The 69841-nt window shown below is 36.0% G+C and overlaps 2 protein-coding genes across 2 annotated transcripts; both read left to right on the top strand.

Moving 5' to 3' along the window:
- Positions 1–12879: 12879 nt before the first annotated feature.
- On the top strand, positions 12880–30076 carry LOC133519362 (monocarboxylate transporter 9-like). Its single transcript, XM_061853405.1, has 8 exons — positions 12880–13509; positions 20089–20215; positions 21842–22264; positions 22511–22871; positions 23382–23529; positions 24455–24599; positions 26082–26273; positions 28002–30076. Exons 1-8 carry the CDS (start codon positions 13384–13386, stop codon positions 28139–28141), a joined length of 1662 nt encoding a protein of 553 aa, XP_061709389.1. The 5' UTR covers positions 12880–13383; the 3' UTR covers positions 28142–30076.
- A 4960-nt stretch (positions 30077–35036) lies between these two features.
- On the top strand, positions 35037–44797 carry LOC133519361 (monocarboxylate transporter 9-like). The gene is made up of 8 exons (XM_061853403.1): positions 35037–36621; positions 38944–39070; positions 39676–40083; positions 40155–40278; positions 40778–40925; positions 41369–41513; positions 42110–42301; positions 44124–44797. Exons 1-8 carry the CDS (start codon positions 36565–36567, stop codon positions 44249–44251), a joined length of 1329 nt encoding a protein of 442 aa, XP_061709387.1. The 5' UTR covers positions 35037–36564; the 3' UTR covers positions 44252–44797.
- Positions 44798–69841: the final 25044 nt, after the last annotated feature.

Below are 69841 nucleotides of genomic sequence, written 5' to 3'. Positions count from 1 at the left end.
AAGCAGGAAAAGTTTGTTTCAGAAAATATGATGCTCTGGCGGGAAAGACCGAATCTGCGGTTTGCTTTTGAAAAAGCTGTTGGTATAATTTAGTTACTCAAACTCAACACGCCAAGCAGTTCTTAACAAAGATGCTAGTATTGGGAGTAGTTATTACGTTGAATGGTATGGTATATATGTGGTCAGGCAACATTGCAATTCCTCCTGCAATTTAGACTTGTCAAAACTATGAATGTACGAAGTAGGTATTAGTTTATTTCATCCTATCTGAAAAGGCACTTGAAAATCGTGTCTAATCAACACATTTCTGCGACTATGCTCTACTATAAGTGCTACTTTAATGACACCTAAGTTTCAGCGGCCAGCGTTTGACTTATAAATATAGTTATTATTTTATTATTATTTATTTATTAGCTTGAAAAAGATACAGCTTACACAAATAAAGGGTCCCACAAAACAGTTTTCACGGTTTGACTGTGGGATTAAGTTGACTTAACCAATTAGAGAAGACTGTTAGTAATTTGTCTTTGATTAGAAAACTCCTTTGCATACTCTTAATAGTCTAATCGTTTTTCCATATTTAATATTGACAATTTTATTCAATTGTCTTCTTTCATTTCTGTCAGATTTCAATAATCTGCAGCTTTTGTGAAATACATTTGCGATTTTAAATTGAATAATGTTATATCCGTATCGTATTGACAACGATGTTAAAAAGAAAATAATAGATTTGAAAAATGATGGCTTACCCGTTACTGATATTGCCAACGAACTCGGAATAGCAGTAAGTACTTTGAAATCGTTTTCTATTTTATCTACCGCTATAAAGAAGACTGGTATTAAAAATATGTGTTCTTTTACAGAGAAACACCGTCTATTTATGGTTAGAAAGGTTCCAGCAGGAAGCTGGACTAAGCAACCACGTGTCATTTGGGCGTCCAAGGTCGACAACGCGTCTCCAAGACGTAAATATATTAGAAAAGGCCCGGAACGAACGTTTCATTAATACCACCCAGTTTTCTGGTGAATTCAATGTCTCAAGTAGTACAATACGAAGACGGCTCAAAGAAGGAGGTTTACAAAACCGAGTGCCTGCGCGGAAGCCAGCTCTTACCCAAAGACATATGGATGAATGGCTGCAGTTTGCAGTCTCCAATCGCAATAAAAACTTCGATGATGTCCTTTTTATGGACGAAAAGGTGTTTTGTTCGTCTGACAATGGCAGGTTAACACTATGGAGGCCAGATAATACTCGATACCATGCACGACATGTAGTACCTGATAGACGTAGCGGACGGATAACTATTGGCTTCTGGGGTTGGATGTCAAAGGAAGGACCCGGAGAGCTTGTCGAAATAACTGGGCGGATGAATGCCAAGGATTATGTGGAAATACTCGAAGATTCATTCCTGCCCAGTGTAGACATATGTTATCCGAACCGTCGTGTGACATTTATGCAAGACAATAGCTCTGTTCACAACTCTCGGCTAGTGCAAGCATGGCTTCATGAACACAGAGAGACAATTACACGAATGAAAATGCCCGCGAAAAGTCCAGATCTCAACCCAATAGAGAATTTGTGGGGGAAAATGGTCCAGGAGTGGGATACTGACCAGTGTAGGACGAAAGAACAATTAAGACGACATGCACTCGCTGTGTGGGAGTCTTTCAGGGGCCGCGATTACTGTGCGAAACTTGTGGGCTCCATGCAACACCGGCTGAGGGCGGTGAGGAATGCTGATGGTGGTTACACTAAATGCTGAAGACAATTTTAATAAAATACGAGTATGTATACATTAAGTTTTAGTACTCGGTACTTAGAAATTATAATAAATAAAATTAATACAATAAAATTAATTGATAGTTTTATTCCAATGTTAGTTGGTCTTGACCAACCCTTAACCCTTGGCTTAGGAGTTTCAAAATGTAGAGCGGTATCGAATTTAGTGCGAAACCACTCTTACTTAAATACTAACTACCTTATAAAGATGCCTGTCCACTGAATTCGAGTGATAAAAAAATAACCAAACGAATACATACAATGCAAATATTATTTACGAGCAGCCCGTCCCGCTTCGCAGGGTTCACGGCAATTTTTAGTACGGATCCCTAATATTTCTCTAATTAGTTTCAATTTTAGGTGCACACAACTTAATTGTCAAATAAAAGTTAAATCGGTGGTCAGGTGTGTGACGACAATTAAGCATGAAATCTTTATGAGGGTCAACTTTATTCAGGAATTTATAGTACAATAACGCATAATGTTTATGAATTAAGCACAAAAAAGTAGTTTAAGTTTAAATTTAAAGCTTAATTGTCGTCACAACACTGACCACCGATTTAACCTTTTTTTGACAGCTAAGCTAATTGGGTGACCCTGAAAGTGAAAAAGCCCTAATATGTATAGCCTATGATACTCGCAAAGAGTGTAGCTTACCAACGGTGAAAGAATTTTTCAAATTGAAATAGAAATAGAAACATTTATTGCAAACCATGGTACAGTCAGCGTCAAATACTTTGTAGCAACCAAAGTAGTCAAATAGTTCGGTACACCATATATTTAGTATGGTGTACCAAACTATTTGGCCACTTTGACTGCTACAGAGTATTTGACGCTGACTGTACATACAGTAGTTACAAATATAAAAAATAGAATCACATGGCACCCTGGTAAGGTATGGCAAGTATTCTTGCTACAGTTAGTCCAGTATTTTCGGAGCCTATTCAATACAAACAAACAAATCTTTCTTCTTTCTAATATTAGTATATATAGTACAGTCGCCATTAGATATATGTGAGCTTTTTTTAGAAGTACTCATAAATATCTGAACACGTCTCTATCTCCAAAGCGTTAGAGTCCATGTTCAGATATTTATGAGCACCCTGATAGCTCAGATGTATCTGATGGCGACTGTACTAGCGGCCCGTCCCGGCGTCGCACGGATCGTAGCTTTCCAATGGTGAAAGAGTTTTTGAAATCGGCACAGCAGTTTTTAAGTTTATTCATTACTAAACGTATAAAAATCTAAAAACATAAATCTAACAATTATACGACGTAAGGCATATAATATACAGTATATTCTTCTCAAATGAACAGATATTTGTGAACGCCTTTGTTGCTTAGATACGTTTGGTATTTTGTTCGATCAGATATTTTTGACTGGACGTATGCAAAGAAATTATTGAAAAACAGCAAGCTCAGATGTTTATGGCATTGCAGTAGTTGCGATATAAATGGCATTTGGAGAGTGCAGAATTTATAGAAATTTAGTCTTGCTCAGAAATATTTGGACACCTTGGCCGCTCCGATATATCTGATGGCGACTGTACATATGGTGCTACTTTACCGCCCTGGTGCAGTAACTTAGCACTGTACAGTCAGCGTCAAATACATCGTAGCAGTCAAAGTGGCCAAATAGTTCGGTACACCATACTAAATATATGGTGTACCGAACTATTTGGCTACTTTGACTGCTACGAAGTATTTGACGCTGACTGTACGAGCGTATGTCGTAATTTTTTAAGTGGCCTATATATCTACTATAAAATGTTGTATAATACACGTGCGAAATAGTTTTTTACGATACAATTAAGTGCAAAATAGTAAATTCACAACGAGTGGCGATGAATTAAAAGGGAGGGAGTGTTTTAAATCGACACGAGTTGCGAATTACCTGTTCGCATCTAATAGATCAAAGGCCAAAGGTATATCAGCAAGGTAATGCCCGGTAAGATGGCGCCACTTTTTGATATTTAAGAAATTGAAAACATATCATTGAAAGAATAAGGATCAAAGTCAAATGGCATTCTAAAAGTTTTAATTATGTGTCGAAAGATGGCAGTAAATTTACGTCGCAACAAAGTTTTCTTTGACAATACACCTCTATTTCAAATTTTCTTGGCTATAATATACGCAAACGGAAAAGAGACGTGGAAAATGCCCCTTAATCGGACCACTAATAGCGCATTCCTAATGTATTCCTTATCTAACCTTCGTACAGATTAATTTGTAAGTTCCTATCATATTGGATAACCCTCTCATTAAATATGCCATTCACGATACCGTTTTCATTAGATTAAGAGTTTAATCGATGACGCAGCTCGCAGTTAATATCATGGTCATTCATTAAGATGTAACCACAATATTTCATAATATTAACTCAATAAAATAAGACGCAACAAGAATAAGTAATGTTTATTACCAAAAGTAAAGCCGAAAACAATAATAGCTAAATAGTGGCAGAAGGGTTTTAAATGTAGGTCAGCAAACGAGCAGACGTGCCACCTGTAGGGAAGCGGTCACCGTCGCATATTTTATTTTTATTTTATTTATTCCTTAAATTAACACTCACAGTCAAGCTACACATGTTAAAAGGAGTGACATTATACAAGGTGCCCGTCAGCATTGCGAGAGATTTTAACGGAACATTCCTGATGGCAACAGAAGAAAAAAATGTTATTTTATTTATTTAATATATTTTATTTTATTTTATTTATTTTATTTAAGAAACAAACAGTCTTTTATAGTTACATATAACACAGGAACTTTTCTTAAAACTAGACTTACAGTTAATGACTTATTGTGAAATTCGACAAAAAAAAAATTCTTTTTTTTTTTTTCCTTTTTTTGAACACTCCTGTACATAAAACGTTATTTTTGTTGATAAACACATAACCTAAAAGTAACTAAAAAGTTTTTTTTTATTTGGGGGTAGCCTCTCGAATACATTTTTTTAATTTTTCGATGTCCATCAATACCTATGTCCAGACTAGACCTCAAAGTGGCAATACCGCAGTCAAAAATGTGTTTTGTGCCGACTTATGGCGAAAGAATGATTTCGAAAAACATTTAATTATCTCTGAAACTAGGCCTAATCCAGAAAATTTTATATGACATTTTAGTTTCTAAATATTACCAGGAATGCTTAGTTAAAATGTCTCGCAATGCTCACGGGCACCTTGTATACGTATTGATACTAACAATTTACTTACTACTCACTGGTATGGTAGGTATCGGCTACTAACTGTCAAAAAACTAGCTTCAGTGCATTGGAATTATATCTAGTTTGCTGTCGCTGTCCAATATAACATTCAAGAGAGACAATGCGCGGTGCAGCGGTGAGTGAGATAATGCCCGGGTCCGCGCCGCCGGGACTGCGAACAGCGCGCGTCGACGAGGGCGCAGTTGAATACTGCTGTGGACTGGTACTCGAAGCGGAACCAATGCTAGCAACTGAGCATAAAACTGAGCATATGATGTATTTGGCCACGAATCAGAAGATAAAAATATTTTACTAGTGCCACATTTTTTCTGGTCTCAAGAGTGGTGTAGTTAACCATTCCGAGAATATACAGAATAGGGTACATGTGAGGATAGTAACCATAAAGTTTATTGTATAGATGACGGATGAATGATTTTTGGACCCTCTCCAACATAAGTGTATACTGTTGTTCAATATGGACTAAAGCAACATCGGTGGAGACATTTAAGCGTTGCCGACCCTTGAGAACCCTAAATACTCGCTTCTTGAAGAACGCTATAAAGGAAATACCTCAGGAGGTACCGACGATCGAGGGTGTCGTGTTTCGGAGGTTGTGACGTTAAAGAAATGAAAATATTTATCTTGAAGGTATCGACAGAAGTTATCATGGGAAAAGATTTGCTTAACCTTTGAGAGAGAAGTATACCAAGTACTTGTCCATACTAATCGAGAAAATGTTTTTCCACTTCTAAATATTTTCCATTCTCCATGATTTTTTAGTATGTTATTGACACAATGAAATATGTAATTTTAAGGTTTCCTTTAAAAAAAAAAAACAAAGGGTTTGCACTCCTGGAGTGCCGGCAGAAATTAAAACTTGAATATTAACGTTGTGCATTTTTGATATTTTGGAATGGTTAGGGAATAATTTTGCACGAATTGCTTTAATTATCAGTATAAAAGTACTATCATTTATGTGGTAAAATACAATACTTACTCTCCTACGCCACGCCGGTAGTCTACTGACTTCAATGACATTGTAACAGTTTTTCGATCAGGTCACGTGTCCGTCTTACAAATTTTCAATCTGACGGATCTGTCGGTCACGTGACCTATCGCGAGTTTAACATTTTATCCTCATCACAAAAAGTCCACAGCGCCGCTAAAGAAGTTTTCACTTCAAAAATTTAAAGCGATATAAACCTTGAATATATTATGATCGGCATCAAAATTAAAGTGATTTGTTAAGATTTAGTTAGTGGAAACCGTTTTCTCCCGAAATAAAAATTTCATAGGAACAGTACCGTTATTTCGTTAGGATCGCAAAGCTATTCTTCCCTCTTAACTTGACAGCGTTCAAAACACTGGATATTTTTTTCTTAATGGAATTTTTGACTCTCTTTTTGATTTTAATCTTCCATCTTTGTTTAAACATAGTCTAAAACATTTCCAACATCTGTAAATGTTGTTTAGCGGACGTGTCAAAGCGGCCGTGTAAAGCTCTTTAGTCAGATATTTCTCATATTATTCGCAAGGCACAAACATCACCTAAATTAGGTAGCGAGAATTGTTTGCAAAGGATTTGCTGTATTTCTCGTCACTCGGGTTTTCCATCTGCGGTAGAATTACGTTGAATAAACTTGAATCCGTAGCATTGTATGTTGAATTAAACTGAACAAACGTTACTGTAATGATAATTGATATAACCGTATATAATATTGGTCTTAATAATTACAAAAATTAGCTTGTTTATATATATAATAATTTGTCCAGTCTTTTTTTTGCATAGTATTGGCCAACAAAAGTGCCATTTTATGAGATATAAAATTTAGTTTAACCGTATGAGTACAATCTGAATCTCTTCAAGGCTAGAGTAAATAGGTATCTCATAGGCAAGCGTGCTCCACCGTAGACCGCATCCTCACTTACCATCAGGTGTGATCGTGGTCAAACGCCTGCCTATCCTCCATAAAAAAAAAAAAAAAAATGTCAAAATATTTTTATACGATTTTTTTTGATACTATTAATCGTCTTCTTGTCCTAAGCCTTATCCCATTATCGGTCGGCTCTCCTTATCTGCTTTTTCCACTGTTCCCGGTTCTGGTTTACGGTGTTATCTACTCCTATCTCCTTCAGGTCCTTCTGGACCATCGTCAACCAGGTGGCGGGCCATCTTGCGGCGCCTCGCGCTGTCGTGGGTATGCTCAGGGCAACTTGTACCATGTGGTCTACAGGATGGCGGAGTACATGTCCATACCATCGTAGGCACTTAAGTACTTTGTTTTAATAAAAAAAAAAGTTTTTTAGAAAAAACTCAGTTACCTGTCCCAACTGATCATATTCAATATATTTTTTTGGAAATGTATAGTAAGCTTTATAATTATTATGTTTTAATATTTCTTGTGCGATCGGTTCAAGACGGGGAATGGATATATTATATAGCAGATATTATTTCCAAAAGTATTTGCTAAATCAATAAACACACTTTACAACCTTAATATTATTTCTAAAAACCTATCGAATAATGTCTCACACATCAATTTCTTTCACTTTTAATTAGGTACATGTAGGGTAATTTAGGTTAATCACAAGGAGGTAGTAATTTTTTTTTTAAATTACCACTAATAAATAATAAAAGATTCAGTTGATCACGTGTTGACGAAAAAGTCACGATAATATTTTAACATTGACAGCATATCTATTTTTAACCTATTTAGTGTTCCGTACCTCAAAAACGAAAAACGGAACCCTTATAAGTAGGATCACTTTGTTCTCCGTCCGTTCGTCTGTCCGTCTGGCCGTCTGTCCGTCCGTCTGTCTGTCAAGACGCTTTACATCGGCACCGCGTGGAGGTATCAAGTTAAAATTTATACAATATAACTACTCAGATCTACAGTTTCCTGAAGATACGGCCATTTATGCCGCCAAAAACTTATATTTCGACACTCTCAATGGAATCAAAATAGGCCACTTTCCGTTAACTTGAAACTATGAAATTTGGCAAGTAAATCTAAATACTCAAAATAAAAAAACAACAGTTGAATTTGTACGGAACCCTCGGTAAGCGAGTCCGACTCGCACTTGTCCGGTTTTTTTTAAGTTGATTGACGTACTTTATCAGATTATTTTTACAACATTTTACATCGGCACTGCGCTAAGCCAGCCTCTATAAGTATAGCTACGAGTGACCGTTCAAAGCCCCTAGTGTAAATTTATTCGATTTCGAAACGTGACGTACGCGTTTGCGTGAAGTCTCATTTAGTATGGGATTTAGACACAGCGCGCCAAGCGGAACGTTTTGGAAACTCAAAATCCCATACAAAATGAGACTTAACGCAAACGCGTACGTCACGTTACAACATCGAATAAATTTACACTAGGGGTACTGTTCGTGTGTAAAAACGTGGTTGACATGTGAGTTTTGGAGTCACGCGAAGAAACGTTATCTTTAAGTCGATTTTTTTTTTAATTTATTCAGAAACAAAACATTTATTACACATTAAATAGGCAATACAAAAGATGTTCTGCAACAAAAGAACAAGGCAATAAAAAGACCTGGAGGTTCATAATTATAAGTAATGTTAACTGTAACAAGGAAACCGTTTAACTATATTTTTTAGATTAGCCAATGCATTTTGAAAGCAATCTACATCGTATCGATGTTTATTATAGTAACTCGGAACCATAGAGACCTTTAACCATAGAGACTATACATCTCTATTGTATTCTAGTCATTATTTATTTTAAGATTATTATAATGTAATTTTTACCCAGGTATTGGCTGTTGTATTTATAAATGTTGTTATGTATTTTTCATGTCACTATATGATGAATGTTGTTATGTATTTTGTGAACTTGTCTGTAAAAGGTATGTATGTAAACTATTGTTCTTCACAGAAAACCTGACATGAAACGGCAAATTTGCTTAGAAATGCTTGAAATTAAAAATGCATGACGAGATAGTTCAGATCTGGGAATTGCTATCAGTTTTGAGTACTGCCATACCAAAACGCCAGGAGATAGTGGTGCAATTGACGGTCTAACGGCAGTCGCAGAACCATGTCCGAAAACATACTATAAGCCATTAACCTTTTGACCCCCAAAGACGTCATATGACGTGCGCGGCTACAGCCCAATATCAACCTTCATGCGTACCGACAAGGTTTTTTTTTATGTAATAGGCTGCAAACGAGCAGACGAGCCGCCTGATGGGAAGCAGTCATCGCCGCCCATGGACATAAGCAACATCGGAGGAGCCACTTATGCGTTTCCAACCTTTGAGAACCCTAAAAACCTGCTTCTTGAAGAACCCCATGTCATAGCGCAAGGGAAACACCTCAGAAGGTAGCTCATTCCACAACTTGCACGTTCTGGGAAAAAACGAGCGAGATGCCCGCTTGTTCTTGGTTTGCCACGTGTCGAGAAAGTGAGGATGAACTTTGTTTCTTTGGCGGGAGGTGCGGTGATAAAAACGTGACGGTGGCACCAATTCAAAAAGTTCTTCAGAACATTCCCCATTGTACAGACGGTAGAACAGGCATAGAGAGCCAACGTCTCTCCGAAGACTGAGAGGTTCCAAACCGACTGTGAGATCGGGGTCACCAACAATACGAACTGCCCGACGTTGGATGGAGTCAAGTGGAAGAAGTTGGTATTTCGGTGCTCCAGACCAAAGAAGGTTCACGATTACGCGCCGCGTACGATAGGCGTGGCGTTCAAAAGGTTAACTGTTTCCATATCGGAACTACATAGATACCTATATTTCAATTGTGTTGTGTCTGAGTACCCACAGTACAATCACGACTGAAAATATCGGTAGGAAAAATGTGCCAAAAATATGTATACACGACTTATTTTTAGCACATTTTTCGTACCGATATTTTCAGACGTGACTGTACAAGCCTTCTTGAGCGTACTGTGGGACTTAAGTCAATTAGTGTAAGAAGGTCCAATATTGATTTATTTAATTTTAAAATAGTTGTGTTGTTTGTTGTTTACACAGTTTTATTTGCGCCGCAACTTTTGTTTACTAAATTAAAGAAAGAATAGTCATTCTAAAGTCATCCATAAGCGCTTGTGATAACCCTGGAGAACCAAATGTCAATAATGTAGACAAACTACTACGCATGTACTTTAAGCAGTTTCTACCTGTGGAAACTTGTAATTGGCTTACTGTTTCTATTCAGAAAACCGCAGCCAAATAACACTAGACCCTACTCATAGTGTTGTGTTCCTGCCGGTGAGTAAGGTTGCCAGAGCTCAACGAGGGGGGGGGGGGGCAAGGTCGGCAACGCGCATGTAACTCCTCTGGAGTTGCAGGCGTACATAGGCTACGGAGACTGCTTACCATCAGGCGGGCCGTATGCTTGTTTACCACCGACGTAGTATAAAAAAAAAATCTCAACCTATTTTGAGACCCTAGCTGTAGGTAAGTTTTCCTAAGAAATAAAATAAAATAAAAACCGAGTTCACAAAATATCACAATATCATTTACAAGCATAGTGCATGTCAACACTGATAACAATTACTAGAACAATGGGGCCGAAGACCAAAAATACTTGTCGTGGAGGAATTCCATTCTAGTCTTCATGAGCAGTTCTATTTCACCCAATAGCACCGTTTAAATCCAAATTCATGGTTTTCAGATGAAAAAATCACTGTATGTTTATCAAATTTGAGGAGCTTCCACAATTCCTCGTGGAATCCATCATTAGAACACGATCTTGGTAAAAATTTTTGCTGAGCAAATTAAACGAAGAAGACATATCGTCAAACATGAAATACGTGTGGATGAGGTGTTCCGTTCTGACCTTCATCAGGAGTTCCACTTCAACGAATGCCACTTTTCTGAATGTAAATGCTTGATTAGTCGATAGAAATATAACATTTGAGGAATATATATAATAACTAATAATGACTGAGTAAATAGTATTTAGATGAACAAATTCGTACGCCTATCAGCAAAACATAGTGATCGCAATCTGTAAGTGTATATTTTCGATCATTCTTTTGTTTCAAATTGGTTGAAAATGGAGTTTCTAAGGTAGTAAACATAAAAAAAACAAACAACTGAACCGAGAACCTCGTCGTTTTGCAATTTACAAGGAGCTGACGCAATATTATATTTTTTTTGTAAAAAAAAATTACGTGTGAGGGCAGACTCCAAGCAGTATACATACTTTTAGAATAAAATAGCTTAGTGATATAACCGAGGGATTCAACAAGCAAAATTTTAAATATTACATTTTCATAGTAATTGAGATAAAAGGTAAATGAAGACCCGCGCGATGGTCAAATCTTTTGTTTCCTTCTAATTTCCTGGCTTTCCTCGTAATATCTAAATATGCTTCTATGGAATGCTACACAAAATCAAAGAGCGTATTCAAGTTCTCATAATATTACACCTACATAAATGACGCCTATCACTTGAATCTTGGTGTGTCTCGCTCGCATTAAGTACAAGTAATTGGTGCGAAAGGGATGACATGAGACAGATATCAGATTTTAAAAATGTAAGTGCAGCCCCGAGTACGAACAAGTTTATAGAAATGACGCCACAACACATAAAATAAAAGAAACAATACTCGTACTTTTTCCTCAAGTTTTACAGTTATAGTCGTAGCTGCAGAACACATAAAAAGGTCAAATACGGCGTTGTCTGATCAAAATATTTATTTTGCTCGATTTTATTTTCATTTAATCAGATTTATCATGTGGGTGGAGGAGTTTTCAGCGTCGGCGACGCTTAAGGTTAATAATTGTTTAAGCTTAGATTCTCAGTCAAGTTTGGTATTATTTTTAACTAAATCATAGATGAAAACGTAGATTTTATCTAAATTAGTTCAACGTCTATACTTATGTTACTTCACTAACTTAGTTTGTATAGGTACTGTTGGTGTGTCTTATAAAATAAAATAATTTAAAACATTTGTTGAGTCCCCATGCAAACTTCCTCCCCCCTTCTCTTTTAATGAATAAATCTATTCTATGTTCTTTTTCGGGGCTCAAACTAACTCTATACCAAATTATATCTAAATCAGTTCAGCGGTTATTGATTCCCGATACAAATTTCCGCCTCCTTTTTCCTATCCTTAAGGGATCATTTTTGGAGTAAAAACTATCCGGGGAAGACCCCGGGACTCAAAATATCTCTATATCAAGCGTAAGCGTGAATGTGAATTTAAAAAAAGTTTCATTTTTTATATTGTATATGTTTTTACTTCAGAATGGTGGTAATGTTATTACATAAATATAGGGACAGCTTATGCGTTGTCAGCACTCCGCACGTCTACGGAAGGTCCAACATAGCCCGCTTCTTCAGTTGTCTCCCGGTAGCGATTGTGTAAATACACGTTCTTAATTAACTAAGTACTCCTGCATTTGATGCGGCTGGAAAGGACAGCCGCCGACTGGAAACCAGACGCCGTGCATAATAACTGAATCGGCATCCCGAATTCATACGAATACCAAATTTGGCCTTAACTGATTTAGATATCAAGATAAAGTTGAGAGCCCTCTACGTCAGAAATCTTGGTGGCTCCATTTAATTAAATTGATCCAAACCAATCCTGACAAAGGAAATATTATGTTCACGGCACGCCGTATTTCATGAGCTGCAGCTACGACTATCACCTACATATATTACTTGAACTTGCTAACTATTAATTAAACTGCAATTTTGGCACAGAAAAAGAGTTTTATGCTATTAAACTAATTAGGCTCTAATTAAAGTTTAATCAATAATTAGGAAACTAGTCCAAAGATCAGTAATTTAAATAAAAATATATGCGTCATAATTACGGATACTAAATTATGTATTATAAAATATGATGTAATTGAAGAACTACAACAAAAAATATATATTTTAAATTACTTCATCTTGACGTAATTATGCATATTGAAGAGTTTCTTCACTTTTAAAAACAATGTCTAAAAAAGAAAAACAAATGTTACACAATAATATTTTTTTTTACCTACAATTTTAGCTATACTAGGCCTAATCAACAAAATTATGGTAATCTTACTGAATCACAACGAAAAAATGTCTTTATAAAATAGTCGTCTACGGCTAGCACTAATTTTATACATAACCGGTCACACAATAAAACAGTGAGAAAGCTTGACCGTCCCTAATCAAGCAGATACACTCGGCAGCGTCTGACGTGCCAATCAAACAAATAAATTCAGCATAGTGATAAACATATACAATGTTATAGCTTACTGCTTCGAGCAGACGTTTCCGAGTTTATGTTGTTTTCTCTGGGAATACCGAACCTCAATTACACTAATAAAATCTAAAGCCTTAAAGTAAACAGTGGTTGACAAAACATTTGAGAGATCCCCCGCTGTGTATATATAGTAGTTTGAGTGTAATAAATTCATTTGGTGTTGAGTAGTGAATATGAGTGGGAAGGAGAAGTATAGTGTGAGCTGTTGTAGCAGTGGCAGTGAAGATGAGAAGTATGAGATGGTGCCGCCGGAGGGGGGGTGGGGGTATCTCGTGTGCATCGGCCTGTCTGTTATTTTTGTAAGTATTTGTTGATTTTTAATAGGTAAAAGAAAAATGTAATTAGAAGTGAGTAAATACAGGCAACAATTAAACTTAATATTAATATGAGATAATACATCATTTTATGTTCAAAAAATGTAACAGAAAGAAAAAAATAATTGTTGTAATTTAAATTACTAGTTTATTTGCCTGTTTGATGAAATAAGATACCTCCAATATTATATTACACAACGAAAGTCGCAAAAATATCTGATACGATCTTATTTGTAGTGACATAAGAGCAATGTCACATAGTTTTGCGGCCTTCGAAGATTAACATATTATTAAAGGTGTAACTGTACTATATATTAAAATATACGGGTTCCAAATCCGAAAAATATAACGATTCAGTCGTTTCATTTCAAATCAAAATTAAAAAAAAGCAAAAAATTAAAAAGTGCATCAAAACAAATTACAAAAATATATTTACGGGATCGTTATTTATTTATTTATTATTACTTTTATTAGAGTGGAGCTCAACGAGGGGTTTGGGTCGGCAACGCGTATGTGGCTCCTCTGGGGTTGCAAGCGTACATAGGCTACGGAGACTGCTTACCATCAGGCGGGCCGTATGCTGGTTTGCCATAGACGTAGTATTAAAAAAAAAGCTTTTGGTAAGAGATGTAATTAAGTTTTTAATTTTTCTCATTTTAATTTTGAGTCAATTATGGAGGACTGAGATTCAGTCTAAAATAAAAAGGATTTTGTATATTGTTACTTAGGGATAGTCCCTATTCTAATAATTTGGGGATAATAAAAACTAACCGCTGTCTAATTCGCATGGCGACTATGAAAAATCAGGTAGCAAATATTTACTTATAAAAAATATTTCATTGAAAAAAAAACTTAAAAAAAATACTTTATTGAAATAATATATTTGCTACATTTTTATAAAAAAAAAGATGTCTATCGCTTTATGTTTCTCTTACGGGGATATCATTAGTATTTTATTAACCTTTTGCAACCTGATGAGAACAATTGCGCCATATTTTGATCGACTGATTTTTAGCTTTTTATAAATTTTGTTTCCGATTCCGATTAAATTTACGAAAACAAAAAAACACAAGGAAAGTGTTGATAAGTATGAGTAAAAAGGAAATAAAGTAACAGTTTCATTGTATTAATATATGTATGTTTATTTGTATTTAGTATATGTGTAAGTTTATCAATATATAGTTTATATTCATATATAGTCTCGGTTACAAATTCATTTACTTTAAAAGATACTGCACCTACTTAATCTTTCTGGTTTAACCCATTGGTTGACTGGTAGAGAATGCCTTAACGCATTAAGTCCGCCATTTGTACCTTCATGTATGGTGCAATAAAGATTAAATAAATAAATAGTGTAAATCTGTTACTCATATCATATCATAGCAGCAATATTTGTAACGAAAACGTCCTAGGTAATTTCAAATTAGATGGATACTTGTACCAGTTATTAAAAAAAAAAACATGACAGAATGGAGAAAAAGCCACCTGCTAAGAATTTTTCTTATGTAGCCAATATCGGTAAAAAAATTACAAAATTGTTTTGCTAGTTTAATTTACCGAGCATTAAGTGGCTGGCGCCGAGCACTAAAGTCCTATGTGCCAATTGCGCTATTTAAAACATTTTGCGAAAAACGAAACGACAAAAAAATTCCATGTAAGACCGTCACTATCACTAAAGTCCCGGATAGACGGGCGAGTAAGTTCGCGAACTTATGGCTCGATGACTTTTTTCGCTTGTAAAGTACGCGTACTTAGGCTGACACACGAGCGAAAAAGGTCGTTGAGCTGTAAGTTCGCGAACTTACTCGCACGTCTATCCGGGACTTTAGTGATAGTGACGGTCTTACATGGAATTTTTTTGTCGTTTCGTTTTTCGCAAAATGTTTTAAATAGCGCAATTGGCACATAGGACTTTAGTGCCATTTGGGTCAATGGCGCTCAAAACTATTGGGTGTTCGGTGTTCGCTGAAGGACTTTAGTGCCATTTGGGTCAATGGCGCTCTAAACTATTGGGTGTTCGGTGTTCGCTGAATTTTTGATTTTTTAACTTATTTTTTTTTATGAAGCTTATTGCGAAGTCATACAATTCATAGACACACTAGTATAATATATAAAAATATATTACACAAATCGTCTAGGCCCCACAGTAAGCTCGAGAAGGCTTGTGTTGTTGCTACTCACACAACCATATAAAGCCTGACCAGTAATATATGATCACGCGCCTTATTGCGGAATTTCATTGGAACTAAATTTTTCATACTAAACTGAACTGTCACCCTATACATGCGAATAACAGCGCCCTCTTGATTATGATCATATATTCTGGTCGGGCTTTATGTAATTAGTACCCAAATACTTAAATACATAGAAAACATGACTCTGGAACAAATTACAACCGGGTTTCGAAGCCAGAACCATCGGCTTCATAGGCAGAGTCACTGCCGACTAGGCCAGACCGGTCGCCAAGTTAGAGCCTGTGCGGAAAGAGAAGAGTTGTGGCATGTAAGTTAGAGTCTGTGCGGAAAGAGGAGAGTCGTGGAATGTAAGTTAGAGTCTGTGCGGAAAGAGAAGAGTCATGGAATATAAGTTAGAGTCTGTACCGAAAGAGAAGAGTCGTGGAATGTAAGTTAGAGTCTGTGCGGAAAGAGAAGAGTCGTGGAATGTAAGTTAGAGTCTGTGTGGAAAGAGAAGAGTCGTGGAATGTAAGTTAGGGTCTGTGCGAAAAGAGAAGAGTCGTGGAATGTAAGTTAGGGTCTGTGCGAAAAGAGAAGAGTTGTTGAATGTAAGTTAGAGTCTGTGCGGAAAGAGAAGAGTCGTGGAATGTAAGGGAGCCCATACATTCTACGACTCTTCTTTCCGCACAGACTTTAATATCTTGTATTTATTTACACGGTGTTTTTACATGCGCTTGACCGTCCGTCTCGTGATAGCAGGTATTATCAACTCAGCCTTGCCCCCTCACCTCTTCTGCTCGAGTCCAGTTTTAGCTGCATTTTTATCTAGCCTAATTCAAAATATTATAATTGACACGTGCCATTGATAATGGAGAGCTAAAATAAATAATGTTACTGTTGCTTAGCGGTTGTGACAGAGGTCGTTTTAAGCAGAGTTACGGAAAAGAGGAGCTTACTCTAAGAGAGTGTATTTTATTAAACAATTACCTTAAAACCCAATAAACCTTCTAGAAAAGAGCCTACTCTCATTATAAAAGCCGGCAACGCACTTACAACGCCTATGGTAATTCGTTTGCTCGTTTGCCTCCTATATTATTAAAACTTTTTTTTAACTACATAAAAACAATGTATACTTAGAACTTTCTTTTACAGAGAAATTAAAAGAATACTTTTAGAACTACTTAAAACACACTTTGAACATGACATTGAAAGAAACAATAAATAAAAACTTAAAATTACAATTAATCTAAATACAACTTAACTTAAAAATAAAACTTTACTAAACTAAACTAAATCTAGAACTTTCTTTAGAATATGTTCTAAAAAGTTCGTTCACAATTTAAAAAAAAAACCTGTTTTTTCAATAACAAGTTTACCGGAACCTTTATTTATTAAACAGTTGTTATAAAATGATAAAAGGTGTTGAATAAAAAAATAGTACATTTTGATAATTATTAAGAACTAATTATCATCGTCATCATCAAACGATTTAAAAGTGCTTGTTGCTAGGCCTATTTGAATAAAGAATATACTGACTTTGACTTTCACTTTGACATGATATCAGCCCTTCATCGCCCACTGCTGAGCATAGGCCTCTCTTCCAGTACGCCACTTGTCACAGTCCTGAGCTAATCTCATCCAGAAGTGACCCGTAATCTTCCGAATAGCACTAATTGTACAAGCCCCTATCTATGATGGGACTGACACTAGGAATGGGATGGTATAGACAAATCCTGTAAAACAAGTATTTACCATCAGTTTTTAAACGCTCACCACATTTTACTATAAACAAGAGCCAAAGAGCTGCTTAAGTTAAATTTTTCATTGATACCTATTTGTTAGTTTGAAAATTAATGACGCCATACATTCCATGACTGGAGCAAAACAACATAGTTTTAATTTGTTCATAATATTGAAACGAATTGCAGTAGCTTTTTTTAAATAAATCGAAAACATAAAGGACGAATAGAAGATACAACGTTAGTTATTATTTAATCGTATGGCGATATTGTCAAATAGGCAAAGATACATGAAAGATTATAAGGAAACATCCAGGTTACCTATGCAGCCACTGCACAGTTTCGGGCGTCAGGTTGACGAGATCATCTGGTCTCCCCGGGTAGGCGTTAGTAAAGTGAATATCAAATATCAAATATCAAACATTTATTCAGCAAATAGGCCACAGGGGCACTTTTACATGTCCATTTTTACAAACAATAAATTAAAAAAAAAACAATTACAAATATCGAATCTATGAAATAATAAATACTTTATTAGAGATGTATACTGTCTCTAAATGTCAAATTACAGAAAAAAAAACTATGATAAAAAAATAAAACCATAAAATACTAAAATTCTTTAGAGATGTATAAGTCTCTAAGTGTCAGAGATAAAATATAAAAAAAATATATTAAATTATCCTTAGAGATGTAGAGGGTCGCCAAGGCTTGAATTCTTATATAAATAATTAAAAGACAAAAAAATTAAAACAGACAAGAACCGAATGAAGTGAAATATCAAATATACTCCAAATTTTCTCTTAAATGTCCCATGATTGGTGCCGTTAACATAAAGCTTTTTAGTTGGAAACATGTAAGGGTAAACTAAAAGTAGGTAATATTATTATTATTATTAAAATTGTATTTTTCAACATATACTTTAAAACTGCCCATTTTTTTATACTACGTCGGCGGCAAACAAGCATACGGCCCGCCTGATGGTAAGCAGTCTCCGTAGCCTATGTACGCCTGCAACTCCAGAGGAGTTACATGCGCGTTGCCGACCCAAAACCCTCCCCCCATCATTGAGCTCTGACAATCTTACTCACCGGCAGGAACACAACACTATGAGTAGGGTCTAGTGTTATTTGGCTGCTGTTTTCTGTAAGGTGAAGGTACTTCCCCAGTTGGCCTCTGCTCTAGATCTGGAATGACATCCGCTGTGCTGTGCCCTACCACACAAAGCGAGATGACATTCACAATGCCCATACCTCTCTTTTGGACGTAGTTTAAGGACGTACCCGGGTCCAGAATGGTCCATTATGTTGATAAATCTTTAATTAAAAGTGGTTATAACCACTTTATGATAAAAAATAATAACTATAGTGTACTCCTACGTCTAATTACGCAAGAACAATGAACTCGCTCGAGTCGCATTTGTGTGACCAGACCAAGTCATATGAAGATTATGAAGCCGATGGTCCCGGGTTCAAATCCTGATAAGGGCATTTATTTGTGTGACGAGCACGGATATTTGTTCCTAAGTCATGGGTGTTTTCAATGTATTTTAGTATTTATAAATATTTATACACCGTGTTTTTTTTCTCTCCGTTAATTTCAACGGTGCATTCCTGAGCTTAAATTAAGTAACCTTCTCAATATGAAGGTTGAATAATAGGGAATATTACTCGAAACTCTGCGTAGAGGCGCCACTACCACAATCCATCACAATCTGAGGGTTTACCGCGAAACAAGAAAATCGAAATTTCGTTGTCTAACCTCTCTATCACTCTTGCATATTCGAGCGATGAAGATGCAGATAACTAAATTTTGATTTTCGCGTTTCCCGGTAGGCCCTTTGTAAACAAACCGCCTTGATGCATCAAAGTCATATTTTACTGTCTGTTAAAACTTGTGAAAAAAACAGTTTAAGGCACAGTATGTATAAGTTACTCTATGGTTTACGAAAGGTGCTAGTGCTGCACTCTGAAGAACATTGCAATAATACTCCCTATTCTTCTTCTTCCTCGCGTCCCGGCATTTTTCCACGGCTCATGGGAGCCTGGGGTCCGCTTGACAACTAATCCCAAGATTTGGCGTAAGCATTAGTTTTCACGAAATCGACTGCCATCTGACCTTCCAACCAAGAGGGTAAACTAGGCCTTGTTGGGATTAGTCCGGTTTCCTCACGATGGTTTCCTTCACCGAAAAGCGACTGGTAAATATCAAACGATATTTCGTACATAAGTTCAGAAAACTCATTGGTACGAGCCGGGATTTGAACCCGCGACCTCCGGATTGCAAGTCGCACGCTCTTACCGCTAGGCTACCTGTGTTTTTGTAATTATGGAAGGTAGAGGCAAGGAATAGAATCTCCATAAGCAGAACTGTTGCAAAAGTGTCCAGCCATCAAGTATAAATAATAGTTCAAAATCTCTCCAGAGTTGCGCTAGAGTAGCTAAGAACCTAGGCGTTATTGACGAAGTGAAGTGCGCTGTCTATGATTAGATTTTTTTCTCAAGTATTCTAGGAATTGTAGCGCCACCTATTTATGGTTTTTTGTCGGACACTTTTTGATATATTGAGATTCTATTCCTTAACTCTACCTACCTTATTTTGTGATACTCCCTATTGCCAGTTGACAGTGTGAATGACGGTACGCGTTTCCACAGATCGCCGGCACGGCACACCAGCCTGTGTTCGGGTTCATCTACAACGAGTTTCTGGACGATGTTGGCGCCGGCACTGGGGCCGTGACCGTCGTATACGGAGTTTTCCAAGTCACTTTAGCCATTGCAGGTAAGACAGCATTCAATAACGATTTTAATTTGATTGGGTTCTGAGTGCAGCAACGTATATGAGAAATTGAGAAAACCCTGGATTTGTATGTAATGCACATCCCTGGTCACCACTTTATTAGACGGGCCGTATGTTTGCTGCCCACTTAGTATAAAAAACAGCGAACGTTGGGACAAAATACTAGTTGATATGTAGCTTTAAATGGTGTACAATGGAAAATGAAAAAAAAAATTAGGCTACCTAAATTTTAAATCATGGAAAAGTGATGTTTTACTTAATCGCTAATACAAAAAAATATTTTGTTTCATAAAAAAGTAAGCATAAATTTTTTGGATTCAAAATACACAACTGTACTATATTAGCCAATAACCACAAGAATTACACTAAACTAATTAGTTGAATTCAACTAGCTAACTAAACTAAACTAATTAGGTAAACAGTAAATCAAGAGTATCGGGATATTCATACTAGTCATACTACTAAAACTTACGTCTCGCTAAAGTTTGTGGTTCACAACTGCACTATATTAGCCAATAACACCAAAAATTACACTAAACTAATTAGTTGAATTCAACTAGCTAACTAAACTAAACTAATTAGGTAAACAGTAAATCAAGAGTATCGGGATATTCATACTAGTCATACTACTACAACTTACGTCTCGCTAAAGTTTTTGGTTCACAACTGCACTATATTAGCCAATAACACCAAAAATTACACTAAACTAATTAGTTGAATTCAACTAGCTAACTAAACTAAACTAATTAAGTAAACAAAATCAAGAGTATCGGGATATTCATACTACTAAAATGTCTCGCTAAAGTTTGTGGTTATATCAAAAATACGAGTACACACAGTATTCTCAAACTACCAAATATTCACCTAAAAACTTGTCTGTATTAATTCAAACAACGCGGAACACTCATGACCCATCCCAACTACGATTGTTGACCTTGTTCGGAATTCCAATAGCTTGTAACTGCCTATAGTTACACAAATTACTACTAATTAATTATCAAGGAAAAATATCGATGGGGAATGAAGATGTCATCATTAACGTTTGTAGTAAAATGTGTACTGTACTACTTTGTTGAGGTGGCAATATCTGCTCTATTAAGTACGTAATTATTTGAGGAAGTATTGAAGTTTAGCTATAGACCTGATGAATAGATAGACAAAACATTACTAATTTAGATTTAGAAGAAAAAATGAAAACTGTATCGACTTTAAGTCTTCATGTAACCGTAATATCCTGAGGTTCAACCTACGTCAGTGGTCTTAAAAAGGTCATAATAATAATCAAAATTGTAAACATTTATTCTTAAACAGGTTAAAAATGTTGGTTGTAAAAAAGCCCCATAGTATTACAGTATTTTAGTAAAATATGCCCGTGTAGGTAGTTTAATTAATCCTCTGTAAATTCTAATAGATTACTTTTTGACAGATTTCGCATTGCAGGCGTAATTGGTTTTGGTTTACTCACTTGCTGTTTATGCCACTGTTTGTTAATGTCTTCTTTTTTAAATCCCACGAAAGCACTGATTAAATGAATCAATTGTACGCTAATAACTTAAATTAGATAACTCTCATTAAAAATAACTAAAAATTGGTATTTTTTTATTTCAGGATTTTCGGCGAACATCGCTCTAAAAAGGTTATCATTAAGACAAGTGGGTCTTATCGGAGCATTTATATACACACTAGCGTCCTTCTTGGCCATTTTCGTCACGTCAACGACCCAATTAATCATAACTAACGGCTTCCTCCAAGGCTTAGGAATGGGTCTCCTCATTCCAATTTCATACACAAGCTTCAACAGTTACTTTACAAAGAAAAAGGTGCTCTATTTAAGTCTGTGTAAGGCTTCTATTGGGATGATCACGATGATGTATCCACTGTTCATTAAGTTTACTATTACTGAGTTCGGGTTCAGAGGGACGTTGGCTGTATTGTGCGCAATTTCGGCGCATAGCATATTTGGGGCCGTTGTGATGCACCCGGTCGAGTGGCATATGGTGAAACAGATGAAGCCGTGCGAGAAAATAGTTCGTAAGTATCTAAAATTGCTGATAATTTTATAAATGACAAAGCTATTGTCAAAATCGATGCTATATTATAACAGCGTTCAAATATAAGACTGTTCGATCATACAGACAAACTTAATCTGGGGTTTAGTGCGACTATAATTATACTAGTCTCCTAATTCCTGTGTCTTATAACTTCTGTAACTTGAAAATTGTTTACGCTGCTCAACTGGGAAAATACCTCCAACTAAAGTGTAGTTTTTTTTTTCAGTAATACCTCCAACCCCCGCCGTTGAAAAAGAGTCCCAATTAGAATTCATTAAAGACGGCCAAACTCTATCACCTCAATTGCAAACAAATGCGGCAAAATCCGTAGAAAACCTTTACATCCACGCTCAGATCGCTAGAAAATCTTCCGATTTTCTCTTTGTACCGAAATTAACCGACTCAAGGAGATTAAGCATTCCAGTGGTCCTAATACCCGAGGACGGGAAGACAGATAGCAGATTCAACTCATCAGACAACGTGTATATTGAGAACTTGTACAAAGCCGCTTCGGTGTCGAGTTTGGGCAATTTTGGAGGTATCGCGGCGGAGCCAATGCCGATCATAAAGAACAAAGACGGAAAATGGTAATTAATTATTAATCTTTTAATATGACTGACAATTTATGAGCTATACAAGCGGATTTGAAATTAATTAGAAGGGAAGTCATTTTTAAATGCGTTGTGAAATCTCAGTGAGTTGGTAAGCTTCAAAAGCTTGAGAATTTGCAAATGGTTTCTCGTATGATCGTGATATAATTCTCTTATAATAATAAGGAGTTACGGTATATACTCATAGAACATACATATACAATTAAAAATAAAGCTTCAAATGATTATTTTAAATTAACTAACAAGACTGGCAGCATAATCTGAGTTAAATATATATTAACTTTCGATTCATGCAACATAGGTGTTCAATTTTCAATTAAGAAATCTTCCTTATGTGTCCTAAAATTGCCAAGAAGTTCTCATATTTAAATTATCAATTAAGGTAGACGGAATGTCTTTAACCCTTACGAATTGAGATCTTTTCTATGCCCGTACTAATTAATAGCAACGTAGAACTATCAATTCATTGCAATTCCATTATTCCAGGCAAACTGTCGCGGAGTTCTTAGATTTGACGCTCTTGAAGGACTGGATATTCGACAACATCGCTTTCGGGATGTCGCTGGCTTTTTTCGCTGACCTCACGTTCTTCACTTTGGAGCCGATGTTTTTGGGCAAAAACGGCTTAAGTCGGGTAAGCAGCAAGTCTTTATCAAAACTACCATTGTTAACACTATCTATAACAATTGGTAAACTTTATTGCCAAGATCCAAAGATTTTTTAACTCTTCAAAGGGCATATGTCGTTTTTGAGTTATTGGAATTTTGATTTTATTTCTTTCAATCAAATTTGAAATTTAAATGACATAATCGGTCGGGAGTCGACGGCCCTACCACTCCAAGGGTTAATAATATAAAAGGCAAAGGAGCAGACGAATCGCTTGAGGGTAAGCAATTACCGTAGCCTATGGACAGGTTTCCAACACCAGTGGGGTTGTGAGTATGGTGTCGGACCTTAAGACGGGAATACGCTCTTTTCTTGGAGGTGTAAACGTCCACCAATCAGTCAAAGTTTTGTTGAGAGTATAATATTATTGAATGGATATTTTGATGGAAAAGAACAATTATGAATTTTATGAACAATGCGTAATATAGTACGATGTTCAGATTCAAAGATACCTAAGGGTGTAAAAAAAATTAGTTGGAATTAATTATAAATAAAAAAGTTATAGTACCTTTATCATGTAAAATAGTTCAACAATAATTGTATGAAACTATATAGATCAGATAGCCTTAAAATACCTGCTTGTTCTAATTAGATAAAATACTCGTTTTCTAAATATATGTGCTATCGAAATCAGGTATTTTTATACATACACTACCGAAAAATCTAGTTTATGAATATGAGAAAATGTAAATGAATAGCGGATTACCAAAATAATGGGTCTACGGTGCGTAGGATGTGACATAATTCATTAATTATGACATTATTATTACTATTTTAAATAATGAATCTAGGCCAGCAATCTCTAATTTTAAAAGTTATGAAAGACGCCATTACCCAAAACGGATTAGAAGAGGGTGATAATACAGCAAATCATAGTCTTATTTCTTTCTCAGGGCGAGATAGCAACCATCATAGCGGTAGGCGGCGCCACTGATATGTCAGCGAGGTTACTGCTTGGTGTCACCGGACATTTCTTCACTTTGAACAGCCGTTACATGTATTACTCTGGAGCCCTCTTCACCGCGATATTCCGGATAGGTAAGCCATTTGTTTACACATGTTCAGTAACCAAAACATACCGCCTGACAATATTCATACTCGCTCTGCCTATTTGTTATGACTAAGAATATTGATATCACTATGATTTGAATTATATAGAAGCAAAGTCAGAAACACCAGCAAGTAAAAAAGTAGATGTTGCTGACTTTGTTTTAAATAATTACATCCATCGACTTTCGTCGTGTAATTTACAATCCAGAAAAACTTTTGTGTTTCTTACCTTCCTGTTCTTAGGATAAATTACCAGTGACATATTGTGTCTGATCAGAATGAGATTTGTAAATCGTCAGGCGGGTGTTCGTCGTTAGGTGATTAAACATTATCTAACTGGATTAAAGCGGAATGCCGAGTAACTATCTCATTAGCATAGTTATTTACATTTTGATTGCATTAATGTGCAATCGCGTTATCTTCCAATAAAACGAGTTGAATGGGAAAAAGATAAAATAGTGGTCGTGTCGTGATTAGTGGTGATGCGCCAACATTTTTTTTTCGCTATTTACTTTTTATTTTAACCATTAATAATAAGAGCAATGTTAATTGCTCTGCAGTTCGTCAATGTGTCTATTGTAGGCCCAAAGGTAGGATGGCAGTTAGCCAAAATATAATTTATAACGAATAACATAGTAAAATTAAATAAAGTTCGCGTTGGGACCCGTTATGCAAATATTTGAACTACATAGAAAACTAAACACTTCCAACAATTTACGTCAGCAGATCCTTGGCATTGGAAAATGACGGTAGAATCTCGTTTTGGAAATGTCAGAGCAATATATTTTTGACACCGAAGGTCATGTTGGGTTATTTTTAGTTCATCAAAGCCCAATATGACAAATCTGCTCAAAAACCTGAATGTGCAAAGTGGGGTGATTAGAATTTTAAAATTACCAAAGTACATATTTAGGTAATATGTCAGATGTTAACAAATATGTCAGTGTCAGGCCAGTGATAAGCTTGTGGTAGCCATATAGGTCTCAAAATAGATTATTCAGAAGCTAAAAACACCCACCAATAAATTTGTCTTATGGGTCATTTTGTGACGTTAGCCATATATGTTAATGATCCTCCGATACAAAGATGTTCAGAAACGACACATTAAAAGATGCAACATTGACGCCTCTCGGTGGGAAGGTTTGGCAGCACATCGTCCTGAGTAGCGCAGGCTGGTGCGGGGCAATGTGCGCGATTTCGAGGAGCAACGTAAAGCTGACCTCGACGCTAAACGCGACGAGCTGAAAACGCGCCAGCCTGCGTCCATTCACTACCACTACATAGCTGGTGTCCTCACGTGCCCTCAATGTGCGCGGGGGTTCACCTCGAAGATCGGCTATGTCAGCCATCTTCGGGCGCATGAGCGCCGACCTAACTAGGAGTCGAAGTGGTCGCCATGGTCGAAATCGGCCGGAAAGATCATCATCATCATCATCATGTAAATTATCAACTGTGTTTATTCTTTTTCAGTTCTCACGCAATGCACCACCTACCTCCCGCTTCTGATCCTGACCGGCATTTTGGGCTCCTTACGGTCTCTGCTGCATATAGCGCAACCTATTGTCATGGCTGAGCATGTGCCTATTGAGCGGTATCCATCGGCGTATGGACTGTACATGTTGATCACTGGAGCCTTGAGTTTGAGCGTCGGACCTTTGATAGGTAAGAAAAATCAAAGTAAAATTTTACATTCATATTCAAAATTAGCTACACAGGCACAACAGACGTTGACGCATTGTTTATATAGCAAATGTATGACATAAACGCAATTTCACGGCGTCAAGCTCCGGTGTAGTCAGTTATTTACCCAGAACATAGCCTTAAATAGATAGATATTTTATGTATCTCTCAATAACTGTTCTCAAGTTTGTTTCCTCATAATGTAATGCCATAACTAGACACATGTGTATATATCAGCAGTGTAAATTAAATTTCTTGATATTTACAATCCTTAATCTACTGCTCTGTTTATAGTTTTACCGTTGGAATTTGCAAAATTATCGCAACCGCCTATGCGATACGTCAACATCTAATCCCTATTACTCCCACAAGATTTCATCCTTGATTGTACTCCTAACTACAACTCCCAACTTAAATAACATCTCATACATGTACATATAAGGTTCAGAATACTGTAGCAGTAAAATCTTAGCAGAGCCCGCATAGGGGCTCGTCGAGTCGAGCTATTGACAGATCAATGACCAATTTAAGTTTTAGCCACCCTGGGGTTATTAAGGAAAAACCATATCTATACTACACACGTAGCTTCTTGGGTTTACATATAATTATAATATAAAAGCCTTTTAACTTTTTTTTTTCGTTTAAATTCGTAAGTTTACCATCGCAGTTTAGGCAAATATTTATAGGCATTTCAGTTATATTAAAGGAATGTTTATTTATTATCAAAACTTAATCGTGGATTCGTGGAATACTTCAAATGCGTCCCCAAATATAAGAGGAATCATCTCAAAGCGACTAAATATTCCGAAATACGTAGCGAGGTCATAACATATAAACTATCAAATAAGCAATTTCGCTTCAATATAGCAGTCAAAAATAAACATGTTATTTCCGCGAAGCCAGAATTACATTAATCGGGATAAAACAAGCGGCAACATGCGTAAATAAAATACGGAATGGTTCGTGAATAAATATGTGGAAGTATTTGGCCAATCATATTTATATCCGCTTTGTGTTATTTTTTGTAACATTTGGATCATCATTTAAGTCCAGCTACAAGTCCCACTGCTGGAAACCAGCATATTTGCACAAGATGGTTTTGGGCCAAATGTAGCTAGTCAATGTTCATTGAAACGGTACAAGCTTCCGTTCGCAAGACGATTTTGTCTCCAGTCCCTAATATAGTTTGGAGACTTTGCATTATTCGTTAGCAAAGTTTTTATCATCCTATTTTTTTCCACTGAAGATTAGATTGCACGCCGTGCTGCTACTTTTTTGGAATTTAATACTGTTCAGCTCAGCAAAGCGATCAGCGACCGTAGCATTTTTATCAATTGTCACTATGCTTATTACGTTCTAACAAGCATGTAAGTGCGAAAGTGATAGGCATAGTGACAAGTGCCAAAATGCGACCATACTACAGCCGCTTTGCGAACGAAGTATATCTGCTTTCCTTAGAACGTACTCTAAATTAGCCTCAATAACCTTTCATATAGGTGTGGTTGTCAAAAACCGTGGGTTACCTAAAACCCCAGTTGTTCTGTATACAGCAGAAAAACTCATTATAAAAGTTACATAAAAATGTGTTAACATTTGGGCAGGGTCCTTATCATATATGTAAAAAGAGATATTAGCCACTTGGCAACTAGATAGCTGTTACCTTTATGAACTTCTTCTGTGTTTCACCTACTGATGATATCATATTTTCAGGTTTCGTCCGTGATTACACTGACAGCTACGAGATAGCGTTCTACATGCTCACAGTCTGCAACTTGTGCTGCGTGGTCCCGTGGACTATTGAGGCCATCATCAGATTCTCCAGCCGAAAAACCACTCATCTGGAAACGTGATGGATACAAAATGCTTGCTGTGAAAGAAACTTTAGAAGAGCAAACAGTACGACTTGAAAGTATATAGTGTAGCTAAATTATGGTTATAGCTCATAAAATTGCTTGATATGGCAATCGGCAGGTCGCGAAATTCCAAAACCAGTGGCGTAGGCGTAGGTAAAACGGCCCTTCGCCCATGACTCCGAGCTGAAGCCTTCACGAGGCACACTTTTTTTATAACCTTGGACAAAGCAAAGGCCTCGCAGAAGCATCTTCGCCAACTCTTCTCGTCATCGCTAGGTTAGTTCACGCGTCACTGCCGAAGACATTATGGCATTTGGTATGCTATATGCGACCATAGACAAAAAAATACCTGCCCTGTACGTACGGTTCTAGAAAAGATGAACAGGCTACAGCGAAGGGTCCTAGGAAAGACGGACAGAATCTTAAGTTTCGAAGGCGTAAGAATGGTTGATGGTAGTAATTAGATAAACAGATAGTGTAATTATATGACTGTTAAGCCTGTTGAAAATTAAAATTATAATTATTATGATTCAGGTATTCAAATTGAAGCCCAGTAAAAATGAATGCCAGTCGCTAAGTCCTTATATTGTACCAAAGAATAGATAAAAGAAATGACAAGAAACTAAGGCCATCGAATTGTAATGCGAATCGGAAATTATCAGTATAAATGACATTTTAGTATTTACAGTCAAATTATTCACGATCAAACTGCAAAAGAAATGAGACGATGATTGATTTCCTTTCAAAAACCATGTTTTAGTGAATCTTCTGTACTATTATCTATTCTGTGTGTATGTACGGTAGTTTAGTTATACTTTGATTAGATGAAACGCGGTACGCAACATCCCCGATGGTATCTTAAGTGTTAAGTCGCTCCTTGACCCACCGTTCTATCAGCGATAAGCCGAGAATCCGAAGATTATCGGCGGGTTATCATAACTTGCACGGAAATAACTTTTCCTGGAGCGAGCAGGAAAATTGGATGAAACATGTGGAATTGAAGGCATGTTAGTAAATACGCCAAGTTGACCTAGTTAGCTGTTTACGTATACATTTACAAAATAGTTTATCGCTATTTATGTAGGCGTGTATAAGGATTGTTATGAAAGTGAAGGAAGCGATAGAGGTATGTCAGGATCGTAAGCAACTAGAAATCCATGGTCTCTGCCTACCCCTCCGAGAAATAGGCGTTGTATCTTCATATATTTTGTTCAAATTACCCAGCAGATGAACACATCTTCATATTTTTTGTTCAAATTACCTAGCAGATGAACAGGTGCCAATTTATTGATAAAACATTGGAAAGAGAATATAAAATCAATGTGTTATTATATATAGGAATTGCTACAATATAACTAATCCTACTAATTAGTAAGTAGATTTTCCTATATTTGTCCCACCATGATTCCGACTTACCTATGGATTATGTTGAAGACTCTTACCTGTAAATAAAAGTTAAATAATAATTATAAAATTACTCACAGATTAATTGGTAAGTAGCAATATCATTACTATTTTAATTTATTTATTTTCTAAAGCAAATAACACACTGGCAGCAAGATCTACATGTAGTACCCGATTTGACTCCACAGGGTGGATCCGATCCACTGGATCGTGATGTCAGTTGTGTTAATACTCTAATATTAATATATACTATCAATTTTCACCGCAATATAAAAATAATACTCGTAATTTAGATCAGTGCACTGGTGACCAGGTGATACTTTTACTTGTGAGGCTTTTTCAAATGTTCATTAAGTGTCTAGTTCGTACATGTAGGTAATTATGACTATTCTTTTATAGGTATATATGCTATGAAAACTAGACTTTATATTTGTTGTAAATAATGTAAATTAATTAGCTTAATATAAAATTACGATCTCTTAAAATGTAAAACCTTGAATTTTAAATAAATGTTTACTGTTTTGTTAATAGTTGTATTGATTTCAATTTAAATTAATTAGAACGTATACAAATAACGGAAAATTTTAAGTGATAGAGTCAGACCAAGATAAGTTAGCAGCGATATTGATATACCAGACGTAGCAAGTGTTAAGACAACGTTATAATTTTATCGAAGTTTGACGTTTAAAATAACACGTCTACCGTCTTCTGAGCTATAAAAATCACTGCCAACTTAGCTTGGTCTGAATTTATGTCGCAATAATCGCTAGTATTCCCGATACACGTATGGAAAGTTTTTTTTTTTATACTACGTCGGTGGCAAACAAGCATACGGCCCGCCTGATGGTAAGCAATCTCCGTAGCCTATGTACGCCTGCAACTCCAGAGGAGTTACATGCGCGTTGCCGACCCTAAACCCAAAAAAGAACGCAATAAAATTTATCATAACTGGTTAATTATTCCCACGAATCATTATTCACTTGTCTACCAATCTGCATTAGAAAGTAGATAAATTAAGCGTAATCAACCGTATCTTTGACATTTTCCGAGACTACTTTGTACTAAGACATAACATTAAAAACGCTTTTTTTTTCTGTCGTACTTATTTGCATTCCGTGTACAACACCCAATTTCAAAAGTGCATGGGCACTTTTTAATGGATGGAGGCATAACATGCGCATTGCTGGCCCTTCAAAAATCTGTACACTCCTTTTTTGAAGAACCTCGTACCCTTGGGAAAACCCGTGGGAATTATTGAAAAATATTTTTTCTGAAATTTGACTAAAACAACAAAACCTACCTATTGTCTGCTGCTCCTGTCGGAAAGTTTACATGCTCCCGAAATTTTGACATGGAAATATTCGCAAACTTCTCATACTTTTGTGATGTTATTTGAATTTTTGGAAACTTTCCGAAACTTGCACATCTGTGTCTAAAATTGTTCCACAATTCGGTCAACGTGACGATAATATGGTGAATAGTAGACAACAGATAGACAAACTCACAAGCGGTATTGAACCTTTAAGTCTAAGGAGAGACTTTGCCTCCTTGTGTGTGTTCTACCGCTTGTACAATGGGCTGTGCTCTGAAGAATTGTTTGACATGATGCCAACGGCCGCTTTCTATCACCGCACCGCTCGCCGTCGGCAGGGTGTTCATCCTCACAACCTAGAACCTAAATGGTCGCGTACTGTGCGGTTTAAGAGGAATTTCCTCCCGCGAACGCTTCGGCTGTGGAATGAGCTTCCTGCCGAGGTTCTCCCGAGGGGCTACAGTATGGGGTTCTTCAAAAAAGGAGTGTACAGGTTTTTAAAGGGTCGGCAACGCGCATGTAATGCCTCTGGTGTTGCAAGCGTCCATAGGCTACGGTGACTGCTTACCATCAGGCGGGCCGTATGCTTGTTTGCCACCGACGTGGTATAAAAAAAACAGATGACGTATTGATAATTATATATACACATTAATGTTTACAACAGGGACCCGTTACAGATTGACAACTAGAATAACCTGTCAGTTGACATACGTCACTTGTCAAACTTGTTTTAAGGCGCCTACTATTGTGGTACTTTGTTTTGGGGACTTTAAGACGAATGGGGGCAAACGCGTTTAATTTTGCCGCTAGGGGCGCTAGTGTAGACGGAGGTCTTTCAAAATGCCAATGCATAGTGTTTTTGGGGGTTACAAGCTTTTTTATTGAGAATTTTCACTCCTTATTCACAATTGTGGTAAATCTTCTTTCTGTTTTGATTAGTCATGGTAAACATTAGTGGTTTTAAATACATGCCAACTAAAATATATGAAAATTAAACAGATTGAAAAAACGGAAAATTTATACGTTAAATACTCTTGTGTATACCTATTACAATTTTTTATTTATTTATAAGCATAGGCGAATTTGGAACGTTGTCTTTTCTGGACCTCCATCTGCAGTGGCGCCGACTGATAACAAAAATGGTAGCCCTCATTGGCCAAAAATTCTAAAATATGCGTTTTCTGCAAATCTAATAATGTTGAATTATTTCTATAAAACTTAGTTTTTGTAAAACTATAATAGTTCTTAACTACTTGAAAACTATTTCTAATTTTACATTCCAAAACAACTCTTAAACTAAAAGTGATATTTGGCGTTAAATAACTACATATATAAATAAATAACACATATATATATATATAGATAAACTACATATATATGTCAATAGAGTAGAAGATTATATCAGCCATATACGAGTATATAGGTTGCATATGCGGTAAGGGGTTAAGTACGGTACCTTTTTAGGTGCATAAAAATGTAAAAAATGAGCGCTGTCTCGTCAACAAACCGCATAAGCAGTTTGGCGAGTAACTTTAAATTGATTATAAATATGTGCCTTTGCAAAAAAAAAAAGGGAATTGAAAACGAGGATTACGTTTGTATGAAATTTCTATTACAGGGCGGTCATTTCCTTTCCACTTAAATCTGATAGTTTGATAAAAACAATTATACTGTGATAAAGAACAGTACTAAAATTTAAAAATACGCTAAGGCGAGATTTGTAAATGATAGTCAAGGTTGTTTACGTTATCGTACGCCTTAAATTCACATATGAAGGAACTTACATGAGGACTATAATTATAACTTTAAAATCAATGTACCTTTAGGCGTTTATTAATATACTCGTTGAGTTGAACCGCTTTTATTCAAATGCGGAAAACATCGATAAATCCAAAAAAGCCCATGATAATTGCATTTCCTACGTACTTACGACTTTTCTATACAAAAAGAGCTTCAGTAAACAGTTAAGACACGACACGTCAGCGTTGTTGTAAACAAATAACAATGACCTATGGAGGGTAGAGGTAAGGAGAACACCCTCTGTATATAAAAAAGTGTCCGTCAAAAAACTTTAAGTATGTACGTGGAGTCAAAATACTTAGAATATTTAATAAAGAAATCATCACTGACAGTACACTTCACTCCATCAATAACGGTCAAGTGAGTTCATTTCATGCCCTATAGCTTCTCTAACGCCACTTTGGAGAGATTTGGAACTGTTATTCATAGCTGCCAGCTGGCCACTTTTTCAACGGTTCTCCTATTAGAGAGTTTTCTCCTTATGCCTCCCTCCTTCTCGTATATCGGTCTTGAAACTGGAATTGCAGTGGTGTGGTAAAACGTGGGAAAAAATCTCGGTATATTCGAAATCCCGGCATAAACAGGTTTATTCGAAAAGCGACGAGACCGCCAGCCGGCCCGGTGTGCTGCGTAAAAAAGCGGCCAAGGGCGAGTCGGACTCGCGCATGAAGGGTTCCGTACAATTTATGACGTATTAAAAAAATCTTCTTACTAGATCTTGTTCAACATTTTACCACTTTGGACACACATTTTACCACTTTGGAAGTGTCTCTCGCGCAAACTATTCAGTTTAGAAAGAAATGATATTAGAAACCTTAATATCATTTTTGAAGACCTATCCATAGATACCCCACACGTATATGGGTATGATGAAAAAAATTTTTTTTTTTTTAATTTCATGACGTATTAAAAAATAACTACTCACTAGATCTCGTTCAAACCAATTTTCGCTGGAAGTTTACATGGCAATGTATATCATATATTTTTTTTAGATTTTTCATTCTGTTATTTTAGAAGTTACGGGGGGGGACACTCATTTTACCACTTTGGAAGTGTCTCTCGCGCAAACTATTCATTTTAGAAAAAAATGATATTAGAAACCTCAATATCATTTTTGAAGACCTATCCATAGATACCCCACACGTATGGGTTTGATGAAAAAAGATTTTTTGAGTTTCAGTTCTAATTATGGGGAACCCCCAAAATTTATTGTTTTTTTTCTATTTTTGTGTGAAAATCTTAATGCGGTTCATAGAATACATCCACTTACTAAGTTTGAACAGTACAGCTCTTATAGTTTCGGAAAAAAAGTGGCTGTGACAGAATCGGACAGACAGACGGACATGACGAATCTATAAGGGTTCCGTTTTTTGCCATTTGGCTACCGAACCCTAAAAAAGGCGCCAATCTAGGAAGAAAACGGTTTTTATTGTTATAAACCAGTTAATCTGACAAGAAATTTTAGAAATGTTCTCCTAAAAACCGGTTTAAAAATAACGGTTTTATAAACGAAACCGAAATTAAAAGATTTTGCGCCAAGCATATGATAACGGTTTGGAAATTTAACCGGTTTCTGAGCCGTGCTACTTCGTTTCATTTGGACTAATAAACGCAAGTAATCTTGAAGTCGTATCAAAATAAGATCAAAACCTTATCAAGTTGTGAAATCAGAATTGTGTTACCGGTCATAGGAATGAGTTGAATTACGACAGATTGATTTGAATGTCGTAAATTACTCTGACGTGTAATAAATTAAAATAAAGTTTAATTTTAAATTGTTTGTTTATATAATAACAAGGGCATGGGGAAATCTATTTCTGTTTTATTGAGATCGAATAGTTTAAACTTGTTTTGTAATTAATTAGAGAACAACATTTTTATGTGGTAGTTAAATAATAATAGGAACTATAATATCATATACAACGTGTCTTTACTCTCTGGACATTGACCGAGATCCCGAGTGGAGTTCCTTCTTAGGAATGTTCTAATATGATAAAATATTTGATTAGATAAATATAAAAAAAAATATATTTTTTAAAAGTGTAATGAATCATAAATAAGTAAATACGAGCCTAATCTATTAGTCGTACACAATAACGATAATATAAAAGTGACATTAGTGACACATACAGGTTGTTCTGAAGTATTCAATTGTAAATCATTAATTTCTCCGTTAATACTGTGGCGTTTGGAATGAGAGTTTGTACAGTCGCGTCTGAAAATATTGACACGAAAAATGTGCCAAAAATATATATATACACTACCTTAATATATGGGGAATAAAGTCGTGTATAGATATTTTTGGCACTTTTTTGTTCGTTATAGCTACTTAATTTCCTTTTGAACTTGTGGACCATAGTTGCAGTATTGGACTATAGTTGGGTGGTTTTACGGTACATAATATTTACCTTACTGCCCTAGTCTGGAAACTAGCACTATAAGTGCGTATGTCGAAAATGTAAGGGCCATATCGTCAGGTAACAAGCAAAACTCACTAATTACCACCACAAGTTCTAAGACATAATGAACCATAAAATAATAATAATTCAGCCTATATACGTCCCACTGCTGGGCACAGGCCTTCTCTCATTGCGCAAGAGGGATTGGGCTATAGTCCCCACGCTAGCCCAATGCGGATTGGATTACACCTTCGCAGATGTATGCAGGTTTCCTTACGATGTTTTCCTTCACCGAAAAGCTAGTGGTAAATATCAAATTATATTTCGTACATAAGTTCCGAAAAACTCATTGGTACGAGCCAGGATTTGAACCCGCGACCTCCGGATTGAAAGTCGGACGTCATATCCACTCGGCCAACACCGCTTTTTACTACTACTACTACTACTACTATTATATTACTACTTAAAATAAGGTTGATTTTTGTTTAATTATTTTTTAGTAATTAGTGAGTTTTGCTTGTCACCTGCCGATATGTACTGTCAAACGTGTGTACTTTTCGCATTTATATCGCAATGTACTATTATACAAGGTGCCCGTCAGCATTGCGAGAGATTTTAACGGAGCATTCCTGATGGCAACAGAAACAAAAAATGTTATATGACTTATTGTGAAATTCGACAAAAAAAAATTCTTTTGTTTTTTTTTCCCCTTTTTTTGAACACTCCTGTGCATAAAACGTTATTTTTATCGATAAACACACAGCCTAAAATTAAATAAAAAGTTTTTTTTTTATTTGGGGGTAGCCTCTCAATAATAATACATTTCAAATACATTTTACAATACATTTTTACACATAATACATTTTACAATACATTTTTTTTTAATTTTTCGATGTCAATCAATAGGTATGTCCAGACTAGACCTCAAAGTGGCAATACCGCAGTCAAAAATGTGTTTTGTACCGACTTATGGCGAAAGAACGATTTCGAAAAACATTTAATTATCTATTTTATATGACATTTTAGTTTCTAAATATTACCAGGAATGCTTAGTTAAAATGTCTCGCAATGCTCACGAGCACCTTGTACTATGCCAAATTCTGATTCGTTTTTGTTATAAATAGGTAGACATTTTGCAATATTCTTTGCGTATCAAATTTGGCTTTACAGCTCAGTTCTATATTTCAAACGCGATGCAATCAACATTGGAATCAAATTCAACGATATGAAACCGCTTGCAGGTTACAGAAATGATAAACTCCTATAAAGTCTAGGGACGGTGCTAAGTCAAATAAATTCTACTACACTTTAGCTATTAAATACTACAATCGCAATACCCTGATCCACTTTTATACAAGTTCTTATAAGTATACTTAAGAATACAAACATGACATAAATTCGCGTCACAAAGCAAGCCAACAAAGGGGCAAGAACAATTTTATCATTGTCTGAATGATCCCGACTTATCAGGGTATCCGGCAGTCTGTGTACTGTGTTCAGACGGAATGGCTGGTAATAACAAGTGGGGATATGTGGTGTGTTTTGGGACTATTATTACATTCGTAAGTATTTTTCTTATATTTAGAATGCTATAGGATTTACTGTTTAGAGAGCCGCTACGGACGCAATATACATACACATTATAGACTTGAACACTTTTAGAAGTCGTTTAAAAACAAAGATCTTCCCGTTCGATCCGATCTTGTCGTTCAGGCAATTCGCCTCTGGAATGCACTCCCTCTCCCTGTAAGACAACCTCAAAGAAAATTAATTTTCAAACGGATGCTCCGTAATCATCTGCTAAACGAAGAACTCGTCTAGTGTCCATCATCCCATATATGTATTATTTATTTGTATAATATATATGTATGTCGGTTTGTTCCTGGTTCGTCGTATTCCTGTTTTGTAGTATTCCTGATTCGTCGTATTCTTGTTTCGTCGGAATTATATACATATAATTAAATATGTCGTGCAGTAAACCAGTATTTACTAAATATGAAGATTTACTGCACGACATATTTAGTTATATGTATATAATTCCGACGAAACAAGAATACGACGAATCAGGAATCCGACGAAACAGGAATACGATGAACCAGGAACAAACCTGTATGTTTATGTAAGTATATATATATATATATATATATATATATTATACAATGTTTGCCCTTGTAATACTTAATGTATTTGTCAATTGTTTTTAGTGGATTGATATTCTCCTTGCACTATCCTTTAGTGTTTCTGTTTGGCCCTATGGTTGACTGGTGGAGAATGCCTTTTGGCATTAAGTCCGCCATTTGTACATAATTGTATATCTTTGTGCAATAAAATTTAAATAAATAAATCTCATACAGAATTTGGTGCTACAAAGTGTCTAAGTGTTAAGTTACATAAACGTTATATTACATACATAAACTTACGCCTGTATTCCCAAAAGGGGTAGGCAGAGCACATGAAACTGCTAGTTTTAGAGCCACTTCTAACAATAAAGGGGTTTCAAAAAAATAACGAAATTGTGATATTGCATAACGTGATGACGACGTGAGTTGCCAGCCCATCGCCCACAACACACTTGATAACGTATCCCACAGTCGACTTCTACGACACCCACGGGAGGAAAGGGGGTGGTGAATTCTTAACCCGACACCACAAGGTGTCTTAACCCGACACCACACGGGGTCTTAACCCGACACCACACGGGGTCCATATTGTCATGGTAATTTGACGGTTATGATGGCACCCTACACCATCACTTATCAAGTGGGTGCCGAATTGACGCTAATCCCATTTTAAATTTAGAATTCTCATATTTAATACTTTTTTTATACTTATGCGTGTAATTCTGTCGAAATGCACTAATACAGGCCAACATACAGGCGCAGTTTTACTTGTAAAATACTAGGCCGTGACATGTACTACTCATTTAAATTATTATCGTTTAACTATAAGAGCGCAAGGCACTGGAGTGTTACTGTGTGGTGACTGAAAGTTGAAATGCTCCATATAAAATACTTCTAATTTATCTTCTACAAGTATAAAGATTCAAAGTGGTTGACAAAATTTCGTGCATAATAAAGTATAAAGTCCTTTTCCATTATATCTTATACTAAATCGATAACAGTCAGTTGTAGATTAATTCATTGTGTGCTCAAAATAAATGAATCGTCGCATCTCCAACTTTCTACCTGGCTTATATGACTTATTATCTACGCAGTCACATATTAAACGCGGAGTGATTATTATTTCAAAGTCCAATAGACAAATTATCAATAAAGTTCAGAACCCCTAGTGTAAATTTATTCGATAGCGAGATGTGACGTACGCGTTTGCGTCAAATCTCATTTTGTATGGGATTTAGAAACAGCGCGCTAAGCGAGTCGTTTTGGAAACTCAAAATCCCATACAAAATGAGACGCGTACGTCATGTCACGCTATCGAATAAATTTACACTAGGGGTACAGTTTAGTTAAAATAGTGTCTTAATAAAGTAAATTACAGCTATACAGATTTTTATTGGTAAAATAAATATATTTTACATATCATTAAATATTTACAAATAAAATTATTATTAACAATAATGTAATACGTTACGAATGCTATATTATAAGTTAGGACTAGGACCCCATTCAGTTATGTTGAATCAATGGTGGTTTTGCATAGATAATATAAATTCGTCAATTGAATAATAAGCATATTCTAGAAGTAATGATTTCAGCTTTTTGTAGAACACAAGAGTCACTATTTGATTCCTTTATGTCAGTCGGTACTGAGTTATAAAGAGTTGGTTCCATGATACTCGTATTGAGCGTCTTTCGCGACTTCGCGAGCCGGCATTTAGGAGCGAGCAGGAGAGAATTGATTTGTACTTTGTGTATTAATTTTAGATTGCCGGAATCGGCCATGTTAATTCATTCGGGCTCATCTACAATGACTTTATAAATGAAACGCATTCGACAGCGAAGTCCCTCACCACGGCACATGGAGTATTTGCCGTCATGTTAGCAATAGGAGGTAAGTTACACGAAATTACTTCTAATATATTTATTTATATACAAGCAGTATTGAACTCAGAAGGCCTCATCTAAAATTACTTAGATATATAGATAGATGATACCATTAGTATAGGTTAAAGATTCTAAAGATTGTTCACAAGAATATGATGTACTGTACCTTTAACTGTTACATTGCATAAAGTATCTGAGCGAAATATATTTATAAAGTAGGCTTATATATCCGTTAAAGGTATTCAATAATGAAGGTTTATTACAAAAATATATTTCTGCACCTGAGTTCGTTGTGGCAATATATGTACTATCGCGTGTTATATGTAGTTCAACAAACTATTTAACCTATATAGATTGCTTTTTGTTTATCAAGACATACAGGTATACAAATAAGCATAAAATGACACTTTTTATTGCCTTTGTACTCAAATATAATAATTAGTTATTTTTATCCACACTATATGCCACGAAATTGTGAAACTAGAAAAAAGCTAAAAAATTAATCTTAAAATATTAATATTGATAGAATGTAACCCAATATTGTTAAATCTATAAATATAAGTAAAAAAAATCATAGAATGTGTATCAATTCTCCGAAAATCAACTTTGCAGGTCTGATCCTCAACCTAGTGTCCAAGAAGCACTCTCTACGCTTCGGAGGTTTCCTAGGTGCAGCTACATTCACCGTTGGCTCGGTTACTACCATCTTCATATCCAGCACCAACCAGCTGCCCCTCACCTTCGGAGTCCTTCAAGGCATTGGTTTTGGCATGATGGTACCAGTGTGCTACGCCACCATGAATTACTACTTCGATAAGAAGAGAAGAACCACTGTTATGAGCGTGTGCAAAGCTGTACAAGGGATTATACTAATGGGATACCCTCAATTGCTTAGACAGTTCGTTTCAATTTATGGTTTCAGAGGAACATTACTCATAATAAGTGGAATATCTTTGCATACTGTTCCGGGCATGGCTATTATGAAGACTGATGAGAAGCTTGTGAAAATAAAAGCAGCAAGTATTCTTACTTTTGATGTGTATTGATTGCTTTTTCGGATATTGAAGGTAATAATGGGATAAATGTTTCAGATGGTAAAGATATAGAAGAAGGAAAGGTAAAGGAAGGAAAGAGTAAAGAAATTGTGAAGTTGTTAAATCTTGCAGAAAATGAGGATGCTAAAGAGGATGCTCCTAGGAACTCGAATAATATCAGGTAAAGTAATAACATAAATGACAATTCCAAACCTTGATTAGTTTAGTAGAACTAGTCTTTGTTCTGGACTCCTTGAGGTTATAGGCTCTCTCTCCCACAAATTTTAGTAAGTAGTAGCGAGTTTTATCCATTGGGTACGACTCAATACGCATATAGGGGTTAATGAAAGTGCAGCGCAGCTTCGTTATTTTTTTGTGCTGAGACTGACTGGAGTGTCATGACAAATACGAACCTTTCCGAAAAAGCACGATGAGAACTATTCACTACATCTGTACCTGACTTACATCGAAACTCGAAACGTATAACTCAGCATTTAATTCAATGATCTTAGATCAAGACTACATTCACATTTTAAAAGTAAATTACAAAATTAAATATTTTGCATCAATTAATAAGAATGATTTTGTTACATGATTTTTTAATTAGAAATGGTACTTAACATAAGCTGAACTCTCATTTTTTTTATCATTGAATACAATAACTTAATATTATATTCCAGATCTCAGATCGCAGAGTTCTTCAATTTGAAAGTACTGAGGGATCCAGTTTTCTTCAACATCTGTCTGGGCCAAAGTTTCGTCAACTTCTCAGACATCACTTTCTTTGTCTTCCAGCCGATGCTGTTGTTTCAATACGGCTACGATAAAGTAAGTGCCTCGCAATAAGTTATAACAATTTTCATTTTCATTGATTGAGTTCCCGTTTTAGGTCGTAAAATTCTCTGAATTTCGAGCAAATTCCCAGTAGCCGCGTCTTATAAGTGTTTAATTTGCTTTTGAATACTTCAGTCTCAGTTGTATAGGTCCATAGTTTGCTAAATCAAATAAACTTCGTTTTAACCATTGACTGTAGCAGAAGAATCCTGTTGCTGCTTCTTACAAGTAAGCTGCTGGTCAAAAGTAAGAAGGGGATACAATTACGTTTCTACGCTAAAATTATAATCTTAATTGATCAATAAAATAGATTAATGAAGTATATATAAAATTTAAACAGTTACCTTTTGAGGTTAGCTGGAAGAGATCGCATTTATCTATACTACTGATCTAGTACGTATTCAGTTTACAACTTTTTTCGTCTATATTTTCACCAGAGTGAAGTGGCAACATGCATCTCAGTATGCGCGGGCGCCGACGTGGCGGGGCGCTGTGCGCTTGCGCTGCTTAGCAGCTTGATCCCCCTTAATACCAGGCTACTGTTTTATATCACCACCCTACTCACACTCATCACTAGACTGGGTAAGTGTCGTCAACAGCTATATTTTTTTGAATAATGAACGCAATCCTGCGGGCGTATTATGTATGGTTCTATCCACGTGAAAAAATAACCGTCACTTTTTAACACCACGGGATAGAAAGTGACGGACACCGTTTTATCACGCTTTCACGTAGATAAGAACGACTATCAGCGTACAACTGGCGCCTTTTCAATAAGATTTTGTCACCTGACACTTATAATTTCCTGAACTTTTTTGGATCAGTAAGTAACAAACATCACATCAATAAACTATAATTTATCAAGCAGATACAATAAGCGATATTAAGTACTTACACATTTTTCAATAAAAGTAACATTGAACATGTTCACCACTTCGGGCAAGACTCGAAATTTTTACCAAGACCAATACTCTTAACTAAACGTCACTTTTGACCATATCCATGACAAATCCAGATCAAGTTCGTAACCTGTAATTACAATCAGAATACTCATCCTAAATATTCACTTGTAAACTCATGGGTAAAACAGGGCGGTCGGTGCAATGCCAAAGTATTGACTTCATCTGTTAGCTTTTTGAGTTTAACTAGACGATACAAAAATTACGATTTAATTCCAGTGGTCCTCCAAATCCGATCCTTCATTTGGATGTGCGTGGTCACCGGAGCGCTAGGGGTGCTCCGCGCGTGTCTCCACGTGGCCAGCCCGCTGGTGGTGGCCAACCACGTAAGCCACGCAGACTTCCCTGGCGCGTACGCTCTATTCATGCTGTCTACTGGCGTGGTCAACGTTCTGTGCGCCCCTTTAATAGGTATGGTATTCACATTTTTTTCCTCGTCATTTTACGACAACTAAGGAATAGAATTCACTACCGTCGCGTCCTAATCCAGGTCTGTCTAAAGCTGTAGTCAAACTACTACATAATTCTTTCTTTTTTAAGTGTAATTTATACTATCACCCACGTATATTTTTGCGCCAATATCAGAAACCTCCGCGATCCTAACCTAACCTTTTGTGAATTGGATCCATATGTGACAAAGAGCCAGTAAGTGGGGATAGTATGGGACGTATGTAAATAAGTCTGGAGAGTTCCGCATCACTTAACCAGGAGTACTCGTGCGAGGAGTGCCTTTTTGGAAAATTGAAAATACATAATTAATACACCAATACATATTTACGTAATAAATCATTCTTATTCAAGTTAAAAGGTTGGTTATTAGTATAAAATATAAATAGCATGCAAAATGTTGGCACAAAACGTTTCGATGCCTGGAATGAGGGCCGAATTTATCTTGAGCATCAATGCAGGATAGGAGTAAACGATTCTAAAGAATCTAACTAGCCTTGGGATAACAAAATAGCGTACAGTACAGTCAAATAGAGAATCGGTGATGTCTAAACCAAGAACGCTGTGATCGCTTAGTTAAGCTCTTGTTTACATCTGCCCTCGTAATGAAACATGTAGTAATTGCAAAAAAAAGTTTCGATAAAAAGGTGTTTGAAGGTTTTTGTGAAATTTAATACTAAATGAGATGAAATTGTAATATTTATATTTTTATAAAAACTTGAATTAGTACCTTCCGTCGTATTGTTTAGTTATTGACACATTTTAGTTACAATCTGTGCGATAATTTGGTTTTAGGTTTCGAGTACTGCAGTATATCCTCGTATATTGGTATAAAGACGATGCTAAAAATACATATTGTGAATTCAGTACATGTGTCGAATACTGCATTCATATCTTGGTTGCATATATAACTGCATTTCATATTAGTAAGATGATATTAATATACATAATAATTATGCAAGGATGAAATACAGCAAAAAACTTTAGCACCATATTATGTATAAGCATGTAGATTTTATTTATATAATGTTGAAATGTAAAATAAATAGCTTTACTAATAAATTAGCTATTTCAAAACAATACATTATAGTGATATTTCCTAATTACTAATAAAAAAAATAGAATCTGTAAATGGAAAAAAAAATTACCCAAGTGTATATTTATTGATATTTTATTCATACAAAACATTAATATAACCGCAGCACTATCATATCATTTTTTAATTAGGTAGGACCTTACCAATCAGTGATAATTACAGACTGATTTTGACCTGCAGTTTTGACCCAAGCAACAAACCGAGCCTGTGACTACATTAAGGTAAAACGCAGCAAATGCACTTGCTACGTTTCACCTTATTTAAGCGCGGTAGATAAATTTCAACACAATGTTTCAACATGCAGTGAATACAATATACTTCATTTTACTTATGTATGATTTAAAGGCTGCATTTAATTATTGTATATTAAGCGTTAAGTATTGTAAAAAATACTACATTTTTAGTAACTAAATTTCTGGGTTACAGCCATTTCGAAAAAAAATACATAGATATTTATTCACCGATGCTATTTTTCATAAAAAGTGAAAATATTGTCAATTACTGTGTCTTCATTACGAGAGCATACATGTGTATGATAATTGATAAGGATCATTAACGATTTTTTAATCAGCTTTGGAGAATTTTTTCTGCTCTATACTAACTGATATTTAAACCTACGATTTATGATAGCCACATTCATATGAAAGTTTGATATAAGCAACCTATTTAAATAGTTGATGTACATTCCAGGAGTCCTAAAGGACGTCTACTTAGACTACGAGCCAGCATTCTTCGCGCTGGCGGCCTGCTGTGCGCCGTGTCTCCTGTTCTGGCCCGTGGAGTACCTGGTCAGGAGAAACTCATCATCATCCTCCTAGTCGTTGGCCGAGCATTTTTGCCACGGCTCACTTGGGAAGGCTGGGGTGCGCTCGGCAAATGGGCGTAACTCTTCATAATAGATTAATCCTTAGCAATCTAATGTACTAATGTGAAAATAAGTAGTATTCATTTGAATGTGACCAAAAAATATTGTGATATATAAGGGAGTTTTCAAAAAATAGTCTACGAAACCGGCCAAGTGCGAGTCGGACTCGCGCACGAAGGATTCCGTACCATTATTTATAAAAACGGCAAAAAATTATGTTTGTTGTATGGGAGCCGAAGTCTCAGTAATAGGATCCCGTTTGACCCTTTGGGTACGGAACCCTAAAAAGGCATAAAACTGATTTCCATAGAGTTCATGCTTAACTGACAGCAATTAACTTTTCTTAAAAACTTACATTAATTGCCCAACTGGCACTATTTTCCGAAAATAAAGCAAGTATTAGAACCACTAGATATTAACATGAGTATTATTTAAGATATGTTTTGTTGATAACTACTTTGTGATACAAGATCAAATAAAAACTGAATCATTCATGTTATTATGATTACTAATTCATTCCTGTCATTATAATATTCACATCCTCAAACGCAATTCAAAATATACGAGTTGCTTTGTGTTTTATTCGTTATACATACTTAATTACAGCATACGCTAGTTAACTTTCATGTACATACATACATGCCTGTAAGTCACATGACTTACAGGCAAATTAGAACATAAACTGATATGAATAAATAATAATAAATAAACATTGGACATTCTGACACACATTGACTAAGCCCCACAGTAAGCTCAAGAAGGCTTATGTTGTGGGTACTCAGACAACGATATATATAATATACTAACTAAAACTAACTAACTATTTTGGCTCAGTGATCCAAAAAGAATCTTGCCTCCGAAACGAGAGCATGCCACCTGTTCCGATCCTGCGCAACTTCCTTCCTTAAATATAATATACAAATACTTAAATTCATAGAAAACACCCATGACTCAGGAACAAATATCTGTGCTCATCGCACAAATAGAAGCCCTTACCGAGATTGGAACCCAGAACCATCGCCATAGGCAAGGTCACTACCCACTAGGCCGGACCGGTCGTCAATAAGAGACTGACATCTATAAAATTATCATTTATTTCGACCATCTGTTATAACTGACGTTATTCAAATATCGTGCATTTGGCTCGTCATCGTCCGTAAATTTATTCACGAGGCCAAACGCCCGATAGCTAAATACCTGTAAATCCATAACTATCCCTGAACGAGGTTCGGAACCGGTTTGTAAAATACCGGTAACGGTTTATTTAGGTTTTCCTCTGAACTTTTATAAGAACGCGAACGTTTTATGAACTTTATTGTAACCTAAAAAACCGGTTTATTCGACGAGCGGCGAAACGGCCGGTCGGCTTGTTGGTGTGCCACGTAAATATAGACACTGACATAGGAAAAAAACGGTTTTTATTGCTCTAAACCTGTTGATTTTACAAGAACTGTTCTCATAAAAACTGGTTAAAAATTCGCGGGTTTTCGAGTGAAACCAAAATTAAAAGGTTTTGGGCCAAGTACATTTGGAAATTTAACCGGTTTCCCGGCCTTGTCCCTAAATTCATCCTCTAAAGTCCCCGGATAAAGTCGTAGACAAGCTACTTCATAGTTATTCATAACATCATAACGGATATCTCATTATCTTGTTACACAACTCGAATGAGACGGCAATGTCGATATTACAGCCCGCATACGATAATATGTTACTTCCCGGCACTGACATGTCAATATTGCCTGCGTGGGGTTAGTCAATAACTCGATTGACAGTTATTTTGATGTATCAGATGTGATTAGCAAAATGGTCAGCTTAATAATGATCATTTTCATTGTGATATTTATGGGACACTATATTTAAAATAATAAGTACACTTAACTTTTTTATTTAGTAGTTTTTACGATATTAATATTTCTACTCAGAGTCCTGAGGCATACCAATCTATATAGTATACAGTATGTCCCTAGCCATTGGACAAAGCCGAAATGTACATATGCATTAGGGTATTTAGAACCAGTGTACAAAGTATCATAACAACCGGTGTAGCGGTTTCGAAGAAATTAACAAATTACCATTTTTTACTTTGGAGCAGCCTGTATGTGTTAGTAGCTCCTAAGGTAATATCCTCAAAGAATAGAATGGAACCTTCTTCGACCTTTTTGATTATCTTTTTTATTTATGACACTAATAAGCTTCTGACTTTTGAAAAATGTCATTATCAAATATTTCGAACAAATTGTTCGAAATATTTGATACACAGTGTGTTTCTTTTCGTTGTCGATGATTGCAAATAACTTTTGTTCGAAACAAAACATTTTTTTCTTTTGTTCTAATTAAAAAAAAAAATACGTCAGAGCATTCCTGAGAAGTAACCCCACGTGGGATTTCAGGGTTTGTCCAATGGCTAAGGTCACCCTGTATACGAGTGTTTACCACCGTGATTTAAGCCCCTGCTCACATGCTTTGAAAAACTCGCACAAACATATATCTATTATGTAAATATAGCATTTACTTATTCATTCTCAAACAGAGGCTTAATACATATTCAATATTTTATTCAGATATTTACCCCTACTAATATTATAATAATAAAACCATTTATTTCGGTTAACAAGGCCTATATAGTGTAATACATTGCTAAATACCTACTTAATATAATTAAAAAATAATGATTTAACTTACACTCTCAAAATATTATTAGAATATTTATTATTTATACAAGGAATTCCAACAGCTATAAAAATACATTAAACTTTTTAGATAGTAGTACAGAGCCAATTACAGGAACTCGCAAATAGAAACTGTATATATGACAAAAGCACAAGTAACACAAGATATTATGTATGTATGTATGTATGTTATATACTTTATTGTACATAGAAATAAAAACACGGAAAACACAGTTACAGAGTAAATTAAATACTACAAAGGCGAACTTATCCCTGTATGGGATCTCTTCCAGTTAACCTTTGAGGAAATGAGTAAAACAACTAAAACAGAAGTAACGGTGAATGAATGACAAACACAAACAAAAGTGTACAATCACTGAAATTAATGAAATGCACGTTTTGAATACACATTGTTACAAATATACATACTCGTAGATAGAAAATAAACATAAAATAATGCATACATATACATACCTATATAAATTAAAATAAATAAATATTCAATATATAATATAAATAGATATGAATTCGAACCAGAAAAGTAAAGGTAATTAAAAAAAGTAGAAGTACTCAATGGAACTAGGAAGTCGTAACCAAAGTATCGGAAAGCTTCCTTGAGTGATGCTACAGATTGGGACAATAATATGAAATATATCAAAGTTACAATTAATAAAAGAGACCAAAAAATAGATATGAGCAATAAGTAAGAACACTTACATGAAATATGATGAATTGATGATATATAAATATGAAAGAAAATCTGTTTGTCTATGTGTTATCTTTTTACACTTAAATCGCTGAACCCAATTAGACTAAATTTGGTATGGGGATATTGGAGTCTAAGGACCGAGAAATTACATATAGTTCGTGCCATTCACGATGACGCGCAGATTTGTCAAATCTAGCCTTTAATAACATGACAGTATGAAACAAGGCACGCGCCTTCGTGAATGACACGATTTATAAAGTAGGACGGTTTTTATTAATCATCATCATAATTCTACGCAAATAAATTCGCGGGCAGAAGATATCATATATTTATATATTTATTTGTAAACATAGATTTTCACAGATCATACAAATGTAAAAAGAAGGTATCACTATGCTTAGCCATTAGGCGTACAAATATTGTCCAGACGGTGCATGCATATTTACAAACTTAATCTATAAATATAAAATATAATTTAATAATATAATGAAAAAAATTAATACTACAATATAATATTTTTTTTTAATTTAATAATTGACATTCGTACATATACCTACTTATTTAATATTCAGTACCCCTAGTGTAAATTTTATCGACATCATAACGTGACGAACGCGTTTGCGTTAAGTCTCATTTTGTATAGGATTTTGAGTTTCCAAAACGTCCCGCTTGGCGCGCTCTAGGAGTAGCGTAAAACTAGGAGTAAACCACAAGGATCATTGGTATAGATACTTAATTTCCTTTAGATACTTAATTTCCTTTAGTATTGGACTATAGTTGGGTGGTTTTACGGTATCGCAAAAAACGCATCATTGCATTGCATTCTGTCATTGAGAATAGCGCCTGATAGTATTATAACAGCAATGTTAGCGTTCTAGCATTGCCTTTGGCAAAACGGTAGGCATCGGATCGATACAGCTCCCGGCTGGGGCCTAGGACGCGCGTGGCTTACAAACACCTAGCTGGACGTTTGTATAAAATACTACGATAATACACTTCATAAATATGGATGTTTGTAATCGTATTGCTTTGAAAATAATAATGTCTTCGGTTACCACGATAGTTAGTCATGAAATAAAATCAAAAACGGTAACTATGTACTTATAAAATATGCATATGTACATCCCGGCGACTTTAACCCTTTGCAGCGTTCGTGGTCAACCACCCATTGATTATATAGCTTATAGTGAATTAAAAATACATGCTAAAGTCTCCCGTTGACCACAGACGCTATAAAGGGTAAAAATTCATTCAATTCTGTGTTATTAATATTATTATTATCCGTTTACATGGTTTGCTGTTTGCTAAAATGATTATAAATACTGGAAAAGACGCACGAACCACGAGAAGCGCATATCTTTGAGAATGGTACTTTAAGAATTTATTTTATTTTGTTGTTAGTAAAATTTTATTAAAATCTGAGAAAAATAAAAAATAAAACGATAAATAACAAAATACAGGATTTATGCATTTAATTACTTATCTTGTAGGAAAAAAAGGTATTTTTACATAAAACATCGCAAAACATTTATACCGATGAATCTTTGTTATTTCAGCGTTATTTACGCTCAAATTACAAATTTACGTACCCCAGAAAGGTCCGAAATATCTCCCATTGTACTTTAATAAATAAGCAGGACCGTAATATTTCACGTGATTATTTCCACCCGAATCGTCAGTTGCGTCCGTTTACGGATTAAATTGAAATTAATATTCAAATTGTGCGTCAAGTCCAGTCCTCATTTATTAACATAACGTATTACCAGTATTCCCATATGCGGAAATCCCTCCAAAAGTTACTAATATAAGCGACTCTGTTCACATACTTACCTAATTAGAAGACAATTCTGAATAAAATATTTATTATATATTTTACGGGTGTGTAATGTTTAATATAACTAACTGCTTTGGCTCAGCGATCCAAAAAGAATCTTGGCCTCCGAAACGAGAGAACGCCACCTGTCCCGATCCAGCGCGGTTTCCTGCCATGAATCGGCATTCAGCCGATGCAGGTCCGCCTCCACGACATCACACCAGCGGTACCTGGGGCGCCCGATCGGTCGACGGCCGGTTGGTCTCCCCATGTACGCTTCCTTGACTACGCGATCCTCCCCCATTCTGAGTAGGTGACCGAGCCAGCGAAGTCTGTGGGATTTAGTTACGCCGATGAGATTGGGCTCAGCCACCAACTCTTAATGTTTAATATAATTATAATAAAACTATCATCCACTTTTCATAATGCCGTTTCATATATCATTACTTGTTATTATGTAATTATTATTATAGATACCATTATGTTTTTTTTATAATATGATTTAATATAAACGGCCATTGATATAATACCAATTTTTTTATTTTTGTTAGTATAAAGACATATTGTACAATAGCTTTTGTTATATTATATTTTAATATAACCTTATACTTCATACAATCAAAAACATTGGTTTTTTATGCGGGGTCACAGTTTAAAGTAACCTAACCCATTTTTTTCTGGGAGCCTTTTGTCTCTATTGTGTCCTACATATAATTATATAATGTCACTAGTTACAACAAATATGTTTTAGTGTATGTAATAATTGCAGTGTATATTAGACGAAGATATAGCCTATAATGATTATACCAAGAATAACATTATGTATGTCGTTGATTAGGTTTTATTTTATTTAGTCGTATGGCACAAGTATTAACATATAGGCAATCAATTAGAATTTAAAAATTACAACATATTAAGGTCAAATGTCAACATTCAGTGTGCTCAGCCATGCAGCTGCATGGGTTGTGAGATATAGTAGGTCTTCCGGTGGTCCAGAGTATGAATGCAGAGGACAGCGCTGGATAATGTGTTCCATGGTTTGGGTCTCTTCACCACATTCACACAATGCTGAGTCCTTCCATCCCCACCTGTGCAAAAAGTAGTTGCTTCGGCCGTGTCCCGTTCTCAGTCTGTTCAAACGGCACCATTGCTGTCTAGGAAGATCAAATCCGGCAAGACGACGTGCTGGGTTAACAACTCTCGAGTCTACATTTGCAGCGCTCCACTCATTTTCCCAGGCTTCAGACACATTAAAGCCTTGCACATTCTGAGCATATGGAGGGCGTCGGGATTGATTGTTGACGTTGATTAGGTAAAATAGTAGTATGATTTGTATTACGTTATTTATAAAAATGACGACACATTAAACTATAATATATGAAATGTAACTATAACCAATGTAGCGCACCAATTTCAGCCTTTTATGGGAAAATTTATAAACAACACTTTATTATACATACAGGTGTAGGTATAATAAAGTGTTGTTTATAAATTTTAATTTCAAAACTTCAACTATTTTTTCATACGCGGAATTCTCAGACAGATATTCTCCACTTAATTTAATTTCGTAAGGATTAATTTCATAGCTAAAATTACCCTTAATTTATCAAAATGATTTTATGTTTTATAGTGATTTAATAAATGACACAATAAAATCTATAATTATTAAGAAGATAATTTATAGAAACTTAATTTATAACATCGAATTCTATCAGCTAGAATATAGAATGAGCTTCCTGCAAAGGTTTCCTCATGAGACTACAGTGTGCGGTTCTTTAGAAAAGGAGCGTACTTACAGGTTTTAAAAGGGTCTGTTCCGCTCATGTGATACCCTTGGAGTTGTAGGCGTCCATAGGCTACAGTGGCCGCTTATCATCAGGCGGGCCGTATGCTTGTTTGTCACCGACGTCCTAAACATTTTAATCTAAATACCGATTTAAAGTAAACATTTTATAGTAACTGTGGTTTAAAGTCTGAAACTCCCTTCACGTTCGGATCGCAACTGAAATTTCAGCATTGAATAAATTGAGCTTTCCGCTGGCTGATTTTGCATTAAAATAATGTACAGCCAGTTCCAATAAGCCTGATCGAGATCCATTCTATATTCATTTCCATGTAGATCTGGATGTCTTCCGAAAAGAATCTCCATAGCACCAATGTAGGTATACTTAGTCAAGTCATAAGTTCTATCACAAAGGTTTTGACTGATAAAAAGCTATAGGTTAAGTTCCCTTATTATTCATATATATGGGTTGAAAGCTTATTTAATGCTGAATTACTTACATTATAACTAAACTTAATTTGCTGTCTCAGTTCTGCACAATTCCATGCAATATATGGCGTAGGCACTATTTTTTATGAAAGCGATTGCCATCTGACCTTCCAACTCAGAGGGTAAATTAGGCCCTGTTGGGATTAGTACGGTTTCCTCGCGATGTTTTCCTTCACCGAAAAGCGACTATAGTAAATATCAAATAATATTTCGTACATAAGTTACGAAAAACTCATTGGTACGAGCCGGGGTTTGAACCCGCGACCTCCGCAAGTCGCACGCTCTTACCGCTGTGATAAGAAATAAATAAATGATAGATATAATATCGACATATTGCAAATAGGTTGCCTAGTTAAACTGCGTACGGGCGGTTTTAATTTTTACTTAGAATAACGATGCATAGTTACAGTTGTACCTATGTTTCGGCAAAGGGGAAATAGTACGAATGCCGTGCCTTCCCGGTGCCCATTCCTAAGGTAGAACAGCATCGTCCGACCTCCTAACCAAATCAACTCATGTGATTCCGAGCTAGCATCCTCGCAGACCCCTGGTGGAAACGCAGCCAAAAGACCAAAGTAACGAATACGAATATGAAGACATTTAGAAATTATACTTCTCTCTGACCCGATTTGAGAGGAAATATAATGCAAATGCGGATTAAAAAGCAGTGCATACAATGAATAAATTCAGCTTGCATTTCGAGAATAAAAGACCATTTCGTCTTGGAAGTATGGTGCGCATGCTAATTCGATTTGCGATTCAAATTAATATGCTAATGTTTTATAACCTAGGTGACCTAGGTCAGTATTCCAAAGCCTGCGTTTTAGATACACCAGTTTTATACCGTACAAAAGAAAACTTAACGTATTTCTAGGTAAAAAAATCAGACTTAGGACCTATTTCAGAAAGTTCTGAATAAGCTACTTGCCACTTATCTGAAGAATAAAGTCATCATTAGCGTTTCACAATCTTCAAATAAGCTTCACTGTGTGATAAAGTGATAAGTTTTGCGTGAAGTGAAAGTGACGTTTCTTCAAACAAAAACGTCACTTTTGATACTGACATATTCAATCCATATCGTATCTTTAAGAAATTTTTGACGTATCTTAAATTTCGAGTCGGGCTGATAATCTATAGATTTTCTGTAACAGCTGTTGTTTTCATCATTTTTAGGGTTCCGTACCCAAACCGGGACCCTATTACTGAGACTACGCTGTCCGTCCGTCCGTTCGTCTATCACCAGGCTGTATTTCATGAACCGTGATAGTTAGCCAGTTGAAATTTCTACAGATTATGTAGTTCTGTTGCCGCTATAACAACAAATACTAAAAACAGAATAAAATAAATATTTCTTTCCAATCTCGAGGTTCTCATCCAATCACCGAAGTTAAGCAACGTCGGGCGGGGTCAGTACTTGGATGGGTGACCGTTTTTATAGATAATGGTACGGAATCCTTCCTGTGCGAGTCCGACTCGCACTTGGCCGGTTTTTTTTATAAAACGAAACTAAAAAGTTTTAATATGAGAACTTGATATTGACACTCTACTCCCCTTCCATTCCGGTACTTACCTATTGTAATATCGTAAATATTGGTCCAATATTTCGAAATTCCAGAATTCCTGTGTTCAAGTGTAAGGGTCAACAGATACGAGTATATTGGTGCAAAAGCGTTGAACTGTGACTGTAATAATAAATCAATAACAGATGTTTCAAGTTTCAGTTCACTTTGTTGACACAGTGTACTTTTCCTCCTCCCTACAGCCCCCACTTTTCCTCCCTTTCCCCCCTACAAAGTTCCTAATTTGCAATTAAGGACTAGAACCCGCGTTTTTACCAAATTTTTAATGAAATCATTATTCGTAATTAACTGCTCTGACGTTTTAGCGATTTTGTTATTAATTAGGCAACTTGTGAAAATGAAATCTGAGTAAGTATATTTAATTTATTTCACAGAAGCTAGGCCTATGCGAACTTGTGTCTCAATTTTGATTTTTATTTGATATATTTAATGGCACGAGCGAAATGCCCTGAAATGAATGTCAAATCACGTTACTCTTCGTGTGTCAGACGCCATTTTACACAGGTCTGTACATATGCCGTTCTCCCGCTACTGCCAGAAAAGATATTTTTTTATTATTATTAAGAAACAAACAGTCATTCAATATCATTAATCAGTAGATAAAGCAGCAGTAAATAGACCTATAGTTTCCTTAATTTACATATCAAAATACGAAGCTAATGCACTTTTTAAATACAAAAAAAATCGTATATAAACGCAAACAATTTTTACAATACTTAGAACAAATATCTACAGCTTGTCTATATACAGTACAAGTTGATTAACACCTAAAAATAAAAGCGAACATCAAAGTCATGTGAAATTTAAGCTAAATAACAAGCAAAGATGTATATATCTCAATTATTAGAAAAAATATGCTTATTTAGGTATTGTTTATACATATTACGTGAATGTTTTTTTCAGTAAAGTAGTTGTACAGTTAAATATATACACATCTGTGAGTTTTTCATTATTATTAAACAGTTTACAAACACGCTTAATAAATGCAATACTAGCATAACGAGTCCGACTGCGAGGAATAGAGAAAATATTGACTTGTCTGCCGGTGTCCCGCTGCGGGACAATTTTAGGTAATCTCTCTTGACGAAAAGTTGAGAGCCAAAAATTAGTTCTGTACTGCTCTGACACGTGGCCAAATTTATTTCCCTCCCGCTGCGGGAATTCGGCACACGAAGGGTTATACTCATAAAAGACATACAAGTAACTTAAACGAGAACAGAAGTTATAAAATAAAAGCAATCTTAATTACGGTTGCATACAAAGTCACTCGAGAGGTACACGCTCATGATACTTTTTAGGGTTCCGTAGCCAAATGGCAAAAAACTGAACCCTTATAGATTCGTCATGTCCGTCTGTCTGTCCGATTATGTCACAGCCACTTTTTTTAGAGGTGATTAGTGGTTTAAAATGTATTGCGATAATTTAATTTTAAATGCATTGACTCAGCCTGCTTCCCTCAGATCAGACGGTAATTTATTATAAAGCTATGCACCTTTATACGTAATTTTTTTTTTCCCTAATTGTGTTCTTATCTTCGCTAACACATTGAAACTCGCACGACGAGTAGTCCGTTTGGATATTTGCTTGGTCATAAAGGTTATTAAGTTAGTATGGTGTGCACTGTTTAATATTTTCCTAACAAGAATTCTGAAATTCGAATAGACCTCTTGCTTAGTTGCGACTGGATAACGATTCCGATTTAACAAATTGTTACTGTTTTGATCTTATTTTTTTTAATAGTAGTAGTCATATCAAAACCAGTGCAAAACAACAAATTTTATAACTCAAACTCGAATTGGCCTGCTAAACAAAATAAAACAAAAGAAGGTCACTAATAGGTAACCGTAGCCGCTTCCATCCCGCAAAAAACATGGCGGATTTCGTAGCAATTAAATTTGGCCGCGTAGCACAAAGGATCGCTACGAGCTGGATTTCATTGTGCTACGCGCTACGGGCCTCAATTCACGCGATAGAAATATGGCTTGCGAGTTGCGCTAAATTAAATGCAGTGGGGTAGGTTGTGTATCAACTGGAACAGACATAAAAAAAGTTTTTGAACAAAATATAGTGAATGAAACTGACGCATGATGAAGTGAGAAAAGCGGCTTAAGGGTTCCCAGCAAGCTCGGTTCTCCATACACACGTAGTTACGCTCACATTTTAAAACGACTAGATATATTGCTCCGAAACTTTGTACTTACAATAGCATAATGTATATCTAGTCTTGTAATTATTATAGATATAAAGTTATACAAACACAAAAATCTTAAAATACAGCGAGCACATCTTTTTGTTCCTGAGTCATAGATGTTTTCTATTTATTTAAGTACTTGTATATTATAGATATCGTTATCTGAGTACCCACAACACAAGCCTTCTGGGCTTACCGTTAGATTTAGTCAATTTGTGTAAGAATGTCCCTATAATATTTATATTTTATATTTATTTATTGACTAACCTGTTCCTTTTCTGTGCTACTAAACTATCTTAATACCAAATTTCATCTTAATTGGTTCAGCGATTTAAGCGAGAAAAGAAAGCATGCGCGCAAAAGGTAATATACATATACAAACGCCCTATATTTGCTTATGCTATATTCTCAGTTTCCTACATACACAACATAATGTAAAACTCGACATAGAGCGTTCCAATTGAATTAACAAGATCGCTAGCAGAACTTGTAGAGTGCCTCCTTAAGGGCGTACAATGTTCGTAGCTGCCACAGAGTACTACTACTAGATGCCGCTTAGACCAGCTCATCCTAATAATTCTTAAGGGGCCCACTGAATACCAGTTCGCCGGACGATATCGACCTGTCAGTTATTCGCGATTGTCAGCTTTTGCGAATAACTGACAGGCCGATATCCTCGTGGGCCCCTTTGGGCTTTGGCTATACTCTGTATCTTTAGATATTTAAATAAAAGTAAACAACATCTACCCTCATATGGCTCTTACAGCCAGTTGAGGGTAGATGAAATTATTACATGATCATTTAATGTAGGTTAAAGTCAGGTCGTTTAGTGACAGATCCAGGCAGTTTTGTACAATACAATACAAATAAAAATACACCTAAATACAGAAACAGTACAAATAATACAACACATAAAGAAGAGGTAAACAACAGGCGGTCTTATCGCTAAAAAGCGATCTCTTCCAGACAACCTTTAGGTAGCGGTTTGTATTTGGTTAGTTAACCAATAAATGTTATAGCTACCCGAAAGTGTACAAATTGTTTGTTTACTTTTATTTAAATACCTAAAGATACAGATTTAGAGATTTAGAGATCTTAGAATTGATGATTTCATAATATGGCAATAATTTCATGAAATTATCGATTGGCCACATTATGAAAAAGTCATGCCTAACCTAACCATATCACGGAGAAGGCATTTTATAAAATGATGAAATTCTGTGATCTGGCCATTCTGGTTCTGGTTGGGTCGTGACTCAACTATGCTTCACGACGCTACAGAACGTTTATGAAGACCGCGAGGACACTACAGGGTTTTTCTACACTTAATCATATTCACCTAAGTGGATATGTTGATCTTACTGGAACAACTTTCACTTTTTTTGGTTTATGTAGTTTATTTTGTCGACTGCTGGGCAAAGGACGCCCCTATCTTCCGTCACTCAGGTTTGGTGCATGTTCCCGACTTCCCGCCAATAGCTGCAAAAAGCGTCGAAGTCATCCCATCATCTCTTTTATAGGCTGCCAGATAGACCAAAAGGTATATATACCTAAGTCGAATTTTTCTTATGTTATCATTCTGAGTCGTTGTCCAATGGACAATGATAGTTTGTTAGAGGAAATGCTTAGTATAAGGTTAAAAAATCATGGCTAGTAAATTTACGAGTAAATACCATAGAATCATGATTTTAAGAGTTATCTTTCCTCCGTACAAGTAACCGTAACCGTGTCAACGAGTGTCATTAAAAAGTTGATTCACGCATATGCTTTATCTAGGTATAAGTGGTCTGTGATGCTGCACTACAAATGTAATAGGTTTTATTTGCACTCAACTTCACAAACCGCTCATACATTCATGTGGACACACGGATGTGGTGGACACGGATCTGCGCGAGCTCCAGGTTGAAGACTGGCGAGAAACTGCACAGGACCGGGATCAGTGGCGAGCAGTAGTGTTGGAGGCCAAGACACACTTTGGGTCGCTGCGCCAGAGGAGTGAGTAAGTAAATATATCTACCTTAAACCATAACTTACTCATTTGTTTGTCGATATGGATTACCGGTTGGTTATGTAAACCAGATCTGTTAGTGTCAAAAGTGACAATTCTTCAACCTAAAATGTCACATCTGACATTGACAGATCTGATCCACATCTAATCCAGATCGAATTCATATCCTATTATTAAAATTAGGTCTTCCGATTAAAGCGCCATCTTGATAGTTAGCCTCGTGATTAATTCCTTCGTTTGCTCATTAATATTGTTTAAAATGTAATATCGATGGCTTATTACACAGTAAACTAATGTGGTAGTGTGCAGTGAATGGAGAAATAATCTTGAAACGCGTTTAACCACCATTTTAATCCACGTGCTACGTGTAAAGTCCAGCTATCGCATTACAAGAGCTAATAAAATCACCGTACACCGTCTTGTACTAACCGTACAATTTTAGTCGTATTTAAAGCTCCCAATACCTCGATACTGTTGAGACATATCTCGTTTGAAAGGCTTTACTCTTAGCATTATTTTATTGTATGACACCAACTTTGGATAACGTGCAGGGACTGAGCAATAAAAAAAAAAAGAGTGGAATGATGAATGAATGAAGAAATGAATGAATTAAAGTTAGAGTGCGCCTGTTAGTCTTCAGTAGTATGATAATAACATTATATTTAGGTACAGTCACACGATTTTATTTATTAGAGTCGTGACAAACTGCATGCAAAGTGTGGCAATGTCATCATTAATTTCAAATTTCTATGGAAATAATATGATGTTAATAATGATGTCAGTTGTCTTCTCGCGTGCGATTTTTTTTATTTATGGTACATTGAAATTGACTAGTCGAGCTGTTATTTTGTGTATCTGGGAAATTAAGACTCTGAAGCATGCTACGTTACCAGCAGGGCCATTCCACAACAAAAGTCACGTAAAAACACAATTAACCATTTTATTGCGCATTATTTTAGTTAATAATGCAAATTCAAGAACTCGTTTGTATTCGTAGAACATTTTATATACAAATAAATTAGAAATGGTTCCCCAGCACGCACAAGTTTTTTGCAGAAATCGCGAAGTGTCTGGGTGACGTAACTTGTGACTGAAGAATTAAAACAAAAATATTACTTTGCTTATCCGCGAAAAAATAACGTGCTAGTTAATCAGTGCTAACCCGTTATACTTACTTGCGTATTTTTACGTGCAATTAATGTTCTCACCCTCCCACCGCAAAAATAAATATAACAACTCACCACCGAAAATACAAAACTCGACACGTATTTCGCTTCTCTACGAGGCATCCTCAGGAGATGTTGACAGTCCGAAGTCCGACGACTGAACACACGTAGCAAGTTATCTTTTCGCGGATAAGCAAAGTAATATTTTTTTTAATACAGTTGCTCAAAAAATGCTACATTACGTAGCTGTTTAGCGTGCGGAAAGTTTGATTTCGCGAACTAGTGCTTTTTACTTTTCCACTTGTTCCAATTCATGACTACTTATTGATGAGTCTTAATGTTAGTTTCCTTTAAAAGTCGTAATCAACATAAAAACCTACTGTTAATGTAAAAATAATAAATATAAGCATATTTCATATTTTATTACTTACCTCTTCATAATTATAACACGTTAATTTTTTATGATTGAAAAACCGTTCTTAATAAGTTGTCTGAATGGAACGGAATAGCTGCCGAAACGCCTGTCAAAGCAGAGGCATTTTTTCTTACTGCAAGAATGTTTTAAGTTTAGAAAGGCAACATTCGATATTGTTTTCATACAATTTAAATATACGATACACAAATAATCGTAAATACCGATACTTAGGTAATAATAGTATAATGTTTTATATTTACAATTGTTTCTGTCTGAACATGCATAAAAAAAGTACTTGTTGATTTCTTATTTTTTCACAACTGTATTAAAAAACCTCGTTCGATACACGTGCGGAAATGTCATTCTTGACATACTTTCCGCACTAGCGTCGAAATGTACTATTATTGTAATCAATATGGATTTTCGCAAAGTAACGCCTGATTCTATTAACTATTTGGTGACCGAAGAGCCAGGGCGTCTTCAGCATTGCGATACAACGAGGAAATGCCGCCAGCATCCTTGGTACAATGCCTCAGGGGCCTATTTTTGATTTAAGCTAATTATAGTCCTCTGTATATATCCATTAAGTATATTGTTATTGTAAATAAAAATATCGTCTCAATTAGAAATCCTTTTTTCATGACAAGCAATCGTTTTACCTTTTAGTACATAGATTCAGTAAGTATCGAAACCAAAACAAGGCATCAACCTAATTGGAATACGTCACGTCGAATTTACTAACAAATTGGGGGGAGAATGAAAAAATAAGTCGTAAAGAACGCACCCGTGACCCAAATTGCCAAATCCATTCCTTTGTTTAGGGAAACGGTGGGGTAAGGGCGATCGTCCATCATCGCAGAGCAGTAATAATATTATTGCATTGATACATACAGCTTTATTGAGCGAGTCATAGCGAGTGAATCGAAAGTCTCTGTTTCAGCTCGGGCAAAATGCTTTCGACTCTCCTAAAATTTTGTGAGCAGGATCGATTTTAAGGGTTTCGTATTCACCTTATGGTTTCGCCATGTCCGTCTGCCCATCCGTCCGCGGCTTTGCTTCGTGATCGTTAGTGCTGGATAGCTGCAAATTGGCATGGATACATAAATCTTGCATGACAAGAGAACGGTTAAATAAAAACTACAAAAAACTTTTTTATTTTTGGAGTGGGAGTAAGGAGGTAACACCAAAAAAATTCTTGAAATACGAAATTATATTTTTGTAATATTTTTTTTTTGCTTTGACCCAGTAGTGTGGGGTATCGTTGGATATGTCTTTCAAAACGAATTTCTTCTAAAACCAGTTTTTGATAAAATTCATATTTTTGGAAATAATCGCTTCTAAAGAAAAAAAAATGTGCCCCTCCCTTTCTAACTTTTGAACCATGGGTCCAATTTTTTTTTTGATAGCCTACATTGTGTCCCAGCTGGGCAAAGGCCTCCCCTATTTTCCGCCACTCGTCACTCGCCAGGTCGTCTCGCCATAATATGAAAAAAAAAATCGTCAAACAAAAGTTTAGTAAATACTTTCAATGAAACCTATAGCGAACATGATTGGACCAACCGTTTTTCAGCCACCTATTGCTGAAAAATCATCTACGTTTGTCGGGAAATCGGTCATATCAATGTTTACTTTTAGCATTCAAAATAAAAACAGTAGCAATGGACAGCGTGCCCGGGTGCGCCTCTCGTAAATTTTACGCATCTATTACTATAAAAAAGATCGTAAAGAATTGTTGATAAGCGGAAGCATTGATTATGATTTCATTTACAAATAAAGACCTTAATAACTGATGCAATAAAGATATCGCAAACCATTTCCTGATTGTCACCCATTTGAAGAGCCAGTTTTTGATGTTTTCCTGCTAGGCCATTTAAACCGATTTACCAAAAATAGAAGGAGGTTCTCAATTAATGTCGGAATCCTTTTTCTTTTAGTTTACTTAGCCCGGGGATTTAAATTAAATTTATGGATAGTTAAATCAAACGTTTCATGCGCAACTTATCTTGCGCATCCTCTAGCAACGGTGAATGGAAATACACATTATTATAACAAGAAAATGTACATGAACTGTAGAGGGCAGCACTTGCTTTGGCGTGAAATGTCAATGTACAGTTTATGTTTCCGATTCTGGCTACAAGATGGTAAATCCTCCCACGCCCACGGTCCCTATTACTTAAATCTATTTTATAAATCCTTCTTTTAGCAATTATATTTACATGTCATCAAGTCAGGATCAGATGATGAGAACCTGGAGAAATTCAGGGACAAATTCATATATTATAGGCACTCTTATATTTGTTTATTCTTCTTTGTCACTCTTGACACAGTGGTGGTGGTCATCATCGATTGGTGACGAGCTTTACAACAAGCCGACATTCCCCTGTGTTGACTGCCTTCCTGGCACAGTCGTGTATATATTTGTATCAGTATTTTTATTGTAAATTGTGCATTTGCTCTTAGAAAGCATTATTTTATGAAGTCAAAATATTAACTAAGTAAGACGAAATGTGTTATTTCCGAAGTGGAAACTTTGTTAATTTCTTATGAAATCTTCCGAGGTTTAGTAATAAGTACACGTCAAGTTCTTAACATGAATTCGCCACATGGTATTTCTCAGTTATCATCCATTAGCCCATTTATTGAATTTATTATTCGAATTAAAAATAAATAAACCATATTCCTATCAATTCTTTAAAAGACCACAAAATATAACTTAGATTTTTCTTCTAAACGAAACCGCCCAAAACAAATAAACAAAATGTAAACCATCAAACATCCATCCCCACTTCAGACACACCTGTCCTAAAATAAAAATAGCATCATTTGTTTGTTACTACAAACCCCATCTCCTGTTCTATTTGCAACTTTTCAGAAGATCGGGGCCTTTCAAAAACCGCTTCGCCGCAGGGTTGATATTCATAAAGCGTGTCGACATCCATGAGCCAACCAGTTGAAAGTCGGTACACGGAATTAAAAAATGGAGACTGTCTTTGGGAATGATAACGTTTAGCAATAGTGACTAGTGCCGCACATGCTCATAGCCCCGACGGAAGACCAGCACTAGCCCAGCCAGGCTAGCACCATGCTGACACGGGACCATTTCGTGTTGTGTTCTTATTTTATTTTGCCACGAATAAACACTCTCTATTCCTTTCGGATGCATGGAAGAAGCCTGGAAAACGGAAACATGGTTTCCCTAAATTTACTTGGCGCCGTTCCGTGGAGCAAGAGTTGGGTGTATGGGGTGGGAGGAGGTTACCAAAGCAGCCCAGGACCGGAGTCAGTGGAAGAAAATGGTTCGAGTCCTAAACCCCAGCAGGGGATAACAGGATGGAAAGAAGAAAGAAGATTCCTGTCTCTAATCTAAGCTAAGCAGGTACATTATTGTAGGTATATTTAAGTAGCTCAACAAATTCTGCATTTAATGATGATGGTTGATAGGAATTCTTTGTCCAGTCTACGTCAAATATAAGTATACATTTATCGCCTTATCACAAAGGAGTAAGGTGCAAAAGTGTAAACATATCTTTGATGTCGACTGTCTCCAACTATCTCCATACCAAATTTCATCAAAATCAGTTTAAGCGTGAAAAGGTAAGACAGACAGAGTTACTTTCGCTTTTTGACTATAGGTTAAGCAGAAATTTTCTTAATACCCTTGGGACGTAGTTATATTTGGTCATATTATGTATCCCTTAGAAATCGAATTACGCGAGTTTCAACCCATACTCAAACGATCACCCACAATTTATTAATATATATAAATCACTTTATTGACATTCGGATCTTTAGAAGGATTACTTAGGCATGATCTTATAATTAGGCTACAATCATAAATGCATTCAAAAAGGAAAAACCGAATTGTTCTTATTACAATGCAGTCTTTTGAATGTCGTCCACCCAACGAGCCAACGGACGCCACTTTTTTCACCCGAAAGCGACCACCATTTCGTTAACATTTTGGTCCACATGCCATCACTCTCATAGCAACATATCCCACCCACCTCGATTTCAGTTTGGTAATGACGTATGGTTAGTGTCATCCACGATGACGCGCAGATTTACGAGTTAGACGACGACATTACGAGTCAAGGCACACGTCTTCGTGAAAGACACGATCTACATCTTACGTCTTGCACGTTAGTGCGGCGTCGGATCTCGACATTCCTAGCTCACTCGATCTTGAAGCTAGAGGATCTATATCATGCTCGTTTATATCTCAGAACTTATGGAACTTGTGGAGTTATCTATGTTATAACCCTAGATATCCTCCTTAGAGGTCAAATTCCACTAGTTTCCATGTCTCACAAAACAACAGACTTTTTGAATGAAGTGATCATTCTTATTGGCATTCGGATCTGCGAGGAAAATTTGATGATTCAACTCGCCGGGTGGCGCGGTGCCAAAGTGTCGCCCGTATCTGTTTATCTAGGTATTGGTATCGATCAGATCGTTATTCGGTTTTTGAGGTCATGTAAGGTCATTGGGATTTGCTGTTAATTGAATATGAAGTCGCTGTTTTAATTTCAGGACTATCAAACTAACTGATTTGGGTCACAAAACGCTTTCAACATCGACCCTGAGCGTTGGGAGGAGTTTGCTACAGACAGGTCATCTTGGCGTTATATCATATTTAACCACGTTAAATCTTTTGAGCGAAACCGCCTCAATAGCTTGGATGCCACGCGCCAACAACGCAAAGACAGACCGAAGCCCTTCTACGCGTATACGTACAATGCATTTGGCTAACTCTATTGTAACGCCTGCAAAAGGGTTTAAGACCAAGTTCGGCCGGTTATAAGGTTTCATAATAATTTTTCTTTTTAAGTCAATTTACTCATATTACTCATGAACCGCCATCTAGTCCTAAAAATAAAACCATTCTGTGATAATGAATATAAACTATGGATTATACCATATGGATATGACAAATGCTTTAAAGAAAAACTCACTCTAATCTGTTCATCCGTTTGTTATTCTGACACATACAAACAGATACATTTACACATATTAAGCTTAAGACACCACTTATTAAGTTAGGGGTTTTTTTGTGTTTGGTCAGCAGCAATGATAACTTTAGTAATCGTAATCTAATTTAAAATTAAAGCTGTAACGAGCAAACTAAGTTTAGTTGGTCGTCTTAAAAACTTAATTAATCTAAAAAGCACAATTTCACTAACTGCATGCTGTTAAATAAAATAAAACAAAGCAATTATAATTTCGTACTGTGAAACTAAATACATGCGCCACCTAGCGAGACTCTAAAAGGAATAGAGTTTACAGCGCCATCTAACGAGTGGTCGTTACATCGGAACGAATATGACTACGCTACGAAATAGTACTTATGTCTTACCCACGTTTTAGCTAACTAACGCGCCCTATAGTTTTAAAGTGGTGGTATAGATGGCGGTGTTGATATATATAGAATATTAGCACAGTCGTATCCTTTTAAGAGTTAGAAGAAAAGGTTAAAAGTACCCGTGTAGTAGAATAGTAATTTCAAACATTATGCTTGTTTTTTAATTTTAAATATCTGCTATGAGAAAATAAAGCTTAGGTACAGTCACGGACTTTAATTGTTAAGCCATTTAGGGTTTACTTTACATTGAACATTTCATACCGTTAGTATTGACAACCATTTTAGCTTGAACCTTAGATGGATGGTCGCATTTTTATCATGTCATGCGTCACTTTCGCACTTGCATACTCGTTAGAACGTGACAAGCATGGTGACAGATAAAGACCCAACCATCTTAGCCCTACAGATTCCAAAACGTACGACGACAAGTGGGCGGTTGATTGCAAACTAAATGTTGACAACATGTTCATCTTCACCACTTAGATGGTAAGCAGTCCTCAAAAGTGCGTTTCTCCAAAGATGTCCTGCCTCGCACAGTTATGAGGGAAAATGAAGTATACCAAGAACGCATTCATACATAAAGAGAAAATGTTTTTCCACTCCTAAATATTTTGCATTCTCTATGACTTTTAGTATGTTATCGACACAATGAAAAACTAGGTTTATAAGGTTTTCCTTTTCTCAAAATTTACAACACAATTTTTTAAAAAGCGAAACCTATAATCCTTGAATATATTATTCTGAAGCGATCGTCATGAAAAATATCAAAATCTAAGGGGCTCCCCGCGGTTTTCATTCTTTTCATTTGCACTCAATATATTAATAGGACAAACGGATATCGGTTCGTCAATCCTTAATCTCCATTCTAGTCTGCCGGATTTTGAAGGAAATAACATTTATTTTTTTATTTTATTTGATTTGGGGTCATCCATTAATTACATCACACGATTTTCTGTTTTTTAACCTCTCCCCCTCCTTGTCACACTTGATCACATTTGGCAAACCCCTCCCCCCCCTGGTGTGACGTCACATTTTTGGCAATTTTTTTCAACAAAATCGGCGAAGGGAATTAGGTACTATTGATATTGTATCATAATATTCTTGCCAAAAGAAATATTAGTAGGTAATTATAACACAAAACCGATTAGGAAAGAAAATTAATCGCATAAAACGATTATCGTTCCAAAAACTCGTTATTTAACTGTACTGTACAGCGAATAATACTTTTACTTAAATACTTTTCTATTGACTTTTCTAACGCGTTTAATACCGTTGACCATGACATTCTCCTTGCCTTGCTCAAACATATGAGTGTCTCTGAAATAGCCCTTAACTGGTTTGCTGCCTACTTGCGAGGCCGCCAGCAGGCAGTCCGAGTTGACCGGTCTTTGTCTGACTGGTGTGACCTGGCGACTGGCGTGCCTCAAGGAGGTATCTTATCTCCACTTCTTTTTTCTACTTTTATTAATTTTATCACACCTGACCTTCGCTGTTCCTACCATCTGTATGCTGATGACTTGCAACTCTACGACCAGTGCTCCGTGACTGACGTTCCAACTTGCATTGGTAAACTAAACCTAGACCTTTTACATATCCAGCAGTGGTCCGAGAGGTTTGGCCTCGTTGTAAATCCGTCTAAGTGCCAAGCTATTGTTATAGGTAGTTCCAAACAGCTTACTAAACTAGACTTGGACGCACTTGCACCAGTAAACTTCAACGGCTCCCCAATAATATTTAGTCAAAGTGTTAAAGACCTGGGTGTTCTTTTAGACAGTACCTTGAGTTGGAGAGCACAGGTTACTGAAATCAGCCGTAAGGTCATGGGCTCACTTCATTCTCTCAACAAAATGAAGCACTTCTTACCGATCAAAACTAAAGTTGCACTAATTAACACCCTTATACTGCCCATTATTGATTATGGTGATGTGTGTTATCCGGACTTAAACGAAGAGTTGCTCGATAAATTGGACCGCCTGCTTAATAACTGCATTCGCTTCGTTTTTTGCCTCCGCAAATATGATCACGTTTCTTCTTTTCGCGCACAACTTGGCTGGCTTCCCATTCGTCAACGACGCAATATTCGCTTGCTTTCCACTCTTTTTTCTGTGCTTAACGATCCACATTCTCCTGAATACCTCAAATCCTTCTTTCAATATTATGGCGTTACCCGCGACCGTCAACTTCGCTCTTCTGGCAATATGTCTCTGTCCATCCCTCTTCACCGGACTGGGTTCATGTCAAATTCGTTCACCGTGCAGGTGGCGCGTCTTTGGAATGGACTTCCTTTTTACATCAAAAATGCGCCAAATAAGTTCGCTTTCAAAAAATCATTACGTGCTTTCTTTGCTAGCAGATTGAAAGATTCTTAATGTATTTATTTATTAGTTTCAGATGTTTCGTCTTTATATATATATATGTATATATATATACATATTTATTTATATATGTATGTGTGTATTATGTTTGTATGTATATGTTATTTTATGTATTTTTGCTTGATTTGTTTTGCTATTGTAATTGTAGCACCACTCTCAATCTCTCTGCTTAGCCTTAAGGTTGACTGGTAGAGAATGCCTCGTGGCATTAAGTCCGCCTTTTGTACTATAAGATTGTTTTCTTTTGTGCAATAAAGATTAAATAAAAATAAAATAAAAAATTTAATAAACACTGATGAAGTTAAAGTGACGTCACAAAAATTGTGACTCCCCCCTCCCCCTTGTCACAACATGTCACATTTTCTTGAACCCCTCCCTCCCCCTAAACGTGTGATGTAATTAATGGATGACCCCTTTTGAAAGAAATATACTTTTTTTTTAAACATTTATTTATTTAATCTTTGTTGCACATAAGAGAACACACTGTACAATAGCGAACTTCATGCCGTAAGGCATTCTCTACCGGTCAACCTTTAGGCAAAGCAGATAAGTTGTAGGCGGTGCACTCATGTGCAGTACACTCATGACAAAATGGGCTCAAATTTTCATCCATCGGTCCGTTCGAATCACCCTCTGACACGAGCAGGTGAGTCAATCAGGCAATATCCGGCACACGTCTGATTTCCTGTCACTTCTGGAACTGTAGCCATCTATATGGCACTCATACTCGTATCGTGTACTTCTATAACTTCGTGCAGCAAACAGCAGAAACATACTGGAATACAAAAATGGAACCATGATGCCACCGCTGACCATCTTAGCCCAACTGATTTAAAATTGGTGTGTGGCAAACGATTAGAGGGAAGAATGGCTTTTTGAATCTAACGCTGTAACGGTAATTTTTCTATGAAATTTCATTTCGGGAGAAAACGGTTTCCACTAACTAAATCTTATCAAATCACTTTGATTTTGATGTCGGTCGCTTCGGTATAATATATTCTAGGTTTATAGGTTTCACTTTATTGGAAATAAAAAAACATTGTTGTGTTAATTTAAACCAAAAGGAAAACGTAAAAACCTAGTTTTTCATTGTGTCAATAACACACTAAAAATCATGGAGGATGGAAAATATTTAGAATTGGAAAAACGTTTTCTCTTTATCTATGGACGATCAAATGGTATACTTCCCTCAAAACGCGCCAAAATAAGCATATCTACATAAAATAAGCATACCTATATATAATAAGGATACCTACATAAATAAGCATACCTCCATAAAATAAGCATACCTACATAAAATAAGCATACCTGCATAAAATCCAAGAAAAAAACACAATAATATCGGATAACCTTTTTTCAATGGCTTAAATTATTAATCGTAAAAATCTGTATCGAAATCATAAAATGTTATTAAGATGTATTTGATGTTGTTGTATGAAATATTTCAATGTATATCTTATTAATTATTTTACCTACACAAATTTGAAATAAGTGATGGTATGTCATAATTTTCATATTAATAACACAATAACGTGCTTATTTAAAACTTAAAAAAAACAAATGAAATAAACGTTTAATTGACGTCTTGTTTAATTAATTTTAGCTTTCATTTCAAGACAAAAGAAACTCAATGATGACAACACAATGGCACGCAGTACAATGGTATGATATTTAAATTTTCTTTTTTTAATAGAAGCAAGAGGGTCTTGCTATTAATATGTGTTGAAAATTATCACTTACCTTATTATTATGACTATCACAGCACCTTCAACATTCATTTGGAGCGTAAAACCAGTTAATTACTAACATGGGGATAAAAGATATGCGCGAAACTAGCGAGGGAAGAAATGGGCATCGCGTGGGTTTTTACCTTTTATTTTATCTGAATTGCTCTGAATAAATACTTATGTTTGTAATTGTCTCTCGTGAGAGCCCCCACATATGTTACAAGCAAATATTAAAATATGAAACTAAAATGAAATGTGGTCGCGGCCGGCAAAACGTCCCACTTTGTCGCTTGCCATAGGACGTCTTGACAGGTTATTCGTCAAGCAAATCTCGTCCTTATGGCAAGCGACAAAAAGGGACGTTTTGCCGGCTGCGGTCACAAATTATACTGCCATGATAGGCAGTGTACCGATGTACAACTGGAATAAAAAATAAAGATTAGCCCTTTTTGACGTGAAATTAAAAGAAAAAACTTGAAACAGTCAGTCCAGTCGTCGGACTTCGGACCGTCAACATCTCCTGAGGATGCCTCGTAGAGAAGCGAAACACGTGTCGAGTTTTGTACTTTCGGTGGTGGATTGTTATATTTATTTTGCGTTGGGAAGGTGGGAACATTAATTACATGTAAAAATACGCAAGTAAGTATAACGCGTTAACACTGCTTGACTAGCACGCAACCTTTTGGCGGATTAGCAAAGTAATATTTATTGTTTTAATTAATAAATATTATATAATAATAAATATTATAGGACATTATTACACAAATTGACTAAGTCCCACAGTAAGCTCAATAAGGCTTGTGTTGAGGGTACTTAGACAACGATATATATATAATATAATATATAAATATTTATAAATACTTAAATACATAGAAAACACCCATGACTCAGGAACAAATATCCATGCTCATCGCACGAATAAATGCCCTTACCAGGTTTTGAACCCGGGACCATCAGCTTCGTAGGCAGGGTCACTACCCACTAGGCCAAACCGGTCGTCAAATTAATGTGGATTTCCGCAAAGTAACGCCTAATTCTATTCATTATCTTTACGTGATTTTTTATTTAAATTTTTCGTCATTCGTCCTTTATGAAAACGTGTAAAAATTCAATATTAAAACTTCACTTACGGTAGCCCCTTAAGCGGTTCTTAGTTATTACTTCCACACTGGGGCCTCACTGTCCGCTGTAGGTAACATAAACATAAACATAATATAACAACCTACCAATAATTTTATTCATCCTAACAAAGTTCACGA

Source organism: Cydia pomonella, chromosome 6 (assembly GCF_033807575.1).
Source record: "Cydia pomonella isolate Wapato2018A chromosome 6, ilCydPomo1, whole genome shotgun sequence".
NCBI classification, from domain to species: Eukaryota; Metazoa; Arthropoda; class Insecta; order Lepidoptera; family Tortricidae; genus Cydia; species Cydia pomonella.
This window is presented reverse-complemented; position numbering and strand designations above follow the sequence as displayed.

Coding starts and splice junctions, on each gene's coding strand:
- LOC133519362 (XM_061853405.1), top strand. CDS start 13,384: ATGAGTGGGAAGGAGAAGTATAGTGTGAGCTGTTGTAGCAGTGGCAGT. Junction 23,530..24,454: donor GCAAAAACGGCTTAAGTCGG/GTAAGCAGCAAG, acceptor TTTCTTTCTCAG/GGCGAGATAGCAACCATCAT. Junction 24,600..26,081: donor CACCGCGATATTCCGGATAG/GTAAGCCATTTG, acceptor ATTCTTTTTCAG/TTCTCACGCAATGCACCACC.
- LOC133519361 (XM_061853403.1), top strand. CDS start 36,565: ATGGCTGGTAATAACAAGTGGGGATATGTGGTGTGTTTTGGGACTATT. Junction 39,071..39,675: donor CGTCATGTTAGCAATAGGAG/GTAAGTTACACG, acceptor TCAACTTTGCAG/GTCTGATCCTCAACCTAGTG. Junction 40,084..40,154: donor TGTGAAAATAAAAGCAGCAA/GTATTCTTACTT, acceptor TAAATGTTTCAG/ATGGTAAAGATATAGAAGAA.